Source organism: Hibiscus syriacus, unplaced genomic scaffold (genome assembly GCF_006381635.1).
Source record: "Hibiscus syriacus cultivar Baekdansim isolate YM2019G1 unplaced genomic scaffold, ASM638163v2 tig00112928_pilon, whole genome shotgun sequence".
Lineage (NCBI taxonomy): Eukaryota > Viridiplantae > Streptophyta > Magnoliopsida > Malvales > Malvaceae > Hibiscus > Hibiscus syriacus.
In genome coordinates, this window is record NW_024063422.1 from 10,879 (window position 1) to 74,165 (window position 63,287).

Consider the following 63,287-nt stretch of genomic DNA (forward strand, 5'->3'; position numbering starts at 1 on the left):
TAAGAATTAAATAGTAAATGATAACCAAATTACAATAATTGATATTAAATGGTAATAAACAAAATTAACTAAAATATTTAAAAAAATCCAACAAATTTAACAAAATAAAGTAAGTATTAAATGAGAAATAATAAAAAATTACAATTAAACAAAATAAAGTAAATACAAATATAATAAAAATATATATTGATGACTGCGTCGCGAATGTGTTCCGCATGGTGGTGGTTGTCGGTCTCGAAGAGGATTTCTTCGTATCACTGGTTCTGACTCCTCGCTGTCATCATAATTGTCATCGTCGTCGTCACCATCGTCATCGTCGTCGTCGTTCTGAGCAGGTACATCAGGTTGATAAGGAGCTGATGACGATGAATCACCTCCATAGAATAAGGACCCTAGAGGTGTATGACTGACTATCCCACCAACATGCGAAAACTGGGAAAACCCAGACATCGCTGAGTGTGAAAACTGTACAGGAGGTGTTTGTGCTGCGGCCATGGGTGATGAGGATGAACCCGCCAAATATCCAGCATATGAACCCCAAGTCGGATCTGCAAACATAGACCCATAATAGCCTCCAGGAGGGGTCATATATGACGGTGACGGTGGCGGGGTCATAAAACTAGGTGAAGGCGGCGGCATCTGATAATGGAAAGGCGATGGTGGCATCATATATGGTTGCGGCATCATATATGGTTGCGGTGGCTGCTGGGAAGGTCCTGCTGGTGCAGCTGAGGATGAACCGGAAACACCTGCTCTCCGTATACGAGTCGGGGGACGATGGTGTTGTGTCGGTGAATGTCTCTATCGACGTCGTGGAAAGGTCTGCCCTCGTGCATCCTCGGGAAGTAGAAACGGTTTCCCGTTACTGTTGAACCACTCATAATAATCCTCAGCATACATCAAGAAGTCAGTAAAAATGGGCTCTCTACGTGGAAGGCGCCATGTCGATCCTCCCACAACACGACCCACTCATGATGCCTCACCAGCCAATCTGTATATGTCTTGCAGCGTCTATCTAAGCTATGCAACTCATCCATATTGCGAGGTTCTTCCGGAATTGGTTGAAAACAACCAAACTGCCGAAGCACGCGATCAGTAGAGTGCCACTCGACGGTCGCATAACAGATCAGAGGGATCATCGCCATCCAAACATCTGATGGACCCCTCAACTCAGATGGGATCACCGCCCTCACATCATCAGTAGAATATGGCACCCATTCAAACTAAAACAAATAATATATAATTTTTATCAAAATAATAATCTAATTATATAACTATAATCTAAAATCAATTTTTAAACATTAAAATTCATTCCTGTGTGCCAGCCTTCTGATCGATTAGCACCCTAATTTTTTCTAAATCATCAAGTAGCTTCTGATGATTTTTCCTATCAGTAGACCACCTATTCAACGAAAAAAATTTGTTATACACTGTATAAAATTATTAATATACAAAATCAGTTTTATAATTACCTCAGAAGTAGTGGAAATACGAATGGGTTCTTCACAACGGGACATAAAAAGGGCAATCGATATCATGCCCAAGACTGCAGCAGCAGGAGACATCCGCCGATAGTATTACGCCTGTAGTCAGTGGCTCCACACATCTCCCTGTACAGTAAAGCCAAAACTGTCGAGCCCCAACTGAATGATCCGGCGAGACGAAAGTCGCTAAGATGTCGCAACCACATGCAGTGAACTAGGTTGCGCGATTTGTCCGGCATCAGCAACCCTCCTATCAGCTGCAGTATGCATGCTCGTGCATACATCTTAAACTCATCCTCAGAGGCGTCTACGCTCAACTCTCGAAAATTGGCATCTAACCAATTTAACGGTATCCTATCTCCGATAAAATTTTCCGGGACACGTCCTAGACTATCTCGACACAAAGTAGTCCAAGAACCGAAAGTTATCCCCGATATCACATCTCCATCCACCGGAAGCACCAGGTGCATAGAAACATCCTCAAGCATGATCGTGCACTCTCCGCACGGAAGATGAAATGTGTGGGTCTCCGGCCTCCACCGCTCTACTAAGGCAGAAATCAGGTCTGGCTCTATCTTACAGTGACCCTGATATCTACCTATGTAACCAAATCCAACCTCTACTAAATACGTCAAGACACGGCTGAGTATCACTAACTTAAGATTCCTAATAAAAGGATCTAATACACGGTCCTTCTCCTAAAAATAAATAATTACAAAAATTAATTATTAATCTAATAATCATGCATTAAATGAATCAACTAATTATTACTAATAATTTAAATTAAATTAAAACGTTAAAATGTTACCGTATCAGCAAAGTGTCGAGATATTTAATTCTTAATCTAATAATCATGCATTAAATAAATCAACTAAATATTACTAATAATTTAAATTAAATTAAATTAAAACGTTAAAATGTTACCGTATCAGCAAAATGTAGAGATATATGATTTCCATCCGAGCGAAGTAAACTGCCTTCTATTATATATCTACAAAAGAATTATATTAGTAAAATATTAAATAAAGTAAAAACATAATAGTAAAAATATTATAAAATATACCTTAAAAAGAGAGTATTTGAGAGAAATTTAGAGAATTTGGTGTGATAAAAGTGATTGAGGATGGGGGTATTTATAGGGAGGATGGGGACGTGAAGGGTTGGTAATTAGGGGTATAGCGCGCCCCCTGCACCGCGCTATACCCCACGTGTCGGATATCCAGGTATAGCGCAGATCAGGGGGCGCGCTATACCCACATGGCGCCAAATCAGCATATAGCGTGGTGCAGGGGGCGCGCTTTCCTGCTAAGGGTGTTAAATCGAGAAATATAGTATGACTGGTGTTAGATCGATAATAATACCAATCACCGGTGATATACCGGGAAAATTACCTAATTATCAATGCTTTTAACATAAAAAATAATTAAACTATATTTTCTTCTTAAAAGTGTCTATTTTTTTTCCAAGTCTATCTAGATGTATAACCTTTTAAATGTTATCGTTTTAAGTGCATCAATTATATTGACCGTTAAAAAGATCTATTAAATGATATAATTGGGTGATTTTAAAAACTTTATTTTATAAAAAAATAAAAATATGATTTAAAAAAAATATTTTTGTTAAAATAATTCTCCGTTCACTATTCATCGCACAACACCCTTCATCCCCTTCAACAAATTTCCAATCATTGACTGAAACAGCAAATGAAAGCAAGGTGACTGACGATTAAGGCCAATAATCTTATATTCCAGATTAAGGGAGTCTCGATTATTATCAAGGTTTAGGGATCGGATATTTTCGACATTAGAGATTAGCGATTTAAGTTTAGGAATTTGGGAATTTTGAGATTTGATATGATAACAATATTGACAATCTATTATTAGGTGACCAGAAAAAAAATGGATAGTTATTCGACGATTGATATGTGATTGAAGATGGTCGGCTGCCACCGGAGTAAAAGGAGATTATAATGAAAGAATTTAAGAAATTGGGGTGGTTAGATTTTAAACTTTTTAGGGTTTTTTTTAAATAATAATTTTATGTATTTTTTTAAAATAAAAATTTTAAAATTTTAAGATAATGAGATTTTTTTAACAATCGTTACGGTTTATATACCTAAAGTGATAACGGTTGTAACCTTAAACACCTGAGTTGACTAAAAAATAGGTTAGGCACCACTTTAGGAGAATCAATATAGTTTAGACACTTACTTTTATATTAAGCCATTATATTTTTTTATTTGTAGATTCCAATTAAGGACAAACTTAAAAATTTTGTATGTTAGGGTACTGATTTCTAAAATTTTAAGGATCAAAATATATTATTAACAAGAAAATATAAAAATAAATTTAGAATATATAATAATTTATTTAAAAAAAAGAAACCCTTTCCGATCTCCCATTGATCAATTCCTATTTACAATGCTAGAATCTTTTACCACTCAAAGACGGAGGAAGAACAATATCATCTTAAATTGTATGAACCAACTTATCTCAATGGTTGAGATAAATCATTATTGTTCCTAAAAGTCATAGGTTCAAGCACCAATAACTGTAGTAGGATATTTAAGTCTTCACTGTCAAATGGTTTAGAGCATTTAGAACCTATATTACTTTGTAATTATCTTACTTAAATAAAAAAACAATATTATCTTAAATTTACAGAATGATTGAAATTTATTAACAGAATGCACCAATAACATAGACTTTCGTGAGTTTTACTTTTACTCTCCTTGTATTAGGGAGGACGAAATTATTAAATATAAACACTAATGTACCGAAAAGATAGATATATATATATATACACACAATGAACAATAAAAAAAAGATGAAGAAGAACGTCCAAAGGGTATGATAAAATGGGTGAAAGCTCAAGCAATACGACGTCGTTCTCTTACGCGAAAGAAGAAGTCGATTGGGAAATGAGGCCCGGGGGATGCTGGTGCAGAAAAGGAAACAGAGCGACGGCGTTTCGTCCCCCGATGTTGGACTGCGTGTCGTTTACTGGGCTATGCGTTACGAGATCTCTGTGAATTCTCAAGCCACATTTGGTAAATCTACTAACGGTTTTTCATTTTCTTTGACTTTCCCTTTGATGTTTGGCCAGTGAGAAAATTGGTACCGAGTTTTTCCTTTACGCGTGGTAAAAACAGCAGGAGGGGTGAAGAAGCGTCTAATAGCAGAAACCGAGTTACAACCGAGTGAACAGAGAGTGTTATTCAAAGGGAAAGACGGACAAAATGGTGAGTATTTGGACATGTGCGGCGTCAAAAACCGATCGAAGCTCGTATTAATGGAAGATCCGACAAGCATAGAGCGAAGGTTCACCCAGATGAAGAGAAACGCCAAAATCCAAACCGCTCAACGGGCCATCAACTGCGTTTTCATGGAACTCGACAAGCTGACAGACCAAATAAACAAGCAAACCCAGCTCATTTTTCATAACAATATCATCAAATCACCACGTAAAATGAAAAAATCTTATTGCTTCTTCTTATCACACCTCAAGGTTTCTGCGATCGAGAAATCTGTCTCCAATGGAGCCAAAGTACTGGAGGTTCAAATCACAACGCTGATCGAGATGCTGATGAGACAAGCGATCAAGCTAGACGATGGTGTAAAGGAGGGAGATGTTGTTGCCTAGAAACACTTGAAGGGGAAGAGAGTTCAGAGATGTTACAAAATACAATTATCGGATAGAACAAAATCGTAATTGATAATTAGATAAAACAAAAATTAAGATAAAGAAGACAGATTTTATGTGGAAAACTCGTAAATATTATAGGATAAAACCACATGTAAAGGTAGAAAATTTTCACTATAAGAAAATATGAATTACAATTTCTCTCGATTTAACAAAGAGAAAACAATGATATTTATCTCTTGATAAAAAAGAGAAAACAACTCTCAAGAAAACTCTTTAATTTCTCTAGTATTGGAAGAAAGTTGGAGTGATTTGGGATGGTTATGAATGGCAAAGGGCTAGACTATTTATAGTTGAAGCTTAGGGATTAATCATGTAAATAGCCTAAAGTTTAGGGACTAATTGGATAATTTCCATTTGCAAATTTTCAAACAAACTGCAACAGTAATTTTTTATATTCACTACTGTAAAATTCGATGCATTAATGCACCGAAAATTGCCTCATTTTTTTTTGACTTTCAACAATTTCCCACTTGAATATTTGATTGAATCATATCTTCAAATCATTCTTTTTACCTTGTACAATTCATGTTGCTTATATCTCTAACAGACTATAAGATGATCGACACCAAGTAAATTTATCAGTATTGACCGCCTTTGTCATGGAATCTGCTATATTGTCTTTGGTATGGATTTTCTGCATATCTATCGTCCCTTCTTCTACCTTTCCACGAACGAAATGGTAATGAACTCATATGTGTTTTGTCCTTGAATGAAATGTTGGATTCATTGCAAGATGCAAGGCACTCCGATTGTCATAAAATAGAGGGACATACTCTTGGTTGTGCCCGAGCTCCTCCAATAACATTTTCAACCAAACTGTTTCTTTATTGGCTTGTGTAGCTGCTACATATTTTGCCTATGTTGTTGACGTAACCACAACAAACTGCAGTTTTGAAACCCATCTTACAGCTATACCAGCAACTTTGAACACATATCTCGTAGTAGATTTGCTTTTATCCAAATTCCCTGCATAGTTAGAATCGACATACCCATTGATAAGAAAGTTTGATCCTTCGTAACATAATGCAACATTTGAGGTCCCTTTGATGTATCTCAGGATCCTCTTCACTATATTTCAATGCTCTTTGCCTGGATTTTCCATGTATCGACTAACCACTCCCACTACTTGTGCAATGTCTGGTCTTGTGCATATCATAGTGAACATTAAACTTTTCACTACTAATGCATACGATACTCGAGACATCTCCATCCTCTCTTCTTTATTGTTAGAACTCATACTAGAGGATAATTTGAAGTTAAAACGAATAGGGGTAGAGCTTACAATCTCGCATGTTGAATCGTGACAAGATATTATTTAAGTAATTCTTTTGTGAAAGTAAATCTTCCTATTACTTCTTTCTCGGTGAATTTGTATCCCTAGAATCTTATTTGCTTGTCCCAAGTCCTTTATTTCATATTCCATAGCCAGTTGTGCCTTCAAATCTTCAATGTGATCTTTGTTAGGGTCTACAACCAACATGTCATCCACATGCAACATCAATATAAGAAATCGTTATCGCATAACCTCTTGAAATAAACATAAGGATATGTATTAAGTTTGTTATAACCAAGGCACATAATGAAGGAATCAAATCTCTTATACCAACACCTCGATGCTTGCTTTAGACCGTATAGAGATTTGTTCAACATGCAAACCAAGTTCTTAATTTCTTTTTCTTTAAAACCTTTAGGCTGGAGCATGTAAATCTTTTCTTCAAGATCTCTATGAAAAACGTTATTTTAACATCTAACTGCTCTAGATGTAAGTTCAGTGTAGCACACATTCCCAAGACTACCCGAACTGTTGTTAGTCGAACGACAAGGTGTTGAGTTAATCGATCGATGGAATTGGCCAAGAGGGGGTGAATTGGCAATAAAAATTTTGGCGGAAGCTTTTGCAGAAAATTGAAAAGATTTGCGTAGCGATTTAGAGTGGTTCGACTTTCTCAACCAAAGTCTACGTCCACTACCTTAGCTATCCACACTAAGAATTTTCCAACAAATTCACTAATTTGTTCTTTCTTTTGAGGCCAAAGAGATAACCTTACAACTCCCTCAAGAATATACTCAAATTCTTGAGAACACTCTTTTTCAAAGAGAAGATTACAAATTTGCAAAATTACAAGGAAATCCTCACAAGGTAGATTGTTTGCACAATTCTAGAACAAAGAAAAGAACACTAAAAAATGAATACAATTGAGTAAAAGTAGTGTTCTTGAAAGCAAAATGAATATTGAATGAAAAATAGGCTTGAAATGCTCAAACTTGAGGTTTGATGCTTTCTCTTTGATTCTCTCTTGTTTCTTGTTTCTTGTTATTGATCAATGGCTTCTAAGCTTGTTTAAATGCTTCTTCAAATGATTCTGAACGTTGGGGATGATTAGTGAAGTCAATAGAGCCGTTTAAGTGTGAAAACAATTAATTAAATCAGTTGGGAGCATCAGTGCATCGATGCATACCCAAGGTGCATCGATGCATCAAGTGTAAAATTCAAATATTTTGACCGTTGGACCCTTAGTGCATCGGTACACTAAAAGTGCATCGATGCATAAAATGCATTCGATGTTTCAAAATAGCCTGAGTGCATCGATGCATGGCTGGTGCATCGATGCATCATTACATTCGATGTTTTCATAAAACTCTGAGTGCATCGATGCATAGTATGTGCATCGGTGCATGAAATGCATTCGATGTTCAATTTATTCCATGGTGCATCGATGCATGGATTGGTGCATCAGTGCATCACTCTGAAAAATTAATTTTAGGCTTGATTTTGGTTCAAAATACTTTGTGAAAATTGTTTCAAAAATATATTAAGTATAAAACACAATTTTACACATTTAGTAAGGTTTGAAATTGATCTTGAAGACTTGGAGTAATAATTTGAAATTCGAGTAATTAAATCGAATATACTTAGAAAATCATTTCTAAAATCTTGAAATTCATTTATACTTAATTTGTTATATCGAAACATCAAAATGTTTTCAACAATCTCCCCTTTTTGATATAACAAAGCATGTGTGTAATTTTAAGATTTTCTTTGAAAATAAATTTTGAAAAATTAAGTTTGAAATTACTCCCCCTTACTTTAACACTTCTCCCCTTTAAAATTCTCCCCTTTAAAACATTTTAAAACTTAAAACTTCTCTCCCTTTTTGTTAAATCAAAAAGACTTAAAAATCGATTTAAACAAGGTTTTGAAAAACATAGCCAATTGATTAAATATATATATATATAGCTTAAGCTTCTCAGATCGAAGATCAAAAGAGAGATTAGCCATTAGCTTTCATAAACAATATTCATAATCAAATGTGAAATGGCATAATTGGTCATATATTTCTAATGATGCAAAAATAAGAAAATTCAACCAAACCATATATATATATATATTAAGTTCAAACTTCCAAACATCCAAATTATAACTTCTAACAAATTCAAACATTTAAGGATCCAAAATAAAAAATCCAGAAACATCAAAATCAATCCAAGTTTTAAAATCAAGAAAGCATAACAAGGATAAATCTACTCCATCGGAGGATCGGGAGGAGGAGGAAATCGTGCTTACATCTCAAGAGAGAGAGCATCCATATGTGCAAGCATCTCCCTTTGAAACTCCATCTGTCGAGCTTCCAAAGTGTCTAAGCGATGATTTACCGCTTCGTGAGTAGTAGTCAAGTGGGATTTGATGGAAGCATACCAAAGATCAAATGTCTCCAAAAACGAACGAAAATATGGAGGCACTTGATCCTCTTGTGGAGCTTGTTCCGGTGCAGGCTCATCGTCTGGGACGTGATCGTCGATATATTGCATGAGCTTCTGAAATTCTAGATCATCGTTAACAACCGATGCCGGAGAAGGAGGAGGAGCACGAGGGGAGCTAGGAGCAGCTCGTGAACAACTCGCTCCCGTAGTTTTCTTACCGGGTCGAAAGACCCAAAGACCGATTTCCTCATCTTGTTTCCAATCCGCTTTCTTCAACGAGGTGAGATTGATTGGGTTTTAGAGAGGAATAAGATTGTCAAGAGAGGCATTTAGACCAAGTTTGATAAAAGGTTACTAAGAAGACATACATAAACTAATGTTTCGACATGTTTTGAAGGAACAATGTTTATGATATCCACTAGTTGACTAAAAATAATGTGGGGCAGATTTATTTTGTTTTTATTCTTGAGACAGTGCATCCACCATATATCCCTAGCACGAAGAGTGGAGTATCTACCTCCGGATGGTCTAAACCACCAAGAGATCATAAAATGAAGAAAACGATCATGATGAGAACGTAGAGTACTAACACTAGCGTTTGGAAAGAATTTGGTTTTGAATGCATATCGCATTTAAATAGAAAATGCAGACTAACTGATGATAGACGATAGGTTTGAGGTGAAACATTTTATCAAACTTCCAAGTTTTAAGAATTGGAAGGTATTCGAAATCAATATCAATCATGGCTTGAAGAGAAGGAATACGCTCTTCCCGTATTCTATAAGATTGGAAAGAATTTATATACCTAGAGTACAAGTCGTCTCTACGACGTTCAGGCATATTAAAACAGGATCCTATAAGAGATGTAGGTAGAGGATGAACGGGATTAGGAGGTTCGTTTGAACGAGAATGACTCGATGAAGTTCTAGGGCGTTTGGGATTAGACATGGTTTAGGAATCGAAAAAAGGAATATAACCTGCAAATTGAAACACATGTATGCAATTTAATCAATCCCAAAACTCAATTGAGTCCTCAATAATTCAAGGTTCTTTAAATCAAATCCTAATGGGCATAGTTTTGAAAAACTATTTAAAAAACAATGTTTGAAAATTTATAATATGTATAGTTTTTCATGAAAACAACATAATTAAATCAAAAACATCATATTTAAAAATTAAATTCAGATTTTCGATAATTTTTTTTATTTCGAAAATTCAAAAATTCTTTGAAAATTTGTGAGTTTTTGATGAAATTGGTTGTAAAATCTAGTTTGAAATCATCAAACAATCAATGTCCGATATAATGTTCATCCTAGAACTAGTCCTAAGATCAAAATATGATAAACTAGAAGGTTTTAGAAAAATACCTTGAAAATTTCGGATTTAAGAGAATGAGATGTTGTGCAGCACGATTTAATGATAGTAGCATGATATAGAGATGAAAAGCTCGAAGATTCCGACAAATTTTCATTGATTTTGAGCAAATGGAGGATTTAGAGAGGAAGAGAGGCGTACGACTAGAGAGGGTTTAGTTTTTAGGGTTTGAAACAAATAAGAAAATAAGCCTTTTAAACCCAAAAACCCGATTGATGCATCGATGCATGAAGCACAAAAATGACAAAAATCCATTTTAAACACTCAAAAATGCTAAATTAATTAGCTCTAGTGGTATTGGCAACTAATATATTGAAAATTAATCATGTTAATCAATCAAATTAATCCTTAAACAACATTTGAACATAAAATTAATTTTCACCAAAGAACATAAACTCCCCCTAACTAATAGCAATGAATGCAATCAAAATTACTATTATAAGCATTTTTCATTTATTCTTAAAAATGTTAAAATTATTTTAAACCCTAAGTGAAGATAGGTCAGTTAAACCTAATTCTCTCCTAAGTGTCCAAAATCTCTCTTTGTCTAAAGGTTTTGAAAGAATATCTGCTAATTGATGCAAAGTATCAACAAATTCTAGAACTACATCTTCCTTAGCGACATGGTCTCTAATGAAGTGATGTCTTATTTCAATATGCTTAGTTCTAGAGTGTTGGATGGGATTTTTAGTGAGACAAATAATACTAGTATTGTCACACTTGATAGGAATGGTACTTACTTCAATTCCATAATAAAAAAGTTGTTGTTTCATCCATAAAACTTGTGCACAACAACTAGTGACTGAAATATATTCCGCTTCAGTGGTAGATAATGTAACACAATTTTGTTTCTTTGAAAACAAAGAAATCAACATATTTCCAAGGAATTAGCAAGTACCAGAGGTGCTTTTCCTATCTAATTTGCATCCTCCATAATCCGCATCAGAGAATGCATGCAAGCTAAAACTAGAGTCTCTAGAATACTAAAGTCCTAAATTAGGAGTGTCCTTAAGGTATCAAAAGATTCTCTTAACAGCTAGTAAATGTGATTCCTTAGGGCATGATTGAAATCTAGCACATCAGCAAACACTAAACATAATGTTCGGTCTACTTGCAGTTAGATAAAGCAAAGAACTAATCATTGACCTATATAATTTAACATCCACACATTTGCCTCATTCATCTATGTCTAGCTTTGTTGATGAGCTAATTGGAGTGTCATGCAGTTTCCCATTTTCTAGTCCAAACTTCTTGAGCATGTCTTTGATGTACTTAGCTTGATTGATGAAGATGTCATCTTTTTTTTGCTTGATTTGGAGTCACAAGAAAAATGAGAGCTCCCCCATCATGCTCATCTCGAATTCACTTTGTATTGGCTTAGAAAATTCTTGGCAAAGAACATCATTAGTAGAACTAAATATTATATCATCAACATAAATTTGAACTACTAATAAATCTTTACCTTTATACTTTAAAAACAATGTAGTGTCAACCTTCCCTTTGGAAAAACCTTTTTCAATTAAAAAATTTGACAATCTTTCATACCAAGCTTTAGGGGCTTGTTTTAAACCATAAAGTGCTTTTGTCAATTTAAGAACATGATTTGGAAATTTTAAATCTTCAAAACCAGGAGGTTGTTCCACATACACTTTCTCTTTTATAAAACCATTTAAAAATGCACTTTTAATATCCATTTGACATAATTTAAATTCATGAAAACATGTAAATGCTAATAACATTCTAATTGCTTCCATCCTAGCAACGGGAGCGTATGTTTCATCATAGTCTATACCCTCTTCTTGATTATACCCTTGAGCAACAAGTCTAGCCTTGTTTCTCACTATATTACCACTTTCATCAAGCTTATTCCTAAATACCCATCTAGTACCTATAGTAGATTTATTACTAGGTCTTTCAACTAATGTCCATACTTTACTTCTCTCAAATTGATTTAACTCTTCTTGTATAGCCATAATCCAATGTTCATCATTTAATGCTTCTTTAATATTCTTAGGCTCTATGCATGATATAAATGCAACATAATTACAAATATTTCAAAGAGAAGATCGAGTTGTTACCCCTTTGGATGGATCACCTATAATCTCACCATCCTTGACATAGTTGTATTCCCTTGGGAAAGATACTTTCATTTCTTTAATGGTTGGATTCTCGAGAGGATCTTGAGTTTCCTCATCTTTTGTTTCTTCCTTTGATGATAGTTCTCCAACGTCATGTCCAACGTCATTTATATTTATAATGCCTACATCATCATTCACACAAGAATCCTTCATCGGAAGGGGATTATCATCGAAAACAACATGTATAGACTCTTCTAAAACTAAAGTTCTTTTATTAAATACTCGATAAGCTTTAAAATTTAAGGAATAACCCATAAAAATTCCTTCATCACTTTTAACATCAAATTTGCCAATGTTTTCTTTACCGTTGTTTAAAATAAAACATTTACATCTAAAAGAATGAAAATAGCTAATGTTAGGCTTTTTATTTTTGAAAATTTCATATGGAGTTTTCTTTAAAATCGGCCTAATCATTACTCGATTTACAACATAACAAGCGGTATTTGTGGTTTCCGCCCAAAAATATTTTGGCAAATTATTTTCACAAAGCATGGTTCTAGCCATTTCTTCTAAAGTTCGATTTTCCTCTCAACAACTCCATTTTGTTGAGGGGTTCTAGGTGTTGAAAAATTATGGCTAATACCATTAGAATTATAAAACTCAGTAAATCCAGGATTTTCAAATTCAGTTCCATGATCACTCCTAACACTAGTTATAGAGTAACCTTTTTCATTTTGGATTACTTTTGAAAACGTGATGAATTTTTCTAATGCTTCATCTTTAGTACTAAAGAATAGAACCCAAGTATATCTAGAATAGTCATCTACCAAGACAAATGCATATTGTTTTCCACCCAAGCTAGTAGTTCTAGATGGCCCAAAAAGATCTAAGTGGATCAATTGTAATACTCTACTAGTTGATACATCGTTAATGGATTTAAAAGAAACCCGTTTCTGTTTTCCTTTAGCACAAGCATCACAGATTTTATCATTATCAAATTTTAGTTTAGGCAACCCTCGAACTAAATCGCCTTGAATTAGCCATTGTAAAACACTCATACTAGCATGTCCTAGTCTCCTATGCCATAACCATCTATCATGCTCATCCTTAGCAACTAGGCATAAATTAGTCATATCAATAGAATCTAAATGCACCATGTAAATGTTTCTTATTCTATGACCAACAAGCATAATCCGATTAGATGCAGTGTCAATGACTTTACAACCATTAGTTTCAAACATGACATTGAATCCCTTATCACATAATTGACTAATACTCAAAAGATTATGCTTTAACCCATTCACATATAAAACATTTTTAATTTGTATGGAAGAGGTATTACCTATTGTACCTATACCTTCAATGTGACCTTTTGAATTATCACAAAAAGTCACTTCTCCTCCATTTTTGGCGTTAAGCTCTGTGAATCGGCTTTTGTCTCCGGTCATGTGTCTTCAGCATCCACTATCAAGGTACCATGAGTTTGAATTTGTTTCTCGTGCCTTGTAGCAATGCTCCTTTTCCTACAAGCATAGATTAATTTTTGATTTTTGGTACCCAAATTCTTTTGGGTCCATATTCATTAGTTTCCAAAATCCTAGTCCCCTTATGTATCCATTTGTGTAGGATATCCTTATCTTTAGTAGTAATGAGTTCTTTTGGAACCCATATACTTCTAACGATTTTTCCATTAGAGGTTCTTCGGAAACCTCTATGATTGTAGTTTTTAAAACTTTTTCTAACAAAGTTGGTTTTTGAATTTTCTCCTTTTTCAAAACGTTTTGTACCAACTCTATCAAAAGAAGTTTTAAGATCATCAATTTTCTTTTAATGATCATCATTGACCTTTGAAAGTAAATTTTGCAAATCTAAATTTTTCTTTTCAAACTCTGTTAGTTTGATTTGCAAATCACTAATTTTACTTTGAAAATCATTGTTGGTTTTGGATATGAGCTTATTTTCATTTTTGAAACATCATTTTTATATTTTAAAAACAATTTCTCATAATTCGAAGCCAATACATTATATTCCTCTAATAACTCGTCATAAGATAAATCATCTAATTCAAATGAGTTAGAGTTTACCTTAGAATCTTCCCCAAATGTCATAAAACACAAGTTTGCTACTTCTTCTTCTTCTTCATCAGAACATTCTTCATCGCTCCATGTAGCCACATGAGCCTTGTGCTTATTCTTTGATTGACCATTTCTCTTCAATTATGGGCAATCATATTTGACATGCCCCGGCTTTTTGCATTCATAGCAAATGATAGGGTCCTTCTATTTTGGTTCATTTTTTAGGCCTTCATCTTGTTTGAATTTTCTTCGTCAGTAAGGTCTCATCATTTTTTGAATCGTTTGGCAAACAATGTCATTTCCTCGTCATCGTGATTTTTATCTGAATCACTCTCATCTTTTGTGGATTTGAGAGCAACTCCAATGTTTTTCTTCTTCTCATTCTCCTTTGGTGTCTCGTCAATCTTATCGAGGTCCACCTTATCTTCAAGCATAATTTCATGAGTGAGAAGGGAACCGATTAGCTCTTCAAGAGTTAAGGACTTTAGGTTCTTAGCCTCGATGATTGTCGTCTTTTTGGATTGCCACGATTTTGGAAGTGAGTAATCTAACTTCCTCACAAGCTTTTCATTTGGAATGATCTCTCCATATGACTTGAGACCATTGACAATCGTTGAGAATCTATCCATCATAGCTTTGATATCTTCATTTGGTTTCATACTAAAATTTTCATAGCTACGTGTTAGAAGACTAATTTTAGATTTTTTTACCTCGCCGGTGCCTTCATGAGTGACTTGTAGTTTATCCCATATTTCTTTGGCGGTTGTACAAGATAAAACTCTTCCATATTCATATGGTCCAAGAGCACAAAATATGATATGGATGGCTTTCGAGTTGAGCTGGAATATTCTTGTCTCTCATTCACTCCACAATCGTGGATGAGTGAGAGGCTTGATATATCCGTTTTCTACAATATTCCATGCTCCCATGTCACTTGCTTGAATGAAATACATCATCATATTCTTCCAATAGGCATAGTTAGCTCCATTGAAGAAAGGAGGCTTGTTGACGAGCATCGAATCGAGACCAGAGTCGACATTTGAACTAGAGGCCATTGATAACTTGATAATCGATGTAACTCTTCCCAAATCGACTCAAGAGGCGATTAAACCTTCAAATGAGTGAGGCTCTGATACCAATTATTAAGTTAATCGATCGATGAAATTGGCCAAGAGGGGGTGAATTGGCAATAAAAATTTTGGTGGAAGCTTTTGCTGAAAATTGAAAAGATTTGCACAACGATTTAGAGTGGTTTAACTTTCTCAACTAAAGTCTACGTCCACTACCTTAGCTATCCATACTAAGGATTTTCCAATAAATTCACTAATTTGTTGTTTCTTTTGAGGCCAAAGAGATAACCTTACAACTCCCTCAAGAATATACCCCAATTCTTGAGAACACTCTTTCTTAAAGAGAATATTACAAATTTGCAAACTTACAAAGAAATCCTCACAAGGTAGATTGTTTGCACAATTCTAGAACAAAGAAAAGAACACTAAAAAATGAATACAATTGAGTACAAGTAGTGTTCTTGAAAGCAAAATGAATATTGAATGAAAAGTAGGCTTGAAATACTCAAACTTGAGGTTTGATGCTTTCTCTTTGATTCTCTCTTGATTCTTGTTTCTTGTGTTTTATTGTTATTAATCAATGGCTTCTAAGCATGTTTAAATACTCCTTCAAATGATTCTGAACGTTGAGGATGATTGGTGGAGTTAATAGAGCCGTTTAAGTGTGAAAATAATTAATTAAATCAATTGGGAGCGTCAGTGCATCGATGCATACCCAAGGTGCATCGGTGCATCAAGTGTAAAATTCAAATATTTTGACCGTTAGACCCTTAGTGCATCGGTGCACTAAGAGTGCATCGATGCATAAAATGTATTCGATGTTTCAAAATAGCTTGAGTGCATTGATGCATGTCTGGTGCATCAATGCATCAAATGCATTCGGTGTTTTCATAAAACTCTGAGTGCATCGATGCATAGTATGTACATCGATGCATGAAATGCATTCGATGTTCAATTTATTCCATGGTGCATCGATGCATGGATTGGTGCATCGGTGCATCACTCTGAAAAATTGATTTTAGGCTTGATTTTGGTTCAAAATACTTTGTGAAAATTGTTTCAAAAATATATTAAGTATAAAAACACAATTTTACACATTTAGTAAGGTTTGAAATTGATCTTGAAGACTTGGAGTAATAATTTGATATTCGAGTAATTAAATCGAATATACTTAGAAAATCATTTGTAAAATCTTAAAATTCATTTATACTTAATTTGTTATATCGAAACATCAAAATGTTTTCAACACAGGAGAAAATATTTTATTGAAATCGATACCTTCTTTTTGAGCATATCTTTTGACCACCAGTCTTGTACGATACCTCTCTACTTGATCGTTACCATTTCGGCTGATTTTGAAGACTCGTTTGTTACCAATTGGCTTCTTTCCTTATGGTAGGTCCACAAGGTCCCATGTATTATTTTTATAAAAAGGCTTCAATTTCTTATTGCATCGTTGTCATCTACTGTGAAGCATCTAAGCAGTTTTTTGACTTCTGGAATGTTGATGGCTCATTGTCATCTGTTAAAAGACATTATGCAATATTTCCTTGTATAACACAATATAAGTGTCAATTGGAATGTCTTTTTACACGATTTGATTGACAAGTTGTTGGAGCTTCAGAACTCTATGGTTTTTGTTCATCATGTACTGGTTCTGCTTCAGAAGAATCTCCTTGTTCAAACTTATATTGAAAAAAAAATCCTTCCATCTGTTTGATTGAATGGCAATTGAGGCCATCGATGTTACTTGTTTTGTTTCTTATATTTTGTTCTTTGCTACTATATGAAGCAACATTGTTTTCAATTGGTGTTGCATTTTACTCATTTGCTTATATTCATCGTTTGATTGAATTTGCTGAAATGAGAAGCAAATGGAAGTACTTTACATGTTTAATATTTATGCTGTAGAGGTTCGTCCAGCTCCTCGCATGGATAACTTGGTTAACATCTATAAAAGCATGGGAGTTGCTTCAGGTTTCAATGTTTTTGTCACCCAGAATCCGTCTCCCGGTTGTAGTGAAAGAGCGAACAATCGGGAAGCAAACCAAAGAGGAGGATCATGCGTGACTAAATCAACAGAAATTTCCGATTCCATTCCTCTGAAGCCTTCTTTTCCAACCAGAAAAAGGGTTCAGGTGCCACAACATCTCCTGTTGGAGACACCCATGCGGTCTCTGAAAAATGGAAATGGGTTGGTTGAGACTACTGAGGATGAACGTAAAACGAGTTTGGATAGTCCAAAGGAGATCTGCAATTTAGGAGAAAACAGGGGGCAAATATTTTCACCTTTTTCCTGGTTGAGGGAAGAGGATGTAGAGAGGCCGAGCCAGCTCACTGATGGGGATCAATGTGTGTACTCGACGCCACCTGAACTCCCTTCCTTCAGTGATATGAAGGATTCTGACGATGATGTAAGTGATCACTTCGTTGGCATTGCCAGCTAAGTGTGTAAATAATAACATATGAATCTTCCTTTTGATGACAACTGAACTCTGCAACATGCATGAACTTGTATTGGCCTGAAACCTTTTACTTATGTCTTCATAAAATCATGTAGGAGGAGGAGGTGCATGGAAACCCCGACCATGTGAATCTTTTCGATAGTGATATGTTTGAATGGACGCAGAGACCTTGTTCTTCAGAACTTCCAAGTCCTGTTAAAATGCAGGTAAAAGTAATCTCATTTAAAAAACTGCGCCTAAAGCTCTTTCTTGTTTCTTCTTTTCAGGGATTTCTTTTCAGAAGTTGTGATCATTCTGATTTACTATTATTTCAAACAAATGAAGGTCAAGGACACTGAAGAACCAGCATTACAAGGTGCAAATATAGTTGGTCCCTTTAATAATGGTACATGCATGATAACAAGACATAACACTTCAGATGAGGTGCTGCCTAATTTAACATCTTCCAGAACCAAGAGTCCTAGTCATAAGATTGGGTGTTGTAAATCGAAGGAGTTGGGTGCTAAGCAGAGAAAGACTGCCCAAAAGAAGATGGTTGATAGGACTAGCAATCATATTTCTGGAGTTCAAGTCAATCTGGGAAGAGGATCTGAAGATTTTGACAAAAAACAAGCATCTGACTGTAGTAGAAGTTGTTCGTATTTAGCTAAAACTAGGAAAACGTGTAATGTGGCTGGTTTGGATCACCATGAAAAGGCTGAAACTCCTAAACAGGGTGATATACAATTGCCTGCTCAGTGCCAAAAGAAATCTTCTTCAAAGTCAAAGAAACAAAAACCAAGTAAGGTTGATATCCCTAAAGAAGTATCAACCATCCAGAGTCCGGCAGATGAAAATATGATTCAACAGAAGTCCTTACTTCCCATTCCCTTAGCTCATGACAGTGGTGCCAAACAGGTCAGTAAAGGATTGATTAAACGTGCTAGGGAAGTAAAGTCGGCTACAAATTTGAAAAGTGAAAAAATCGCAAATTGTAAGAAAAAGATTAAAGTTTCTTTTAGTGGTGACACAAAAGGCGGGTTGGCTGTAGACCAACGGCAGCAGCAAGGAAATAGTGATGTCTCTCCTGAGAGACCAAGTGAAAAGGCTCATGGGAGTACCACTGTTGAAATTGCAGACGGTTCAACAGTAAAGAAATCGCCTTTAGCAAATGGAGCAGCCTTGGATAAAAGTGAGACCATTGAAAAAAAAACACTGTGCTTTCTGTCTCTCTATGGAAGACTCTGAGGTTAGATTTTTCTTTGATGTAATCAAAGTAACTCATCTTTTCTGTCAAATTGCTGAATCTTATTTGCTAAATAAAATTGCAGGCTACACGAGAGATGGTTCATTACTACGAAGGAAGGCCTGTTCCTCAGGGTTACAATGGTGGCTCTAAGGTTATACATTTACACAAGAACTGCACTGAATGGTAAAAGCTTTTTTAATCAATTGAACTCACTTGATTTAGACTCTTTGAACTTGTAGCTTCTGCATTGTTAGTATAATATAACGTGAAATTATTTTGCAGGGCCCCTAATGTTTATTTTGAAAATGACAAGGCAATCAACCTTGAAGCTGAACTCTCTAGAAGTCAAAAAATAAAATGCTCCTGTTGTGGACTCCAAGGTGCAGCATTGGGCTGTTATGAAAAGAATTGCCGCAAGAGTTTCCATGTTCCCAGTGCAAAATTAGTCTCACAGTGCCGGTGGGATACTGTAAGTATGATACAGATTGAGCAGCTTTCTGTGTTTGCTATGATTTTTCATTTTGAAAAGTTAAGACAATGTATTTATTTTGGATCCCAATAGGATAACTTCGTTATGTTATGCCCTCTTCATCCCTCTTCTAAGTTGCCTAATGAGAAGTCAGAATCTCAAGGAAGTAGAAAAAGAAGTTTTTTAAGAGGGTATGCAAAACATTCACTCAGCTCATTCTAGTTTCCTGACACTTCACCATTTCATGCTCATGAAATTTTCATCAAGTTCTTGATTCATTTCCAGACATTTGCCAATTCACCATAATGAAATTCCTACAAACAAAGACGTCCGTGTGCAGAAGAAATGGAGCCCTTGTGAATCTCAAAACAAATTGGTTCTATGCTGCTCGGCTCTTACAGTTGAAGAAAAGGTATGGGTTTCTGACTAACAACAGCCTATTGTGCTTATGCTTTTTTTTCCCCTCCATTCAGAGAAAGGCCTTAACATTTACTCTAAATCTGTTAAACTACAGGAAATCATATCTGAATTTAAAAGGTTAGCTGGTGTTACAGTGTTGAAAAGATGGGATTCAAATGTCACCCATGTCATTGCCTCCACGGATGAAAATGGAGCATGCAAAAGAACCCTTAAATTTTTAATGGGTATCTTGGAGGGGAAGTGGATCCTGAATATTAATTGTCAGTGTACCTTTTAACGGCAAAAACTGCATTATAGTTTTAACTCTTTTATAAGACTGTGCCTACTGCATATTCTGTAATTATTTGCTATAGTTTGCAGAAATGCATATGCCTATAATAATCACAGCTTGCGTTTTGAACTTCTATTTGTGAAGGGGACAAAGCTTGCATAAAAACCATGAAACCTGTTGACGAGTTACCATATGAAATTAGCATCGACGTTCATGAAATCAGGGATGGTCCACGACTCGGAAGGCTGAGACTCCATAACAAGGTTGGTTCCTCTTGATCTCGGCTTTTCAAATGCTCATGATCTGTTATAAATAATTATTTTCATTCTTCATTGGCCATGTTTCTTCCGACCTTTTGTTTACCGGTAACTTTTCAGTGTCATCTACCAAAAACCTAAATTTTATGTAATATTGACTATTTCTAAAAGATAAGATGTAGGTTGGGATGACAATTTAACTTGGAATTGATTGATTCTAACCCGACTTGATTCTATAGGATTGATATTTTTTAAGATTCGGCTTTGACTTGGGTTAGGTCATAATTTTATAAAGGGTTGGATTGGGTTCATGTTTGCGTGAAAAATCTTGACCTAACTTGACTCGGGGTAATGATATAATTTTCTTATATAAATTTAGGGATAATTATTCTAATATCACATCTTGTAGTTTTTTCTCTTTAATTAGGTCTCTATTTTACTGAATAAAAATGATTTTTATATATTTTATTGGGTTATAAGTGAGTTTCTACCTCAAAATTTTGGATTTGATTGAGTTTGGGTGAAGGGAATGTACTCTTGAGTCGGGTTCAAATGGAGGGTGTATGCTTCGCTGGTTAGATCGAGTTGACAAAAATCTCGACCAAACATGACATGTGGCCATCTCTACACTAGATGCAGGGCATGCATTCTTCGAAGAATGCTAAAAATGATGCTTTCATGTGTATGCAACATATTCATACTGAACTTAACTGTTTATTTGATGTTGACAACATTAATATTTGCAGCAACCAAAGATTTTTAACGCGCAAGTTTTATATAATGGGGGATTTCGAGCCTTCGTACAAGGGATACCTACAAGATGTTGTGATAGCTGCTGGAGGTATCATTTTGCTTAGAAAACCCATTTCTGGTGATCCGGGAGCCCTGTTATCGGGTTGCCCTATATCTTCAACCTTCATAACTTACAGTGTCGAAATGCCTGATAAGTGCGATCCCAAGAAGCATATGGTTTTAAGCCGCAGGCGATCGGATGCGGAAGCTCTGGCGAATTCAACAGGAGCCAAAGCAGTAAGCAATTCTTGGGTTTTGAACTCCATATCTGCATGCAAAATGCAAGGTCTTGGTTAATGATGACACTGATTGTAGAATCTCTTCCGTACTCGAATATCTAAACACATATTTAGCTGTACCCTATAATTAGCAATTCTATAGACTATATTTGTAGAATGTCTTCTTATATTTTGATAAGAATCAAAATAAAAATCAAAACGTAATTTTATGTATGATTTTAAAAAGAAAAATAATTATGTGATCAAAATGAAATTATGATAATAATTAAATATGTAGTTTATCCTATAATGATTAGACCATCGATCGAGTAGAACTAATTGTGTTGAACTTAATGAAGCTAGAATACTTTGATTAGGAATGGGTATGAGACTTGAATGTGACGGGTTTTAACGTGACTTGACTTAATTGGGTTGAACTTTTTTGAAAAAAAAATGAGTTTAGGTCCGGTTGAGTTGGAGTTTTTTAGAGGATATGTTTGAGTTGGGTTGAGTTTGGGTTTAGTGTAAAAAAAAAAATTGACTTGAAAAATAATGTAAATTTATGTTATATATTTAGAGATAATTGTAATAATAATACTCTATACATTTTTTTATTGAATAAACATAATATTTTGTATAAATATATTTATTTCCGATCATGTTAGATTTGAGTTGAACGAAATCACCCTAAACTTGGGTTGAATTTTGGGTGGAGGGTATATATTTTGGATCGGATTTTAAATATAGATTGTATATTTTTAGATCGGATCTGATCGATAAAAAATTACCGAATCTGACCCTTACCCACCCATCCCTAATTGTGATGACAACAATAACGAGAATCGGGGAAAGAGATAAAAAAGTGGTCAGTTCGGTTATTACGTGACAAAAGAGATTCCACATATAGTTCGGTGAGGGAGACTTTGGAGATTCGGGTTAATAGTGATCGTTTTGTTGTGTTCATAGCATATTTCTGGGAATTTAGAAAACAATTTAAAGAAGTATTATAACTAAATGCTTCATTTAGTCCAAATGTTTTGTTGACATACCCAAATAAGCATCAAATCTTTCAAATTGATCAATTAAAGTCAACATATTATCTAAATTATGTTTATAAATAGTGATTAAGTTTGTATCAATTAGTAACGGATGTAAATCCACTACGAGTTTTATTCATATACAAAATTTTAAAATTATGATTTTTGAGAATAATATTTTTTTAAAATAAGAAATTTGTATATATATATATATATATATATATTTTTATAATACATAAAAAACAAAATCTTAACTATTAGAGACCTTTATAAAAATAAGAAATTCAATAAAATCTTACAATTTGTTTTATTTGTTTACATAAATGTTATGTTATATATATTTTCATATTGAAGAACAATAGTTTTTTTTTATTTAAACATTTAAATTTATGTAGTTTATTGTTAATCATGATTAGTTTAAACTAGAACATATATTAATAAAATAAAAATATCGTTGATAATTCCATTCAAACCAACCAAACATAGCATAAGTATTTGAAAAATGCACCCGAAATTAAAGGACTAAATAGAAAAACTAGAAAGAGTCTGACCACTAAAAAATAGTAAAAGATAGGGAGAAAAAGGAGTAAAAAAGGAAAAAGAATACTCCACGTAGTAAAACTGTAAAAACCAGTAAAAAAAAAGATCTCACCGAGCCTCTCAGCGTTATAACAACTCAACGGGGCAAGCATCATCAGTCTCAAAAAGTTCACTCATCAAACCCTAGCCTCTTTCTCGAAGCCCAAATCAAATGGCTTCACGGCGACTCCTCGGCTCTCTCCTCCGCTCCACTTCTCGCCGATCTCTGTCTAGATCGTCGAACGCTAATCCTCGTCTATCTTCTCCGATTCCTACGCGCCACCCTATTCGCTGCCCTTACTTTCTCTCACGCGATGCTAAGTACGCCACATCTGCAGCCGCAGCCGCTCCTGCTGCTCCATCGCAGCCTCCTTCCGCTAAGAAAGGCGGAGGAAAAGGTAAGATCACGGATGAGTTTACTGGAGCAGGAGCAATCGGTCAGGTTTGTCAAGTGATCGGTGCCGTCGTTGATGTGAGATTCGATGAAGGTTTGCCTCCTATTTTGACGGCTCTTGAGGTGATGGACCACTCGATCCGGCTTGTGCTGGAAGTAGCTCAGCATTTGGGTGAAAACATGGTTAGGACCATTGCTATGGATGGAACGGAGGGACTTGTTAGAGGGCAGCCTGTCCTCAATACCGGATCTCCGATCACTGTAATTTTCCTATCTTCTTTTCAATGTTCCATTTTTTATTTGAAATGAGGTAATGTCTGAAATTAGAACTTAAGATGTATATATGATAAGATTATATATCTGATTTATGTTATGGAATCAGTGATTATTTTTCCTATTAGGCATCTAATTCAAAAACAACACTTTATTCTTTAGTTTACCACTACTGATCTTTTTACAATTTTCACTTGCCTACCGTACATTATTTTTGTGCTTGAATTTCACTTAATCATCTTTGCTTGTTCTTTTCAGGTGCCTGTTGGTAGAGCTACACTTGGTCGAATCATAAATGTTATAGGAGAGCCTATTGATGAGAAAGGCGAACTCAGTAAGAGATTTGCCAACATTTTAATAGTTTGACCTTTGTATTGTGTACTGGTGCAATAATCTTAAGGATTGCTTAATTTTTAACAGAAACCGATCACTACCTGCCCATTCACAGAGAGGCACCAGCTTTTGTCGATCAAGCTACTGAACAACAGATCCTTGTCACTGGCATTAAGGTACTAATTATTGCTTGTAATTATGTATTTCTTTGATGGCGTGCTATTCTTGTTTTCTCTCTTTGTAATTGAAATATGTTATCCTGTTTCAGGATAAACTTCTATTTACACATTTTGTTGTCTGAATTCTGATTCTGGATGAGATTATTTATGTCAGTCAAGACCTTTTTATCTTTTTTTTATCTGTAGGTTGTTGACCTCCTTGCCCCATATCAAAGAGGAGGAAAAATTGGACTTTTTGGTGGTGCTGGTGTAGGAAAGACTGTGCTTATTATGGAACTTATCAATAATGTTGCTAAAGCTCATGGTTGGTTTTAGCTTATATTTGCTGTTGTTTCACAGATTGCACATTGGTTTTTATTCTTATATTACTAGTTTCTGTACTTAGGTGGTTTCTCGGTGTTTGCTGGTGTTGGAGAGCGCACAAGAGAGGGCAATGACTTGTATAGGGAAATGATTGAGAGTGGTGTCATCAAGCTAGGTGACAAGCAGGTAAATTCCAGGCATCTTAATCTTATTCATCTTGTCCAGATTTCTGTATTTTGTTGTATCTTATCTTTGCAGGTTTCTCTTTTGTATAATTACAGGCTGAAAGCAAGTGTGCTCTTGTCTATGGTCAAATGAATGAGCCACCTGGTGCTCGTGCTCGTGTTGGACTTACTGGTTTGACTGTGGCTGAACACTTCCGTGATGCTGAAGGGCAGGATGTGCTTCTCTTCATTGACAACATTTTCCGATTTACTCAAGTGAGTTGGCTTATTGTGGAAGCTTTTGAAACACTTCATTTTATCTGTTACATGTTGCTGATGGTTTGAATTTTGTACATTTTTCCCAGGCAAACTCAGAAGTGTCTGCTTTGCTTGGTCGTATTCCATCTGCTGTTGGTTACCAACCGACTTTGGCTACTGATCTTGGAGGTCTTCAAGAGCGTATTACCACCACCAAGAAAGGTTCTATCACTTCTGTGCAAGCCATTTATGTGCCAGCTGATGACTTGACTGATCCGGCTCCTGCAACAACCTTTGCTCACTTGGATGCTACCACTGTGTTGTCTCGTCAGGTATTGTACACATGTATTTTGAAGGTTCTGTTTCTGATGTTACTTTATGATTACCTGTTTCTCTTTGCTCAGAACACTTATCTTTATTTTGTCAGATCTCTGAGCTTGGTATTTACCCTGCTGTGGATCCTTTGGATTCTACATCTCGTATGCTCTCTCCACATATCTTGGGTGAGGAACACTACAATACCGCCCGTGGTGTGCAGAAGGTTCTCCAAAACTACAAGAACTTGCAAGATATCATTGCCATTTTGGGAATGGATGAACTCAGTGAAGACGATAAGTTAACTGTTGCTCGTGCTCGAAAGATCCAAAGGTTCTTGAGCCAGCCTTTCCATGTAGCAGAAGTGTTCACTGGTGCTCCTGGCAAGTATGTGGAGTTGAAAGAGAGCATCACCAGCTTCCAGGTACAAATCTTAATTTCTTTACCCATCTTCTATTATGGTATGTATGTTTTCTTTGTTTATTTTCAGACCCAACTATTTTATGAGAATCCATTGACAAGGCTCATAACAATTTTGAGTACAACATATGTCGGGCAAGAAAGCCTATCCAATTATGCTAGTGGCTGCTATTTATGTAGTTTAGTTGAATTTTAGTTGCATATCTTGTGGTTTTAGTGGCATTAATTCTTAATGACCATGATTCTTATAGGGTGTGCTGGATGGAAAGTACGATGATCTTCCGGAGCAGTCGTTTTACATGGTTGGAGGAATAGAGGAAGTCATTGCCAAGGCGGACAAGATTGCCAAGGAATCCGCAGCCTAAGTAAATCCACATATGATGATGATACCTTTGTTCGATCTCTTGGTTAGCTGCAAAAATAATGTAGGTGGTGTTGGCCTTGCCATTGCCAGCAATGACAGGACTGCTCATTTTTTGCCATCAAATGTACCAGAGTGTTCTTTTGATTTATGCTCCAACGATTTTTCCTCGAGTATGGAGGAAAGAGAACCCCAGAACCCCTCTTTTTTTTCTATATATATATTTAATAAGGGGAAAACAGCGGATGTGTACATTTTTTCACCTATCGGTTCTTTGAGAAACGCTGTATGACCATGTTATCATTTGACTTCCATTTGTGCGATAAAGATGGTGTTTTGAAATGCAATCATAAACTGTGATGTTTCTTAAGCTTTAAACCCTGGATGTGATCAAACCACGTCCTTGGACTTGAACCCTGGATAAATCTCAAAAAACTTTCTGGTAAACTATTTATTAACTTTTCTAATAGTTTGGGACGATCTTTCTTAATTGTTGACAATGTGTATACATTTTGTAGAATCAACTGTTCGAATTTAGAATTTCAAGAGAAAATAACACTTTCTTTGATTATTGAAATGGCTCGACTATTTCTAGTAAACGAAGGTAGCATTCATCTTCATAAGGAAAAGTGATGGAAAAAAATGAATGTTGAAAAAGAAAGTAACGGTTTTGAGAATGTTTATCTTATACCGTAGAAATATTCCTGTTTCGTAAATAATAACAAGCATCTCCACGTTCTTTTCTCAGCATCAAATTTTCTATTATTTTGTCTCCTCCTAATCCATCGATAATTATAATATAAGCAATAAAAAAATTTGAAGGAAGAATTTTTTTTAATGACTTGCGTGTTAGAAATATTATATCAAATCAGTGAATCGGGGTATGGTATAAATAGTTGAAATACGTACAAGATAATCTCTATAATGTATCTTTAAAACCTCAACAAATTCTTTTGTTATAAAAATGGATTCAAAAATAGAAAATAGTTTGCAATAGGAATATATTAAAAAAAACTCAATGAAGGTAGAGAAAACAAGAGGAAAAGAAAAGAAAAAGGTTCTGAATTTTGATTTAAATGTGTTTAAAATAAGAAAGAAGCTAAGAATAGTGGTAGTTAAAAATAGGGTAAACTACGTCAATGGTAACTAATGTTTGAGTAAGTTTTCGTTTTCTCCCACGAAAGTTTTAAAAATAACAAATCAATCACTGACGTTATCGATTTGTAACAAAATGATCACTAACGTTATCGATTTGTAACAAAATGGTCATTAATGTTATTGATTTGTAACAAAATCATCACTCTACTGTCATCCCCGTTAAATTGGTGGCGTGACAACTTTAATAAAAAGGTTAATGTTTCATTTTGCCCCTAAATTACAAGTAAACCATCAAATAGGTCTTTAAACAATGAATTTATGTCTAATTTACCCCCAAAAGCTTTTCAATTTTTATTTTTTTTCTAAACACCCCACTACCTCCATTATATTCAAATCACATTCCTTACAAAACAAAAAACACTTAAACAAGAAACATTTTCCTTGGTATTTGTTTCAACTTTATTTTTAAAAAAAGTGTGGTTGAAACAAATACTAAGGAAAGTGCTCCTAATTGTTTGAGTGTGGTTTTCATTTTGTAAGGAATGTGATTCAAATATAGTGAAGGTAACGGGGTGTTTGGAAAAAATGGAAATTAGAAAACTTTTTGGGGTAAAATTAGATATAAAATTTGCAACGCCTCAAATCGTGACCCATAATTTGAGCCCAAATGACGTATTAAAATAACTTGGATCAAGTTTGGTAGCATTTGGGCTTGAGCCCAAGAGAATTTTTAAAGATTGTTGGGTCTGTTATGAAGTGGAAAGTAGAGGGACTAAAGCTGTAATTTTCCCATTTTTGTTTTGAAAGCTAAAAACCCCTTACTTTTATGGTGTTTACGTGAACTACTCCCATCATCATTCACCAAACTTTGTTCTTCTTCTTCCTTCCATCTTTTTCTCTTCCTCTTTCTTTTTAAAACCAAAATATCAAACATTTCAAATCAAGTTTGGCTTAACTAAGGTGAGATTATAAATCCTCATTCTCCTAGCTTCAATTTAAACTCCATTTCTCAAGTTTTACACCTAGTTTCCAAAAAGTTTTTGGGAGGTTTAAGAGAGTCTATGGGTTCTAAGTTGTTTTCGATATATTCAAGTTTTAGAAAGTGTTATTATTTCAATTCAACCACCTAGTAAGTTTAGTAATTTCCTTTTTTTTAATTTTGATTAGTTAAAAAAGTGGGTGAAAGCTCAAAAGAAAAAGGAAAAAAAAAATTGCCTTTTGAGTGATTTGAAGGCTTTTCTAGCAACCAAAGAAACAAGGTAACACACTCACAACTTCCTCATATCATTTGTGAGTCATTTAAAATGCTTTATAGCTAGAAAGTTGAGTTGAAGCATGATGAGATATTTTCATGGTAGATTTTATGATTCAGAGTTATGAAATGTTTTAAACCCTATCTATGACCCTTTATGCCTACATAATACATTAATAATAATTGAGAACCTCAAAATAACAATATGGGTAAGTTTGAGTATATAAATTGAGCCTAAGTAAGGCCATTTCGAGCAGGGGTTATCGGCACTGTAAGAACAATATTGATAGTGTTATTTCCTCAATACAAATTTTCCTAAGTTATTGAAGGAGTATAGATACTTAGAGGGTAAGTATCGACACTGAGATATTTTTGAAAACATCGAAGCAAAATTTGGTATTGATACTCATGGGAGTATAGATACCCAGGGTAGAGTATCGATACTCCCTATAGGAGTACCGATACCTAGGTAATTTTCAAAACATCGAATCAAAAATCTGGTATCGATACCCTGGTTGGTATCAATACCTTAGCTTAGAAGTATCAATACTAGTCAAGAGGTATTGATACTATCCTCTTCCTCATCAATTGAAAATAGAGTAGAGTATCAATACCTAAAGAGAGGTATCGATACTAAGGGAAGAGTATCGATACCGAAAGGCCAGTGTCGGTACCGTCATACATTTTGGATCATAAATTTTTAAGGGATTGTAAGGGGAAATGAGGTTCCCAAGAACTCTTTCATTACTCTCAAATAAGACTACAATTGAAAACAATAATAATGCTAAATTACACTTAGAAACGAGATCAATTAGGGTGGTATAAGACTAGCCTTGATTAATGCTCTGGAAACGATCAGGACACCCGAGTTCCCTTAGTAAAGATAGCAATGTCAATGTATAGAATAAGTTTGGATATCCTTAGGTAGTGCACGAGGCACTTTAAACTGACTAACTAGGGTGTGAGGTCCGACACCCGCGAGGGGTGGGTTAGTCGAGAGTGTTGTGTCCAATGTAGAGATTCCGGGCCACATCCTTGGTAGACTAGAGGGGTGTGTGAGCTCCGAGATGTAGAGCCTTCAATCGCACCATGATATCAACCCTAGAGAAGAGAGTGAGTCATAACTTATTTTTAAACTATGTTTTGTATATTCGAGTCATAACTTATTTTTAAATGATGGCCTGTATATTTTGATTTACTATTTTGGGAGCTCCCGATTGTAAATCGATTTATATAAATGTTGTCGTTTTATTTCATGATGAGTGTTCCTACATGATTGTTTAAATTGAGCACATAAAGAAAATTTTTGGTAAACCACTCCGGTGGTTCCGTGTGGCACTCTGACTGGTCGACTGTGTGTCGTGCTGGTTTAGGGTGTTACAAAAGCATTGTTCAGTGATCTATTTGATATTTTAACAGTAGTTTAGGGGTAAAATAAAATATTAACCTTTTTGTTAACGTTGCCACATCATCAATTTAATGAAGATGACAGTGGAGTGACCATTTTGTTACATTGATAACGTTAGTGACCATTTTGTTATAATTCGATATCGTTAATGATAAATTTGTTACTTTTGAAACTTTAGAGGGAAAAACGAAAATTTACTTGAACATTAGTATCATTGGTTGTAATTTACCCTTAAAAATAATACAAAAGTGGCGGAGAAAACCAATGTAGGCAACTTTTGAAAAATTAAAATAGTTTTAAAAGTTTATTTTAAGTTTGAAATAAGTTAAAAATAACTTCTAACAATTAAAATATTAACAAATTATCAATTAAATCATTTATTATTCTTAAACTCTTTAAGAAATTCAATAAAATAAAAAATACTACATAAAAATTGGACTTAATTCTTATGTTTACAAGCCCAACACCTTAATTTGACTTTTACAATTTTAATAAATTATATTGAATTATAAATAAAATTTCCTTCCCATAATTTCTCTACAAAAACATGAGATTTGAATTTTTTTTTTTTAAAATACATCAATTTTTTACAACATTAAATCCATGTCTCCTCCCAATTGATGCCACAGTTCCCTCGAACAATTCATCAATCAACCCCTCGATGTCTTCTGGTTGATATTTCATGTACTTCTCTTGTTGTTTACCTTTATTAAAATGTGAACTGAACCTTCCCAAGAAGGCCCTGTATGCCGGGATCACAACCGCCGATATCGAGACTCGAAGCTCCGATTTAAGCTGCTCGTCACTCACTATCCAAGCGGTCTGTGTCTTGTGGATTTCGTCGAACATGGCGTTGAAGCTCTTGAACCTTTCTTTCAATGTTGACTTGGACACCTTGCCGTTCACTTGCAGGCCCTCATGGCTCATGCATTGCAACACCTTGCCCCATGTCTCTCTTTGGTAGTTCTTATGGTACTGCCTCAAATCCGATGATTGTTTCCACAACCACTCGTCGCCCATCACTTCGTTGATGTTGTTCGAGCTCTTGATTTTCTGCAGCATGTACCTCCCGTTGTTCATCAGGAAGATGTAACGCAACGACGGGTCGCGGTACAACTTCGATTTCGTGTCGATGTTGGCGTCTAACAAGTCCATCACCAACATCAACTCTTTTGCGAAATGGGGTGTGTTGGTGCTCTCGCCATTGTTCTCGGTTGCATTCTTAGGCTCTTGCTTGGTTGATCCGTCGGTCTCGTCTTTGTGTTGCCGATATATTTTCTCTAGTGTGTCCTTGTACTCGCAAGCGTATTTTAGATAATTCATGGTGTATCGAGTAAGGGGGTGGACCGCACCATTTGCCACCGGGATTCTCCCGTTATCATTCTTGATCGAATCCTTGAGCTCGCATAAAATGCTTACGGCTGCTTCGCCGATCTTGCATTGCGTCTTGGGTATCAAGTCCTTTGCGGATAAGTCATTACCGATAACCGAAATCAAATCACACAATGTCTCGTATATGTCTAGGAACTTGAATAGTTTCTCCGTGGAATACTGTTTGATCAAAAGCAGAGCATTTGGGAAATTAAGAAGCTTGATGGTCAAGGATGTAGCCAGATCGCAGAACAACCTCTGAGCGATCGGAGCATGCTCGAATATTGAGTAGCAAAGCTTGCGTTCGACGGAGAAGAGATTCGTCGTGCAATATTTGACAATGTGAACCCAATTATCGATCTCGCCTTCCTGTGTTGCCCATTCCATCCTTTGAAAGTCCTCCATGTTGATGTTTTCGTACTCTTGCTTGCTGAACTCAGCGTGCAATGCGTTCAGCCTAAGAGCCGTGTACGCAACGCAGCATTCGGACTCGTGCCCTGCAAAGATCATCACGGTGGCCACTTCTTTCATAACGACCTTCGATCCGGGCGGAAAATACGGGAACTCGGTCTCGATTTCAGGTTGATTGGAGTTGAAGACGGATTGCTTCGGAGTCTTCGGAGTTTTGGAATCCATGATAGTCACATTGCAGTTGCGTTTCCAAATGTCCAGAATAGCCTGGAACTCGGTTTCCAACATCGACATCGCATGTTGGAAGACCGATCCCGCTCGATTAGAACAACCGTTGGCCACAGAATCCTTTGTGAATTCATCGAGACAATGCACCATCTTCGAAAGTCGGGTTACTGCCTCAAAAAACGATGAATCCTCGTCCTGGTTATGGCCAAACTTAGCCGAGGCCTCCCTCCTTTCGTACGTCGCGATCCTGGAATCGATCATCTTCAGAAATGGCTCGACGATATCAGGGATTTCGGGGGATATCGACTTATCTCGAGCCGAAACCAAGCTCTCGATGAATCGATCAACCTGTTCCAGCATCTGGTCATAACTCAACCCATGTTCCAGCATGATCTCATCGGACCCCGTGACATGGTTGTCATCAAGTTCCTTTGGCTTAACGTTCTCCAACTTGAAACTCGATGTCTCTAATTCGAATTTGGTCCGCCGTCTTCCGAATCTCGGAAAGCTGCCGGACTTTTCACCGTTGAGGATCTTCTCCATGTCGGGCCAATCGACGTGGAAATGTTTTTTGCTCAATATCTTATCGTTTATGTGAAGATTAGATAGTTTTTGGAGGGAATCCATGCCTGTGTTGTGCTGCCTCATGAACATTCTTTTAGGGAGGTCATGGTTATAAACCTATAATCCAACTCTAATCACACATTATTAACTATAATAATCCATTATATACAAATATAGTTTAAAACATTTCAAAATTAGTAATTTTGACCCCTTTTTTCTTCAAAAGTTTTTCATAGCTTTAGAGAGTCACGTTGCAAAATTGAAATTTTCGGCTCGGTTTAGTTCAATTCGATTTCATTTATTTATTTTTTTGGTTGCCCTCTCTGGTCCAAGGATTTGTCTTGACTGATCCGGATCGACCCGCGTGACACACTTTGCTTTGGTGGATGAGTCTCTCGATAAGGATTTTATGCATACACAAGGACTCGAATTCGAGATTTTACTTAAACGATATCAAATTGTTTACAACTTTAATCAATTTTTGTTAGTTTACAGTTTTTAATTATTCACCATTTTTAAATTCAACATCTGAAAAAGGGAAATTCCAAGCTTAAATCGTATGCAAACATACAAGTTTAAATTCAAAAAAAATTATATATATATATATATATATATTTAATTTTAAAAGTTTGTTATTTAAATTTGTCTTATTAAAATTCAAAACTAATTTGATTTAATTTATTGTTATTTATTTTTTATAATTCTATTTAATTAGAAACAAACTGATTTCATATAAAAAATTAAAACTAAAAGGAATTATACAATTATATATCTAAACCAAACATAAAATAAAGTAAGAAGTTTAAATTAAAACATAATTAAATTCAGTTTAATTTTTCGATTTCGTTGCTCAACCGTAGAACAGAGAAAGGTTTGACCAAATCCATGGAAAAGTTGGTACAGTACAGATCAAATAAACAAATAGTAGGGTAAACCATATTATTGGTCACTAAAATTTTATGTTATTTTCACCTTAACCACTAAACTTTTAAAATTTGTATTATAATCAGTCAACTTTTAATTTTTATTTTTATTATAGTCACTTCTATTAACTGATGTGACACATTAAGTAACTTTAAAAGCACACTAAACTTCTTTTAAATTAGTAGTCATTATTTCTTTCAATGTCCCATTTATCGTTATTTGATAATTTTTCTGATTAAAAATAGCACTGAATTATTTTACTCATTAGAAATTCATTAAGATCAAGATAAATAATTTCTCTCTTTTTTTTTCTTTACTACTTTTTTTTATTATTATTTATTATCAAATATTATTAATGGTTATGACGATAATCAAAATAACATTGCCAGAAACAACGACAAAAAAAAAATAATGACTTTCAATTTAAAAGAAAAAATTAATGTATCACGTCAACTTTCCCATAAAGATAGAATTTTAAAAGTTTAGTGATTACATGTGTAAATTTACCCTAAATAGTATTATAGAGAGTGCCCTGAATATTCTTCCTACAAGCACAATTGTCTTCTTTCAGTTTCTCTCCTTTGGATCCTCTTGATCGGTATCTATGGCAACCATTTCCAAGCTCCCTAACCCCAACCCAACAGCTTCTCTTCCTTTATCTTTCAAACCCAGATCTTCTTTTACCCAGAAATGCTTCCTTGGGTTCCAAACCAAGCCTGGTTTTAACTCAGAGCTGGTTTCCGCTACTTGCTTCTCTTTCACAAGCAACCACCCTTCCAAGGGTCCCTTGGTGTAAGTATATTGGCTGATTTATTGAACCCTGTTTGCTTGTGTTGTTGTTGATTGATCTTTAAGTACTAAACCCCCTTTTTTGGGGAAGTTTTTGTTGATGCATGCTGATGTTTCGATTTCGTTTCTTTGTTTAATGTTGAGAGAGCTTTGGTAATCATTGTGTTTAATGCTGATTTTTTTTAATTTCGAAAATGTTTCAAGTAAGTTCCTTTGATTGTCCAAATGTTGTTTTCTTATTGCAGGGTCAGATGTTCTGTTGGTGATGGAAATGGTACAACAGTGAAGAGGACTACTTTACATGATCTTTATGAAAAAGAAGGGCAGAGTCCATGGTATGACAACCTTTGCAGGCCGGTGACCGATCTGCTTCCGCTTATCGAAAATGGGGTTAGAGGTGTTACTAGTAACCCTACGGTAAATACCTGCCTGCTATCGATTCCGTCCTCGGTCGGTTTAGTTTTCTGTATTCCCCTATTTTGTTATGCTGTAAGATTCGAAATATATGGTTGCAGAATTTCCAGAAAGCTATATCGTCTTCGAATGCTTACAATGATCAATTCAGGTATTGTGATGAGTTGCTTAAGAAGATCGATTGATAATGCTAAACGGACAATTTTATTTAGGCTTTTCAATATATCCTGAGCTTGCTGGCTATCATTTTATCTTGGGGTTTGAGAATTGATTTTTTCTTCTTTTCCGTTCTCGCATCTTTTACCTTTAAGATTACTCGAATTCGTAGGGAACTTGTGCAGTCTGGAAAAGATATCAAACGTGCATATTGGGGGTTGGTTGTGAAGGACATTCAAGATGCCTGCAAACTTTTTGAGCCAATCTATGATCAAACAGATGGAGGAGATGGTTATGTTTCCGTCGAGGTTTCTCCTAGACTTGCTGATGATGCTGAAGTGACTATCGAGGCTGCCAAACTTCTTCATAAAGCGGTCGATCGTCCCAATGTGTACATCAAGATCCCTGCGACAGCACCATGCATTCCTTCGATCAAGGAAGTTATTGCAAAGGGCATAAGCGTGAACATCACTGTATGTTATTTCTAATATTCCGACTTAACTTAGAGTGGAAGATGATGTTTCGGGCTACATGCATATGTTTTGTTCTTATGAGGATTTATTGTTGTGCCAATCCAAACAATTAATGCTTTGGATGGTCCATTGGCTGATAGGTCGAGAATAGTTCTAAACTAACAAATGCTTGTAAATCTCAACCTCATTTTTCTCTTCATCTGCAGCTCATATTCTCGCTTGCTAGATATGAAGCTGTCATCGATGCTTACTTGGATGGCCTTGAGGCATCCGGGCTGAGTGATCTCTCTAGGGTTACAAGTGTAGCTTCCTTCTTTGTCAGTCGGGTAGACACCCTCATTGACAAAATGCTTGAAAAGATTGGAACACCAGAAGCCCTTGATCTCCGAGGAAAGGTAAATTAAACCGTGATATACATGTCGTACACTGTAACACTTTAATCCAGTTTGACCCGAAGATCCATAGATTACAATGTTACACGGGACTACCGAAATAGTGACCCAATTTTTCTTTAAAACTTCTTATAATTTACTAATAAATAATCCATGTAGATAAAATGAAATTGTGATAAATAAACGAGTTTACAAATTGATGGAGAGCTCCCAAAATGCATCCATAAATATAAATAGAGTATAAAATGAAGTTACAACTGAATAAAAAATGGGTCCATAACACTACATTCCCTCTACTGATGACTTAAGACGTACTATGAAGGTCTTAGGAAATCTGGTCTACTGCATTGGAATGTCTGATGATGATAACTCTCCACAAACTGCCCCTAAGAACCTGCGCACGGATACATTTCGAACGCTAAACTTACGAGCTCAGTTTCTCGCTAATAATTGTACCATACTACATGCATTCATTAAATGAAATGGACAGTGGCACATGTCTGAACATATTGAATATTGAACTATTGGTTTATGGCAAGCATCATGGTGGGGCTGAGGGGCTGCATCTCGGAGCTCACACACCCCTCTAGCCTGCTAGAATCCTTGGGTGCCTAAGTGAGATCTGGAGTTGTATCAAAATCATACATCGGCCCCTTGGATAGAATGGAGTGAGATCCGGAGCTGCATCGGAAACGTACACTCAACCACTTACTCCGTCAAGTCTTGGGGCATCTACGCCCAACCGGTTACTGAATTGCCTTGGCACTGGCTTGGATATCCACTGACTGTCGTATTCTGCTAAGAGAGACTCGAGTGTCCTGGTTATTTCCCGAACGTCAAACAAGACTATTTTTATCTATACCTAGCCGTTATTGTTTCTACTGTTATGATATTTATTACTGTTATTGGTTGAAGTCTTATTTGATGTTATTATACGAGGTACCTCGAGTCTGATCCCTTAATCCTCGGATTAATTATCCAAAACTGCTTGTGGCTACCGATACTGAACTTTCAATATCGGTACTTGACTCTTGGTATCGATACCCCTTGTCTGAAAATGGATGTTTGATTTATGTGGTATTGATACTCTAGTGTTGGGGTATCAATATTGGAATGAGTATCGATACCGAAATAAGGTTCGATGTTTTGAAAATGGCCCCAATATCGATACCCTATTGGGAGTATCAATACCCCTGCCCTGGCATCGATACTCTATGTGAGTATCGATACTAAATTTGCCTATTGTTATATTGATCTCGATACCAAGTCATTCGATATCGAAACCGAGACATTAGTATCGATACTCCATGGATGAGTATTGATATTGCCCCTTAAAAATTGTTTGTTTTATGTCTGATTGAAGAACAATATCGATACTACTACTACTAGGTGTCATGTTTTGGTATGAAAAATCAGATCTTTCTACCTAAAAGTCTCATTGAGGTCTCCAATTGATGTTTAAGTGTTTTATGTGATATTGGGGGTCCTAAAGAGTCTGTAAACATGTTGTGAATACTCAAATTATGCAATCTATCATGATAATGTTTCAAGCTTATGCAACACACTAATCTCATCTAAATGAGCTACAAGTGGAATAGAGAAGTTATAAGTGAGTTATCTGAAGATTCTAAACTGCTAAGGACGTCCAAATGTCACCCTAAGGTGAGCTTCTCCTTTCCTCTTGCTTGAGAGCTTTCACCAACCTCTCTCACTAGACAAGGATCAAATGTAGTGGTTACTAGCTGAGTTTAATTGTTTAAAGAGGTAATAAGAACACTTCCTAAATTTATAGATTACTGAAAACGTCTCAAATTTTGGAACCTCTTAAACCCTCACAAAAATGCGTTACATGAAAATTATGTCAAAACCTTGCAAAGATTTAATCCAAACTAAAATTATCATTTTTATTTCATGTTGGGCTTAAACCAAGCACAATTCTTCTTATACTTGTGTCAAGGCTTCCTAAAAACTAAAGATTTAATCTAAGGTATATCTCGGGTTAGCCCAAAACTCCTAACCCGGGATCCGGGGTGTTACAGTACACTATGGATATTAACTTTAGTATTACGTCGGGGTTTACTCACATCGTGTGATGGTTACTATAATTAGGCCGCGGTAGCTCAAGCAGCTCTGGCATACCAGCTCTACCAGAAGAAATTTTCCGGTCCAAGCTGGGAGGCTTTAGTGAAGAAGGGAGCCAAGAAACAGAGGTTGCTGTGGGCCTCTACTAGTGTAAAGAACCCTGCCTACCCCGACACCCTATACGTCGATCCTCTTATTGGTCCTGACACGGTGAGCTATCTTTCTTGTTCGATAAAGACATGATTTTTTTATATCTATTGGTGAATAATCCTGCCATGTGTTTTGGTGAATTAATCTTGTTGCAGGTTTCAACCATGCCGGACCAAGCTCTCCAAGCCTTTATAGATCACGGCACAGTTTCGAGGACAATTGACGTGAATGTCTCTGAAGCCGAAGGCATCCATAGTGCACTTGAGAAGTTGGGGATCGACTGGGCCTACGTTGGCTCACAGCTGGAAGAAGAGGGAGTGGAGTCATTCAAGAAGAGCTTCGACAGCCTTCTCGACACCCTGCAAGAGAAAGCAAACTCTCTTAAATCGGTTAGCATGTAAAAAAAAAACCCCCGTTCTAATATGGTGGTTGAGCTATTACAAGTGAAGCAGAATAGCAGATCTTGGTTCCTGCTGTCAAGTCTAATAGGTGAGCCGTTTCTGAGCGAGACGGTAAAATAAATTGTGCAAGTTTTTGTTTGATGAAAAATTGATATTATGCTTATTGTGCTTTCCCTGTATCAATATCTTTCTGCTTGTAATAATGAAATCGCATAGGTAAAATCTAAAAGAATGGGTCAAATTAGCTAACCTGGAAGTGTTTATCTTTAACATAATTATTATGGTTAATCATCCAATTTAAATTTGCTAATTTAGAAGTGTTCAAATTATCTTCTACATAATTAGTACTGTACCTGTTTCAATTATATGAATGAAGATTTTCTTAACGCTCAAAGAAATAAAAAAGCATTGTTTTGAAATCTGGACCGGACCGGCTGGTTCAATCGGGAACCATGTTCTAGTCCGGTTCAATCTAAACCGGTTGAACCGTTACTAGTGAACCGGCTAGAACCGTTGAACCGTTCAAATCGGACCGGCTGAAAACCGGAAAAAGCCAGAAATTTTGTTTTTTTTAAAACAAAATTAAACCAAACAACGTCGTTTGTTAAACAAGCCAAGTCGAACTCGAGTATTGCTGAGCTCGACTCGAACTTGAAAACTTTAAAAGTAAGCTCAACTCGACTCAAACTCACAAGCTAAAATTTATCAAGTTCAACTCAAACTCGAAATATAATATTAAAACTTGAACTCAAAAAGGCTTGAACTAAAAAAAATTTAGAAGCTCGATTGAAGCCTAAAATTCGAGCTTGATTGAAGTGAAAGAATAGTTCACTCAATGCTCACCAAAAGGCTCCATGATTTTAAATGTCAAATTACATCTATTATTTATAGAAGTTAGTTGTGATGCTCTTCTATGTTTCTTAGTAATGTGAGATTGTTTTGTTTTCATATTTTTACTCTTTAGACTTTTGGGATGTTCTTCTATTTTTCTTAACCATGTGGGATTGTTTTTAAAAAAAATTAAACCAAACAATATCATTTTGTAATGATTTTTTTAACCCCGAATTTATTTTTTAATTATAGTTATATAATTATATTTATTATTTAATATATTTTACCTTAAATATTATGTTGTAATTAATTTGAATAATTTTGTTTCACTTGATTTTATGGTTTTTAACTTATATATGTAATGACTTGCTTTGAATATGACTTGTGATATAAAAAATTATTTTTTATTAAATATTTTTTATATTTTTATTTAATTTTTTAAATAATTATGACGTCATCCGGTTCTTTCGACCGGTCGAACCGGTTGAACCAGTGAACCGATAATATGACCGATTCGCTAACCGATTTGGTTCTGAAAACCATGTAAAAAAGAGTCCTGATAAATTGGTGATACAGCGTTTTTCAAGGAACATGAAAAAAATGTACGAATCAGCTGTGCTTTCCCTTATTAAATAGTAACTAAAAACAGAGGGTTTTGTGTTCCGTTTCCTCTTTCATACTCTTGAGCAACATCATTAGAACATAAACCAAAATAACTCTGCAATATTTAATGCCAAAAAAATTAAAAGTCCGGTTGCCGGCAACGGCATGGCCAGTACCGCCTAAATTATTTTTGCAACTAACTGCGAGATAAAACGAGAGATAAAACAAAGGTATCATCATCATATGAGGATTTACTTAGGCTGCGGATTCCTTGGCAATCTTGTCCGCCTTGGCAATGACTTCCTCTATTCCTCCAACCATATAAAATGACTGCTCTGGGAGATCATCATACTTTCCATCCAACACGCCCTGTAAGAGTCGTGATTATTTAGAATTAATGCTACGAATACCACATAATATACGATTAATACATCATTAATACTGATGAGCTCGCATGACACATACATGATAAATGAATGACCTTGTCAATGAATTCTCGTAAAAAGGAGGGTCTAAATATCTATATCAAGAAAATATACGTGTCATTACCCAGATTCATATTAATTGTGTAAACCACAAGTTGAGACCTACGTCAACCCACATCCAAGGAATTAGCATTTTCAATATATATGGGTTTAGCTATACATATCACACTGCCTTTATTTGCTCTATAATGTAAGCCAATATTATCCATGTGTCACATAAATTGGCCAATTATTTAAATAATGAAGGATATCATGCAGTGGATCCACCCATTACAAGTAACTACCCACTTTGTCATGCATACCATAATTCCATAAGATAAAATACAAGAAGCCGAGCAGAGACAAAATCGTGTACCTGGAAGCTGGTGATGCTCTCTTTCAACTCCACATACTTGCCGGGAGCACCAGTGAACACTTCTGCTACATGGAAAGGCTGGCTCAAGAACCTTTGGATCTTACGAGCACGAGCAACAGTTAACTTATCGTCTTCACTGAGCTCATCCATTCCCAAAATGGCAATGATATCTTGCAGGTTCTTGTAGTTTTGGAGAACCTTCTGCACACCACGGGCGGTATTATAGTGTTCCTCTCCCAAGATATGTGGAGAGAGCATACGGGATGTAGAATCCAAAGGATCCACAGCAGGGTAAATACCAAGCTCAGAGATCTGTTAAAATAAAGAAAAAGTGTTATGAGCAAAGAGCAGCGGATAATCATAAGGTAACATTAGATAGAGAAGTGTTCTGAACAAAAGAGCAGCAGGTAATCATGAAGTAAAACTCGATAGAGCACCTTCAAAAAACATACGAGTACAATACCTGACGAGACAACACAGTGGTAGCATCCAAGTGAGCAAAGGTTGTTGCAGGAGCTGGATCAGTCAAGTCATCAGCAGGCACATAAATGGCTTGCACAGAAGTGATAGAACCTTTCTTGGTGGTGGTAATACGCTCTTGAAGGCCTCCAAGATCAGTAGCCAAAGTCGGTTGGTAACCAACAGCAGATGGAATACGACCAAGCAAAGCAGACACTTCTGAGTTTGCCTGGGAAAAAATGTACAAAATTCAAACCATCAGCAACATTTAACAGATAAAATGAAGTGTTTCAAAAGCTTACACAATAAGCCAACTCACTTGAGTAAATCGGAAAATGTTGTCAATAAATAGAAGCACATCCTGCCCTTCAGCGTCACGGAAGTGTTCAGCCACAGTCAAACCAGTAAGGCCAACACGAGCACGAGCACCAGGTGGCTCATTCATTTGACCATAGACAAGAGCACACTTGCTTTCAGCCTGGAATTATACAAAAGAGAAAAACCGCAAAGATTAGAGGCAACAAGATACAGAAATCTCGACGAGTAAGATGCCTAGTATTTACCTGCTTGTCACCTAGCTTGATGACACCACTCTCAATCATTTCCCTATACAAATCATTGCCCTCTCTTGTGCGTTCTCCAACACCAGCAAACACCGAGAAACCACCTATGTACAGAAACTAGTAATATAAGAATAATAAACAATGTACAAACTGTGAACCAACAGGAATATATCCTAAAACCAACCATGAGCTTTAGCAACATTGTTGATAAGTTCCATAATAAGCACAGTCTTTCCTACACCAGCACCACCGAAAAGTCCAATCTTTCCTCCTCTTTGATACGGGGCAAGGAGGTCAACAACCTACAAAATAATACAAGATCAAATGGTTTTGACTGATATAATCTAGTCCAGATTCAGACAGCAGAATGTGTAAATAGAAGTTTGTCCTGAAACAGGATAACATATTTCTATTAGAAAGAGAGAGAACGGGAATAGCATGGCATCAGAGAAATACATAATTCCAAGCATTAGTTGGTACCTTAATACCAGTGACAAGGATCTGTTGCTCAGTAGCTTGATCAACAAAAGCTGGCGCCTCTCTGTGAATGGGCAAGTAGTGATCGGTTTCTATTAAAAAGTAATCAGTCTGTTAGATTTTTATACCGGTATACAATACACTGTTCAAACTAAAAAAAATGTTGGCAAATCTCTTACTGAGTTCGCCTTTCTCGTCAATTGGCTCTCCAATAACATTTATGATTCGACCAAGAGTAGCTCTACCAACAGGCACCTGAAAGAAACAAGCCAGTGAAATTCAAGTACAAAAGTATTATATAGTAGACACGGGTAAAAAGCTCAGTAGTAAAAAAAAACTAGGGTAAAGTAACCGATTTGAATTGGATGTCTAATAATTTCAGGAAAAATAATCACTGAAAAAACTATCACTAATTCCAGATATCAGATCCATAATCAGACATTTATCTTAATTTCGCTGTATCTCCAAGTTCCAATGTCCGTCATTATCTCATTTCCAATAAAGAAATATAACACTCAAAATAGAAGAGGACAATTACGGTGATAGGAGATCCGGTATTCAGGACAGGCTGCCCTCTAACAAGTCCCTCCGTTCCATCCATAGCAATGGTCCGAACCATGTTTTCACCCAAATGCTGAGCTACTTCCAGCACAAGTCGGATAGAGTGATCCATCACCTCAAGCGCCGTCAAAATAGGAGGCAAACCTTCATCGAATCTCACATCAACGACGGCACCGATCACTTGACAAACCTGACCGATTGCTCCTGCTCCAGTAAACTCATCCGTGATCTTACCTTTTCCTCCGCCTTTCTTAGCGGAAGGAGGCTGCGATGGAGCAGGAGAAGCAGCTGCAGCTGCAGATGTGGCGTACTCGGCATTGCGTGAGAGGAAGTAAGGACAGGGAATAGGGCGGCGCCTAGGAATCGGAGAAGAGAGGCGAGGGTTAGAGTTTGAGGGTATAGACAGAGATCGGCGAGAAGAGGAGCGGAGGAGCGAACTGAGTAGTCGACGCGAAGCCATTGATCTGGGCTTCCAGAGAGAAGCTAGGGTTTGATGAGATGAACTTCCGAGAGCAACATCGGCTCGTTTACTTGTTATAATGACGAGATACTCGATGAGCCCTTTTTTGGTTTATTACAAAATAAGTATTTAAATTATACTATATTTTTTACTTTAGCCATCAAATCTTTTTGAGTTTTCAAATTCTGCAATTTTTTTATTTATTTAGTTTGTTATTAGAAATGAAATCAAATTTACGTCAATCGAACTCGATAATAAAAAAAAGAATAATTTTTTGAAATCTAAGTATTCGCAAAATTACGTCATTGTTTATCATTCTTATATTACTAGTTTCTGTACATAGGTGGTTTCTCGGTGTTTACTGGTGTTGGAGAGCGCACAAGAGAGGGCAATGACTTGTATAGGGAAATGATTGAGAGTGGTGCCATCAAGCTAGGTGACAAGCAGGTAAATTCCAGGCATCTTAATCTTATTCATCTTGTCCAGATTTCTGTATTTTGTTGTATCCTATCTTTGTGGATTTTCTCTTTTGTATAATTCCAGGCTGAAAGCAAGTGTGCTCTTGTTTATGGTCAAACGAATGAGCCACCTGGTGCTCTTGCCCGTGTTGGCCTTACTGGTTTGACCGTGGTTGAACACTTCCGTGATGCTGAAGGGCAGGATGTGCTTCTCTTTATTGACAACATTTTCCGATTTACTCAAGTGAGTTGGCTTATTGTGGATGCTTTTGAAACACTTCACGTGCTGCATGTTGCTGATGGTTTGAATTGTGAGCATATTTTCCCAAGCAAACTCATAAGTGTCTGCTTTGCTTGGTCGAATTTCGTCTGCTGTTGCTTACCAATCGACTTTGGCTACTGATCTTGGAGGCCGCCAAGAGCGTATTACCACCACCAAGAAAGGTTCTATCACATCTGTGCAAGCCATTTATGTGCCTGCTGATGACTTGACGGATCCAGCTCCTGCAACAACCTTTGCTCACTTGGATGCAACACGTGTTGTCTCGTCAGGTATCGTACGCGTATGTTTTTTGAAGGTGCTCTATCGAGTTTTACTTCATGATTACCTGCTGCTCTTTGCTCAGAACACTTCTTTTCTTTTTTCTTTCAGATCTCTGAGCTTGGCATTTACCCTGCTGTGGATCCTTTGGATTCTACATCTCGTATGCTCTCTCCATATATCTTGGGTGAGGAACACTATAATAGCGCTCGTGGTGTGCAGAAAGTTCTCCAAAACTACAAGAACTTGCAAGATATCATTGCCATTTTGGGAATGGATGAGCTCAGTGAAGACGATAAGTTAACTGTTGCTCGTGCTCGTAAGATCCAAAGGTTCTTGAGCCAGCCTTTCCATGTAGCAGAAGTGTTCACTGGTGCTCCTGTCAAGTATGTGGAGTTGAAAGAGAGCATCACCAGCTTCCAGGTACAATTTTTTTTCTTTCCCCAGCTTCTGTTATGGTGTTATGGCTTACATGAAAAAATGGTTAGTTACCTGTAATGTGTGGATCTGCTGTATGATATCCTTCATTATTAAAACAAGTGGCTTAGTTATCCGACAAATGGATAATATTGGCTTACATTCGAGCAAATAATTGCAATGTGATCTGTATGGATAAATCCTCATATATTGAAAATGTCTCGACAACGGCATGTATTAGACCGTATTCATACCATACCACTACGTGGCCGCAGTTATCATAGAAATCATATCATATTTTAGTTACATTTCACTCTAAAATGGACCGTATTAAGTGGCCCTTACACCCTTTACGAGAAGTCAAGACATCAGCTAAACCATGAAACAGGCCAATTTCCATCGACAACCGAAAGAAGCCATTTCTTTTCACGTCCAGCCGAAATTATCACAATAAGAAATCCATTTGAAAGCAATAACCCGAAGAAACTAAACTGAATCATGATTTAATTTTGTTGATAATTTTGTAGTTGCAGTGCTCTTGATTATTTATGGTTCCTTGTTATTCAAATAAAGTAACCCGACCATGAACTCAAATCAACCCCGGCCTGTGTCATTTCATATGCAGCTTGATCCGGAGGCAATGGTGGCAGCTCGGAGCCATGACCGACTGCTGAGAACCACCGTCTCCAACGTCCAACACCGGTAATGGGTCTGTAAGATTGGATAGTGCCACCCCTAGTCCCTTGGATCCACTCGGAAGAGAAGTGGCAATGGCATGCAGTGAAAGGGTCCTGTTGAGTAGCGAAGAAAAGGTGGTTCTGGCTTGCCTCGTTTTGATGGTGGTGGAAAAAAATCATGCCGTGATTCGTCGGGGAAGATGATGGAGGTGACGGATGAACCGAGTGGCATGTTGGAATAAACAAAGTTGGTACTAGCGTTGGAGCCTCGCATGGAGCGAGCTGCACGGTCATAGGCTGCTTCCCCGGTGGTCTCGAAGGTGCCGAGCCAATGCCTTTGTTTGGTGGAAGGATCTCTTATCTCGGCTGCGTAACATACATACATCTATGATTGAAATATGCTCCCTTAATGAACTCTCAGTTAGAATATGTTTTCATTGTTTATTCTATCTATTTGCCTTTTCTAATGATCAACTTCTTTCCCTTGATTTCTACTATAATATATATTTTCTCTAGAGATTCTGACAAGCAAAGCTTTCGAGTGTGCTAAGTTGAATCAGGAACAAATAATGGAATGTATTAATTAATTAAGCCATACAATGTATTAAGAGAGTATAATCATGTACATTCATTGATAACGTTTAAAGTTTTAGGGTAAAATATATAAATAGTCCCCGAACTTTTAAGGCGCTTGCATTGTGGTCATCCAACTTTTGAAACTTGCAATACAATCATTGAACTTTAAATTCGTTTTCAGTAAGGTCTCTACAGTTATTTCCGTTAGTTTTTGCTTGACGTGATAGTTAACTCCGTTACATCCTCTCCTCCCCCGCTTCTTCTTCTCCTCTCACAATTCTTGAGAGAAAAATCCTCACGAAGCTTGAAACTTTGACACCATTGATGACCTTCAAAGCTTCAAACTTTAACTCATTTTATTATAGAAATTCAACCAGTATATCTAAGGAAATTTCCCATTTAAATATAGAAATTCAAAGAAATACACCTTAACAGTAGCGAGAGCGAAAATGGCAATTCCAATGTTTCTATGAGTTGTAAATGTGATCCCCGGGGATTCACTTCCAAGCTTAAGACCAGTTCCCCAGCCAACAACTCCTATGACATACGCTTAAAACCATGTTGGATCCGCCGATTCGAATGTTCTTATGTAACGTGCAATTCAATCCCATGAATTTGGAATTAGTTAATTTTTTGTCAAATTTCAACAAATTCATCAAAAACCCAAATCAATCTAAGATTTCAAACAATTTAAAAAAAGGAAAACTCATTTTTTCTTCTTACGCTTATCGTTTCCTTCGGAACCAGTGGTGCTTTGTCCACTTTTCAAATCTAAAGTTCCTTTAGCTTGTAATTTAGTGGCGGCAAAATCATGTTTCTCCAACATTCCACCAGCTCCGACACTGGGACCGACTTGCCAAACCTGATTAATCTTCCCATAGCCATGGACTATAAAGAAGAAGAAGAAGAAGAAGAGGAAGAAGAAGAAGAAGAAGAAGTAATAATGTCTAAAGGGGTTAAAGCTTGAAGCTTTGAATGTCTCATCAATGGTGTCAAATTGTAAACTTTGTGAGGGTGTTCCTCTCAAGAATTGTGAGAGAAGAAGTATGGGGCTTAACTTAGTTAACGGAGTTAACTCCAACGTCAATAAAAACTAAGGAAAGGGATCTTATTAAAAACGAACTAAAAGTTTGATGATTGTATTACAACAAAAATACAAACTATCTAAAAGTTTGGTGACTATTTATATACTTTACCCAAAGTTTTATTGTCAAAACACTAAATATGAGATAAAATATTTGATATATGAATTGTATACAATATAAACTTTACAATTTTACTTATTTTAACGTCAAATCTTCACGTATAAACTCTAGACACTAAATTCTAAATTATCATCAGTTTTTTTTCTTCTTTTCATCGGGTTCCCATCGTCAACCCAAAGCTTCTCACTGATTTTTTCTATTTTCCCAAATCCTTTAACTGGTCAATATGCATATTTAAGAATCAAAACTTAAGAATCCGTAAACTCTAAAAGAATGAGGTATATGAACTTGCTCAAGTGTAAGGAGAAACCATCTCTTGATTTTGAGATTTTACCAAGGTAGCAATATCTTGGTCGAATACACTAAAAATAATGAATTGAGCTGTCAACTACTACATTCAATACAATGTAATGGACCAATGACCGCTCAATTAAGTTGTAAGAGTATTGGATAGTTTTTTTTTAAAGATATCTGATGTTCTATCCTTTGCGACAGACATGAGTATAGATATGAAGATCGGTTGTTTTCTGGCGTGCAGACCAGTTTTGATTCTTTGGTGTGTTGTGTATTGACTGGATGAGAGTCCCATTGACTTGCATAGTGGTGTGCATGAGAGCCTTTAAAATTATCATTTCGAGAGTTTTTCAGGTTGATCGTAATTGTATGGAATCGCCTACTGTGGTGGGATTTAGAATTGTCCCGGAGTCTTTGGGTTTTCATGTTTTGTGTCGAGCAGGAGGAGCCTTCGTGCGTCTTCATCCTTAGGTATGTTGCAGTATGTTGGCCAAGGCGTTTGTAGTTTGTGATCTTCCCTCTTTGGGGGCTTTGTTCAGGTGGTATTTTTCGTATTAATAAAATAATTGTTGTGCTAAAAAAATTGTTACATGTCATCCCTCCGTCTTTAAAATGTTTGTTGGATATTGAAAATATTAGTATGTTTTAAGTTTTGTTTGTATTATAAGTGTTATATTTTAAGTTTGTTGATTATAGAAATTGTTATTCATATTATTTATATTTATATAAAATAACAAGTAACATTAAATTTTAATTTGATGTAATTATAAAAATAAAATATTATAATATATATATATATGTGTGCAAAACTTTATAAAAATAATTTTATAATAATAATATTAACTCAATAAAAAATTACAATATGTTTTCTTATTAAAAAATAAATTTTAGAAACTATTTTTCATTAAAAATTACCAAATAATAGAAAATGAATTACACAATATCATCCAAAGACCGAAAAATACTTTCCAAAATTTATTTTTCTGAAATTGCAATTTATTTTTCAGAATTCATTTCCTAAAAAACCAATTACTGTAAAACGAACATACCCTTAATTATATGCTCAATTTACAACTATGGTTGTAAATTTTAATTGTAATTTGAAATATTTTTTATTTTTAATAGAATTAATGGCTTCTGTAAAATTAATTGTAATTTTTTTAAAAATAGTATTATTTTAATTAAGTCCTTATTTTATACTAGGTTGGATTTATACTCTAAAAATTTGTGTTGGATCGGAGTCGGGTGGAGGATATATATATTTTCTAGTCGAGTCGGGTTAGATGGATAATATATAATTTTTGGGACGGGTTGAATTCGGGTGGATGCTACATATTTTCGAGTCGAGTCAGGTTGACCAGAAACCCGACATGTACCTCCGTCCCACTAAAATTGTTCCTATCGACTTTTCAAAAGTCAATTTTTAAATTGACTATAATTATTTTAAGCATTTTAAAAAATAAATTTATAAAATATATATTTTAAAACTATTTGATTAAAGGTTTTTAAAATATTTTTTTTATATTTTCATCAATAATAAATTATAAATAATAAAAAGTCAAAATTCAAAATTCAAAAAAGATTAACAAAAAAAATCAATAATGGACATTTTAAGTAGTAGGGAGATAGTAATATATTTATATTACACAATTTTATAATTATTATTCTTTATTAGAAAATAATGAACCTTAAGAAATTGAGGGTTATTATCTCTGCTTACGTAACCCATTTTTGTAATTTTGTATACAAGAAAAAAGGAGCAGTACATGCTCAAAAGAAAAATAAAATGCAAGTTTTTTCAGAAATAAAATTTGCATTAAAAATGATAATGGGTTTATTTTTTACATTAAATATTGAAACGAGAACATGAGGAGAAAGAGAAACTCTTGACTACTAGATCAATTAGAATTCGGATTTAACCTTTTTTTTAATGTCATGAACTTATGATAAAAAATATTAATAATATAACTAAAGTCCTTATATCTATTTAACTAATTAAAATGCAAATATAAAAAAAGTTTAAGCCAAAAACGCCCTTTATCTACCAACTACATAACCCAGTTTTCCATTGGCAGTCGTATCCGCTACCATGCCCAGTTGTGTGGGCTATCAAACACACATGGTTCAGTTGAGGCAACACCTCATTTGGAGGGCAAACACAATTTTAAACCGTGGAATACGTATCTGAAAGCAGTCCCTCTCAAGAACTCTTTTTTACTAATAGTATATAGCGGTTTTTTTGGAACAGTCGGCCAGCTCAATTCCTACGAGATGATTCCCAGAGTCGATGTTCGATTGCCAATTTCCGCAACTCCATCAGTCCTTCCTCAACTGAACAAGTAAAAACACAAGCAATAATAAATGCAAGGGAATAACTGAATTTAGATTCGAAGTTTGGTTAAACCAACAGAGAAAGAAAAGGCTTAAGGGCAGGGAAAAAGCGCAGCAATGCTCGAATAAAATTTAGGATTACCATCTACAGCATCGTGTGAACTTGGCGAATGAGCAGAACGGCTGATCCAAAATTTAAGTCGCTCTTTTGCTGTATCCTCCTCGATGCCATGGGATTTCGCTCTTCTCCAAAAATATGTAAGCCATGCCTAGACAGTATGTTGCATAAATGGTCAACCGCATAATGTCATATTCCTTTTTCCAAGTGTATCCGTCCCTTGTTGGCAAGTAAATTAATAAACGATAACATGGAAATTTCAAAATTTGAAGCCGATGCAATTTCCACACACAAATTAGTACCTAATTGGGCCAGGATAAAATTAATGCCACCAGCAATCAAACAAAATAGTTTAACGGGAAGACCAAGAAATTCATGAGCTCGGTGGATTAATTACAGATGAAATGCAACAAACATCATTGAGATAAAACTGCAGATAACAAAGAGAGACGACAGATGGCCATACCTCCTTGAATAGAACATCCTCAGACTCCTCTGGACTCAATTCTGCAATAAAGCATACCAGTCATTCTTTTAATCGCAAGTAATTCATATCTAATGTAAAAATCAAAGACGCAGAATACCAGTTGCATCAAAGATTATATATAAGAAACAATGAGAAAAGAGAGACGTTTACTTTCATCCTTTCCATTAATGGTGTTAAGTCCCTCTCTCTCTCTCTTAGGGAACCCTAAATTGCAAGCTCTCTATCAATCTCTCTTAGGGCACTGTATTTACTCCTTGGTGTGGGAACATGGTAATAAAAACAAACAGGGCAGCAACTAAATAAATAAATACTTACCAAATGCCTCCATAAACTTTATATCACGAGGTGATTTGATATCTGAAAAACATGCATTGAATTATAAAAAAAAAAAAAAGCAAATAAATCAGCTTGTAAAACAATAAGATGAAAACGGAAAAAAAAAATTAACAGTTTAGAAGTCAACAAACAGTTGAGCAAATATGTTACGAAGTAATATAGAGCATACCCGACAAAGAAAGTCTAACAGAACTTGCCCTTCTCTGTTGGGCAAATGCATTCACGATAGCTTCTTCAACCTTCAAAAACATGTTAACTAAATTATTAAGCTAGTGGAGTGCACATAGAATCTTAATTCCAAAAGTGCATCACTTCATTTTCTTTTGGGTGGGAGAGGGAGGGAGAAGGGGAGCACCTTTAAGGATGCAAGCTCCTTCAAACCCATTTCAACTGAAAGCATACTCTCAATATTTCCTTCACCAGTCAGGTCACTCAAGTCCTCAACAAGTTTGCTCCTCTTTTCATTCTCGACATCACCTGCTTGACATTGTATATAGTCTTGGAACGTGATGAATGTGTATGATACGATATGAGAAAGAAGCTGCTATCTATAGTTAACAAGAATAACACCTTGCTAGCAATAATATTAACTGGCTATTAACTTCAATGCATAAACTATTTATGATTACTAGCCTTTTTCAGAAAACTCCTCCTTAGCTTTTTGTCCAGCAGAAACAACCACCTCAAAAGGAAGAGGAGCTAATGATGACCAGTACTCATGCTTAGAGACAGCAATATCTGCACAGATACCTAGAAAGCACAAGCGACAATGTGAAACAGTATGGCCTCAATGATGGATAAACCATACATTATCTTCAGTCAAATGCAATGGCATTATAATTGTCAGTTTGAATATATGATTGCATTCTCAACCTTTCAACAAGTTGACATGAGGCAGGATAAAGTATTCTTTTTTTAAGGAAAAAGAAAAGTTGACAGTAATTATCCATAAAGACTGTCGCTTGATTCAAGAAGATTCAATCAAAAGAAAGTGAATGATGTATATTTCACTCTCAATAAATTTCAAACATAAGTTATCCAGTAACTACCATATCTCGCAGCTAAGCCCCAGTAACGAGCAAGCCAACACCTCTTAAGGACAACTTCTTCCTGTAATTGAAATGCATAAAGCATTTAATCTTCTAATAAAAAGTGAAAGCCTCCTCATATTTTGCAAGAATTTAAGCACATACCATCTCATTTTGAGTCAATACCATTCTTTGAGTCATTGAATGAAGGGCTTTAACTTCAGATTCAGCTCCGTTAAGTTGGCTTACAATGGTTGTCGCCTCATCTTTAGCATTCTAATTCAAGCAAAATTAATACATAAAATAAAGCATAAGGGAATGCAGCATAGAAACAGAAAAGGTTATTATATTCATTTAGAGGATGAGAAGATCATAATATAGGAAAAACACTTGCTGATATTTACCTCAACTTCAGATCTAAGAGACAAAATCTCCTTGTCTACAACATCCTTGGTTTGTTTCGCATCCTTAAGTGCAGCCTGTGAAGATAAAAGAAAAGGACATGAAGAATTCTTCTTTTGCATTATCTTGAAGCTAATATTAAAAAGAAAAAAAGGCATTTCTTATTCTCATATGGAAAGGGTCAAGTTCATCACAATAGATGAAACTCAAACTTCAACTCATTTGTGGTGACGAGGCTGAGTTTTCCTTGCTCAAGTCGACATAAATATAAATAAATAAGGCTAAGGGCTACTTTTTCCTCTGTAGTAGATCCAATTTATCATTTTCGCCCCTATGGTATTTCGCATCAATTTAGCCCTCAAAGTTATTTAACTGCATCAATATTTAAAATATTTACTATTGTTTGGGGTTTTAAGTTGGGAAAGTTCATCACTATTGTAGTAGATCGTTGAGAGTGATTGTTCATCTGCAGTGGAGTGGATCCAGTCCCCTGTTTTGGCTCCTGTCTTCTTCTCTCCTCTAGTTTATCAGATTTTGACTCTTATCACTGGGAAGGTACATTCAGTGAGGTGGATTCCAAGGACGTGCAATGGGGAGGCGGACAGTCTAGCAAAGAAGGGGATAGGTTGATTGTAAGGTTTAAATGTGGTTTTTTATGGTCCAGTGAGTAGTATGTTCTATCAGGAGGAGTGGTTAAGTTTTATGTAATGTATTCTAGTGTAATTGTTAAATCTTATGTAAATGTTTATCCATGGATAAAAGTTCTAAGGCACTCTTTTCCTCCTTCCGCTGATTAAGGAGCTTAATTTCAAGCTCCATTAATCAAGAGGGGGGTTTTTAACGAGGCCTTCCATTCTTATCAAAAAAAAAGTTGGGATTTAGAGTTTAAGGCTTAGGTTTTAAGGATTAGTGTTTAGGATTTGGGGTTTTAAGGGTGTAGGGTTTAGGATGATGCAATTAAACAACTTCGAGGGCTAAATTGATGCGAAAATGATAAATTGGGTCTATTACAGGGACAAAAGTAGCCCTTAAGCCAATAAATAAAAACTGAAAGATAGCTAGCAAGCCCAGAATTAGCCTTTTATCCACAAATAGCCAAATTTTCAATCACCTCCCTTTGACGCAATGCAGCCTCTTTCCTGTAGATGGTAACACAAGGTGTTAGAAAAGTATAAACAAAACTAAAGTGGATAGAAAAAGATATACCTTAAAGTTGTTTGAACCAAAATCTACCTGCTTAACAGTTTCGCTTCCAAAGATACCCCTTCTCCAAGAGCAGAAACCTAAAAACTCAGGAGAAAAAAGGAACAAGTAAATCACCTTTATATGATTAAGGTCGATATGGGTTACTACTGTTGTTTATTCTCTAAAGCCAATAGGAATGACAGAGATGTTCTAAAATTTTGTGTATATTCATCACTTACATAACAAGAGTTAGAAACTCTAAATAAGTCAATGTCGACTTTACATTTTGATTATTACTATGGAGAAATGATTCTTTAAGGAATTTAAACTTCACTTACATGTAAAGCTACGCATTACTTCAACCACTCACTAAATTTAGAACTGAGAAGATGTACCAAGTAAAGTTGTATAATTTAAAAAATCTTTAAGATTACACATATTTTAGCATCCCTAAATTGTATTTGAATTGATCCATTAGTTAGAGCTTAACTTTGAGGGTGTTAAGCACTCAAGGGATTACAAAGTCACATTTCTGAAATAGGGGAGAAATATCAACCAAGGTACCATCCACCACTCTATGAGGATTTATGTGGCATAATTATAGAACATAAAATTATCAATAACACTTCAAATTATTGATTTTCAGATAAGATCTTATGCAAAAGAAAATTATAGAACTTGATATATAACTTCTACAAAAATATGATCATTTAAGTAGTTTTGAGAAATATAAAGTTACTTATTTGAAAATTTAATAAAAAAATTAATTAATAATTACCTGTTTTTCAAGCTCTCTAACTCTAGCCTCCACTTCCTTGCACCTTTCTTCCTCAAGTCTGAGCTGCAACGTTTTTTCCAGAATCATTCAACTACAATCAAATGATATTATAGTACATGCTACATGTTAAATAGACAAAGTAAAAGAATTGCACACCTTATCTAGGACATTCTCATTTTCTTCTTGCAGCATATCAAGCTGCATGACAATTAATTATCAGTTTCACAGATGGAAAATTAAGAATGCATTTTTTCTCTGAATGACAGACACAAACATTTATATTATTAAAGGGTGATTAGCATACTTCATCACGAAGTGCAGAAGCCTCACGATTATCTCCAGTATCTTTTGAGTTAAACCCAATGTCAGATGTAAATCTGCATCCATAGATGTTTACATAGTTAATTTGCTACATAAATAACCCCAAACATACATCTCTTAAAAGCTAGTATTTTCCATACAAACTCACAGATATTAAAAAATGTCCTTTTTGACTGAATTGTGAAAGAAACAATAGAATTATTTTATACAGGTTAAAGGAAAAAGTGATTGCTTTCAAATCAAGAATTCATTAGTAAAACCTAACCAAGATGGTAAAAATTGAAGCAGTCAGAATTAGATATTTGATATATGCATGCTAAAAGACCATAAAAAGAAATAAGAAATACATCCTAGAAATTAACAATGAACAAGTTAATTTGATCATCTATAAAGTCTTATGACAGAACAAGGAAACTAAATTTCTTGACTTTGCTTTTTTTAGAGTCGGAGAGAGAGAGACATTATGTCCATTGCTACATTTTATACCTTTTCTCTGGTTGCCGGTATTTCGGAGGCTCAGAAGGTAGAGATACAGCAGTCCTCAGTGATGTTTTACTGGGGGGAGGTACAGGTGGTGCCATACGATGAGAGATTGTCGACCTTCCGGCTGATGTTGATCGAACAGTTGGTGGTGCTTCCTTTACCAAGTTCCGTGCCAACTAGTGTCAAAGTATCATCAGATATTTCCGGTGACCTTTCCACACAGACTAATAAAGTAATACACCTAGTCTGGAGTTTAATATTAGTAATTGAAGCATAAAATATTCTTAGATTAACCATAATCCACGCTATTATTTTGATTTTATTAACTCTAATTTTATTAACTTTCTCCTAATACAAATCTTAATCGAAAATTTTAAAATCATAATTTATAAATAATACTAAAAATATAGCAACAGAATTTACGACACAGTGCAACTAAAATCAATTTTGTGCCGAATTGTACTCAAAGATCAAATCCGATCTTATTCTTCGCATTTACTAGCTTTCTCCTAATACCAATTCTTAACCGACAATTTCATTTCGATCAAACACGAAATCTGAATTTAGAAGTAGCACTAAACATGTAGAACCAGAATTTAAGCCATAAAGGAACTACAATAAACTTTGCGCCGCATAGAACTCAAAGATCAAATCCTATCTCAAAGGAAAAGCAATCGACAAAAACACAGAACAATAAAAGTTTAGCAGATGGAGTAAACTTACTGCAGGTGAAGGAGATCTCCCGATCCTCGTAGAGTTAAGAATGGCTTTATTACCGGCACCGCCAGCAGTAGAAGAGGAATTAACCTTTCTAGACAGAGCGAGAGGAGGCGGAGCACTATACTTAAAACCTAGATCGTCGCCGTCATCTTCTTCATCGTCGTCATCAGTGGTTTGCGAGGCCATGACCTGAGCCAGCCGCTGAGCCGCAGCTTTCGCGGCGAAGTTTTGCGTGCGCTTGATGATGGATATGCCAGTGGCGGAGGAAGAACGGGCGTGGTGCGGTGGATGATGCGCCGGCGACAATGTAGGTGACTCGACACTGCCGCCGGTGCTCCCCGTGCCCGAGTGACTAGTCCACCGGCGCGTGTAGACGGGACTCTCCGTTCTCTTCCGGTCCATCAAACCGAAGTTGCTAAAAGTGGAGCTTATTCAGCTTAATTTATTCGTAATAACAATAAATAATGATATAATTCAGAAGAAAGTGAGCGATAAGAGGAAGGCAAGCCTAAATCTTGGTGAAAGGGGTAATAGTAGACAGAAGATAAATATGTTTTGAGATTTAGACGGAGATTTTTTTTTTTTTTTTTGCATTTTTTTTTATAATTTAAAGTTTATCGGTTCCGTCAACTGTATCTATGTAATCAGGTAAACTACTGAAATAGTCATTTTCATTTTATAAATGTTCATTTTGTTCATTAATTTTTTAAAAAAATATTTTTTTTTCTTCTCGATTTCAAGGTGTTGCCTTAATTAATTCGGACCGATCCACATCACACACCTAATTTTAATGTGTGATTCTATCAACGTAAATTTTCCACGTACACATGGTCCTAAAATATCTAAGAAACACAAAATTTTCTTTAATTATTAAGGTCTAAGGTTAGAGATGGGTCGAGTGAGGTTGAATTGAGTTTTTAATTTATCTGAATTTGATTTAAAATGTAAATTAATATACCTGCATTTGTCCCACGTAATCTAGGAGGATCATACCTACCTGAATTTTGATCTAAATTTTAAGGTTAAAACTCGTATCCGACTCGACTTGATTTAATCCGATACAAATATATAATTTATTTTTATTAGATAAAATGATTATATAATTGAGAAATAATATAAAAAAAGAGAGTATAATTGCAAGTATCTTTAAATATATAAAAAATAATTATATTATTAAATTAGGTCGAATTGAGTCAAATTTCTTTAAATTAAATTTAAACTTAATCTAACCCGTTATCAAATTGAATTAAATCATAATCCGTATCAAATTAAATGTTGATTTATAATTAGAACAAGTTTTTCAGAGAAAACTTGCCATGTTTTTAAGAACGTGGCTTTTTGAAAAATAGCAATAATTGAGTACATTATGGTAAAATTAGAGAAATAATACGGACGAGTTTCATATAATTTTGATTCATTTTTGAAGACACCAAATTTTGTCTTTTTGATATTATATAATATACTTATATTATATAATATATTTTATTTTATTACATATATCGTATTTACATATATATATTTGTTTTGCAGTCTGTCGGGCCCAAATTCAATACCACATATGGCCCGACAAATACAAGAGGATCTAACAGAAGGCCCGGCTGGTGATCATCAGCTTCCATGTTGAACCCTAGCGCCGCATCCCTTGTTTCCAGCCATGCAAAGACCCCATGCCTCACGAGTCTTCACTGGTCACTCCTCTCCCCCGTAATTCCTGGCAACAAACCACCTTCGTGGATATGTGAGACTCCAACCCCGGAACGTACAACGCAAGGATCTCGGCATCAACACCAACAACCAACAAATAGAGTTAGAATAGGACTCTGTAACCACATCTAAAAATAGGATTTTCATTCCTATAAATATATGTAATCAGAACCCATTTGGGGGACGGTTCTTTTTTTACGAATAGTGAAGAGAAATACAAGCTTTTTTTTTGCACGCATACACACTGCTTTACACGATTTTTTTTTCCTTTTCTTTACACAAAAATACAATACATATACAGAGATTTGAAGGTGGAAAGAAAAGAAAGAGAAAAGGAGAGGAAGCTATACCTTGTTCCCATTTCGGAAGCCCGACGGTCACCAGAGTTCCAAACTTTCGAAAGGTAAAAGATTAGATCTAGGTGTTAGGGGTCGATTTTTAGCCGAAATAAGTTGGGAATCGGGTTAAGGGTGAGAAAAGGAAATTTTTGGGACCGTTTTGGTCCCTGCGACCGCCGTGCGCCACCGCACCGGACGCCGTGGTTATCGCCGTTGACGGGCGGCGTTCCCTTCCCCGGTGAGGGAAGGTTGAGAGAGTTTTAACTCTCTCTTTCTTTCTGGTTTTGGAGAAGAGAAGGAAATGAGTAAAAAAAATGTTGGCTTATTTAGTAAGCCCGTATGATCTGCGCATTTTTAAGATTAAAAGGGTAAACTGTGTTTTAGTCCCCCTCATTTTCATTATATTTGTTTTGCCCTTATTTCTGATTTTTTTTTCTTTCACATTAATTTACTTCGAAATCTGGCCTCCAATTTTCGTTTCGTTCAATTTAATCCCCGGCAGTTTAATTCCTTTATTTATTTCTTTTAATTTTCTTATATTTATATTTATGTTTTACGGTATATACATTTTTTTAATATATATATATATATTATCTATTTATTATTTATGTTCCCTCTTTTCTGATTTTTTTTTTTCATGTATTTATTACTACCATTTTTTTTTATATTTCGTTCTATTATCTATATATACTTTTCTCCGTTATTTTATATATATACATTATACTTAGTACTTCATCATCTTCATGTATATTATATTTATTTACGTATATTACCTCTTTTATATCATTATTTCGTATATATATATATATATATTATTTACTATTATTTTCTTGTACTTTATTTATTTCGTTTTTCCTGTCTATTTTTCTTTCATTTTCATTTTATGTATTTTATTTATTTATTTGTTTTTTACATTTGCTTCATTGTCATTTTGTTTATTTTATACACTGTTTATCTTTATTTTATTGCTTCCTTACCCTTTTTATTTTTCTTGATTTCATTTGTTTTTATTACATTTTTTTATCTAACACGTTTCTCGGCTATTTAAGGGCATATTTTCAATCAATCAAAGGTAAGCAATTTGAATCGGGTAACTTAAATTTTAATTTTAATTTTTAATTTTCGCAATTAAGACAACCAGAAAATTAATTGGTACCGACAGGATGGTTCAAGGGTGCTAATCCTTCCTTGACCGTAACCGACTCCCGAACCCGACACGTTTCTGATAAGACGCAGATCAGGTAAGAAATAGGGTATCCGATCAACCCATTTATTTTTTTAATGATCGGTGGCGACTCCAATCCGCATTCTTCAAGTCGAAGCCCAATTTCACTTTCAACCGAAAGACGGTTACGACAGCTTGGCGACTCTGCTGGGGACAGGTAAGTGAGTCAGGCCAGAATTAATTTCTGGTTGTCTTTTTATGCGAAAATTGTAAATTTAAATTTTAATTTATTTATTCAGTTCCGATTATTTACCTTTGATTCTTTTTCAAATAAATAGTTGTACTAATATTTTTTCAATGATTTCAGATTTTTGAAAAGTTTCTATCTCAGGCTCTATACCCGAGCTCCGAACCCTTTTAAGTGGGGGCGAAAGCGACGCCTTCGTGTGAATTTATTCACCGTATGGGCCTAGCAAGTAACCTTCGGGATTCATATACCTTATGCCTTCGTGTGAATTTATTCTCCGTATGGGTATAAGGGAATGTGTCCTCTCGAGTTTAACTTAGTCCACACAAGCCTGTGATGGGTTTCGGACTAAGGGTCTGGTCGGTCCAAGGGGGCGCCAGCAAGGAGAACTCGAGTACCGTTTTTAGAACCCAAACCGGGAGGCTTTGAATAAATAGAGCCTACCCCAAAACCACATTCCAAAACCTAGGACATTTCTTTCCTAACCTTTTTATTTTTTATGTTTTTTCATTTACCATTTATTTTTATTTATTTTTATCTATTTCTATTTTACTAACGTTTTTGCCTTTGTGTTTGTTTTCTAGCATTTGCATCATTACAAGAGGCTATTGATCCCTAAAAAACGTTTGTTATACACAAAATAATTCGAGTTAATGGACAAAGGCGTTGTAATACAAGAGATTGAAAACGCTGAGGCACGACTATGGTCCGAGAAGGCTCAGAAAGAGAAGGGAGACAGTCTTCAGGGAAACTATGTGTCAGAACTGGTTAGTTATGCCGCTGTCAGCCTGAAACAGAATAATGTCCAGGAGCTGCGAAACATTTGGGACAGTTGGAAGAATGACAGAAAGCAGAAGTTCAGCCAACGATATGGTGATATCGCCCTCTTGCTCCATGTCAAGACTGATGAGCCCTTACTCCGAGCATTAATTCAATTCTGGAACCCGGGATATAGTTGCTTCACTTTTAACCAAGAGGACATGGTGCCTACCATCGAAGAATACACTACACTGCTGCATTGTGAAAGCATCAAGCTTGAGCGAGCCTACATTAAACACATCAAAAGACAGCCCTTCAAGAATGTACTGGCCAAAGTTGCAGGAGTAGATGAGAAATGGGTAATCGATCGGACTCAGCGTAGAGGCAGTGGAGAAGGAATTGAATGGATCCACATAAAGCAACTAATGAAAAACCACCCTGATGAGTGGAAGACCATAGACCTTTTTGCACTGGGTCTGTACGGTTTGATTATCTTTCCGAAAGCTTTGGGGTGCATTGACGCTGCCGTGGTGGAACTATTTGAGCAACTTTCTAAACGAGTTAACCCAGCACCAGCCATCTTGGCCGAGACCTTTCGATCGCTCAACCATTGCCGAAGAACTGGCGGAGGAAGATTTACCGGGTGTATTCAGCTCCTTCAGGTCTGGATTCACAGCCATTTCTGGAAGACTAACGGGGTTGCCTACCGCCGTTTCAGCACCACCTATTCACCTCTAGGTGAATTCATCACCTTGAAATGGCATGAAGGCGCTTCGAAAGAAAAATGGATGAAGGTCTTTACGCATCTTCAGGATCAGGATATTGTCTGGAGAGCCCCCTGGCTATTTCTCAGTGACGTTCTTTTCCGATGTGGTGACTCTGACACTGTGACCTTACTTGGACTTTGGGGAGCAGTCGGGTATGCTCCGCTATTAGCACTTAGACAGTACGGAGCACGTCAGTTTGTCCCAGCAACATGCGGGTTGGCTAAGTCAGAGTTTGAGTATCACGGCGACAGCTATAAGAAGATGATCAAAGAAGCAGCCGATTCGTGGAGGAAAGTATTCCGGATGGATGTGGTAGCTGCCAGAAGCATGCTCACTCCGGATTATGTGGAGTGGCGAAGATTAAGAAAGAATGACAACATCCCTGTGCCAGACTGTGATGACACCCGGACCATGGAAGAACACCTCATGCATGTCCCTTCTGAACTCGAGATAGCCAAGACCGAGTTTGAAGCCGTGAATAATGAGCTGAAGCAAAGAATAAAGGAACTTGAAGCTGAACGTTATCAGTGGAAGCTCGATGCTGACTCTCAGAAAGATCGGGCAGAAAAACTGGAAAAAGAACAAAAAAGAGTCCGTTTTGAGCTCGAAGACTTGAGAAAAGGGTATCAGGATAAGGTCAAGGATAATTCCAAGTTGAAGGTAACCTCTGAATACTGGAAAGACGAAGCTCATAGCCTGAAAAGGAAGTTTGAGGGGCCTGATGAGAAAGCTTGGAAGTAACAGATGAAGACTGCCCAAAGACGCTTGGCAGATAGTCAATATCAGAACCAGCGCTTGAGAGTTCGGGTAGCTGACTTAGAAAAACAACATGAGAAAGATGGCAAGACAATAGCTGAGTTAGAAGCTATTGTAGATGGGTTCAAGAGGGAAGCAAACGAGCTTCAGATAGTGCCTTTCGACGGAGGATTACAATGGCGTTTCCGTTGGGAACAAGCATAACGAAGGGTAAGGGCCCGAGACGCAACCATACGAGATTTCCTGGAACAAGTGCAAAAAGCAGCCCGTCATCTTCACGGTCTAGCAAGGGAAGCTGGTGTGGTTCGACAAGGCATTCAACCAGTGACAGATGAAGGCAGAAGACTTGTCAACCTACTGGAAGCTGTTCGGGGTCTAGAGGATTTAGTCCGAATGTACCTTTAATCTGTTTTTATGTCTCTAAAAAGATAAAACATTTTTGTCTGAATAAGGATTATTTATAATAATGAACACTTTTCTGGATCAATGCCTCCAATTGCATACATCATGCATTACATTTCTTGCATTTTATATTTCATGTCTGTTTATTTTATATTTTTTCCATGTTTTTACATTCGTATTAACTAACAGAACATGTCTCAGACACCGAGCTTACCACCACAAGCATCAGATACACATCACCCGCACAATACTCGAGCAAAAAAGAGACAAATGGAAGCCAGAATGGAGAAGATCGAAGAGCACATGGCAAGACTTCAAAAGGAACTAGAAGATAAGATGGCTCAGAACAGTGAAAGTACTCTTGAGTCCATCAAGAAAAATCAGGAGTCATTGGTCGACCAAATCGTAGCCAAGTTGTCGGGTTTACAGCAAGCTAGTGCATCAGGGGGTATTTCTTCCGAGGGAGTGGCCATACCACCAACCCCGCAAGTGGTTATCTCACCCGGAATATTACCCGGGGACGCATCTGCTACTAAAGGGAAAGTAGCACTACCCGGGGACTCATTCGTTACCAAAGCGAAAGTTGCACCTGCTGCGAAGATGCAAACTTCTACAATCGTCCCTGATGATCATCCGGATGATTATCATGTCCCAGACTTTGATGAGGAAGATAAAGCCAAAAAGATGGAAGAAAAGATAAAAATATTAGAAGATCAAATAAAGATGGTCCAGGGAGACCATGATTATTATGGAGTGGACGCAATGGAGCTGAGCCTAGTTCCAGACCTGGTGCTTCCACCAAAGTTTAAAGTTCCGGAGTTTGAGAAGTTCGACGGGAACAGTTGCCCTTCAGCCCATATCACTATGTTCTGTCGCAAAATGACAGGATATGGCGGGAATGACCAGCTCCTGATCCATTGTTTTCAGGAGAGCTTGTCCGGTTCAGCTATTCGGTGGTACAACCAGCTTAGCCGAACTCATATCAAGACGTGGAATGACTTAGCCAAGTCTTTCTTGGAGCAGTATAAGCATATCAACGATATGAGACCAGACCGGGTCATGCTACAAAGCCTAGAGAAGAAACACAATGAGAGTTTCCGACAGTACGCACAGAGATGGAGGGATTTATCTATGCAAGTTCATCCACCCTTGGATGAAAAGGAAACAAGAAAGCTATTTGTACAGACCTTGAAGGCACCTTACTTCGGGCATTTGGTAGCAATCACGTCAGGGAGTTTTTCAGATTTAGTCATGGCCGGTGAAATGATCGAGTTGGCCATTAAACAAGGGAAGATTGAGGGATGAGACTCCAGTAAAAAGCCTCCCATGAAAAACAAGGAGCGAGAGATCAACAATGTGAACACCTACAATGTCAGCAAAGGGGTTACGATCTCAAGCTCAAATTCCACAGCAGCTGTACCATCCGGTACTTCTAGACAGAACCAGAGAGAACCAAGAAGAGAAAGGGAAAGGGAACAGTTTGACCCCATTCCCATGACGTATAAAGAATTATATCAACAGCTCTTCGACACTCATGCAGTATCGCCTTATCCTATGAATCCAATAAATCCCCCTTACCCGAAATGGTATGACGAGAGTGCTCACTGTGAATACCATGGCGGTGTGCAGGGGCATTCGATTGAAAGTTGTCTCGCATTCAA

The 63,287-nt window shown here is 36.1% G+C and overlaps 8 protein-coding genes and 2 pseudogenes across 8 annotated transcripts; 6 read left to right on the top strand and 4 right to left on the bottom strand.

Annotated features, from left to right (window-relative positions):
• The first annotated feature begins 4,341 nt into the window (after positions 1-4,341).
• LOC120184720 lies at positions 4,342-5,195 on the top strand (annotated as a pseudogene).
• A 12,167-nt stretch (positions 5,196-17,362) lies between these two features.
• On the top strand, positions 17,363-21,702 carry LOC120184742 (annotated as a pseudogene).
• A 1,638-nt stretch (positions 21,703-23,340) lies between these two features.
• Positions 23,341-26,555, top strand: LOC120184738 (ATP synthase subunit beta, mitochondrial-like). Its single transcript, XM_039189123.1, has 9 exons — positions 23,341-23,879; positions 24,150-24,225; positions 24,312-24,400; positions 24,590-24,707; positions 24,789-24,892; positions 24,988-25,146; positions 25,236-25,460; positions 25,556-25,867; positions 26,115-26,555. The coding sequence occupies exons 1-9, from the start codon at positions 23,397-23,399 to the stop codon at positions 26,226-26,228; spliced, it is 1,680 nt and encodes a 559-aa protein (XP_039045054.1). The 5' UTR covers positions 23,341-23,396; the 3' UTR covers positions 26,229-26,555.
• LOC120184739 (ATP synthase subunit beta, mitochondrial-like) lies at positions 24,262-43,186 on the bottom strand. Its single transcript, XM_039189124.1, has 11 exons — positions 42,649-43,186; positions 42,290-42,365; positions 42,114-42,202; positions 41,818-41,935; positions 41,634-41,737; positions 41,390-41,548; positions 41,075-41,299; positions 40,612-40,923; positions 40,027-40,140; positions 34,612-34,614; positions 24,262-24,272 (listed from the first exon to the last, which is right to left on the bottom strand). The coding sequence occupies exons 1-9, from the start codon at positions 43,129-43,131 to the stop codon at positions 40,027-40,029; spliced, it is 1,680 nt and encodes a 559-aa protein (XP_039045055.1). The 5' UTR covers positions 43,132-43,186; the 3' UTR covers positions 24,262-24,272; positions 34,612-34,614.
• On the bottom strand, positions 30,562-32,535 carry LOC120184743 (exocyst complex component EXO70B1-like). Its single transcript, XM_039189128.1, has one exon. It carries the CDS (start codon positions 32,533-32,535, stop codon positions 30,562-30,564), a length of 1,974 nt encoding a protein of 657 aa, XP_039045059.1.
• LOC120184741 (transaldolase-like) lies at positions 34,044-38,384 on the top strand. The gene is made up of 7 exons (XM_039189127.1): positions 34,044-34,272; positions 34,515-34,686; positions 34,785-34,834; positions 35,012-35,312; positions 35,519-35,707; positions 37,814-37,996; positions 38,092-38,384. Exons 1-7 carry the CDS (start codon positions 34,085-34,087, stop codon positions 38,335-38,337), a joined length of 1,329 nt encoding a protein of 442 aa, XP_039045058.1. The 5' UTR covers positions 34,044-34,084; the 3' UTR covers positions 38,338-38,384.
• Positions 43,187-43,210: 24 nt separating the features above from the next.
• Positions 43,211-44,581, top strand: LOC120184745 (ATP synthase subunit beta, mitochondrial-like). The gene is made up of 5 exons (XM_039189129.1): positions 43,211-43,240; positions 43,462-43,578; positions 43,675-43,833; positions 43,919-44,141; positions 44,242-44,581. Exons 1-4 carry the CDS (start codon positions 43,211-43,213, stop codon positions 43,928-43,930), a joined length of 318 nt encoding a protein of 105 aa, XP_039045060.1. The 3' UTR covers positions 43,931-44,141; positions 44,242-44,581.
• Positions 44,118-45,253, top strand: LOC120184746 (ATP synthase subunit beta, mitochondrial-like). Its single transcript, XM_039189130.1, has 3 exons — positions 44,118-44,141; positions 44,242-44,553; positions 45,173-45,253. Exons 1-3 carry the CDS (start codon positions 44,118-44,120, stop codon positions 45,251-45,253), a joined length of 417 nt encoding a protein of 138 aa, XP_039045061.1.
• A 29-nt stretch (positions 45,254-45,282) lies between these two features.
• Positions 45,283-45,609, bottom strand: LOC120184747 (ethylene-responsive transcription factor LEP-like). The gene has a single exon (XM_039189131.1). It carries the CDS (start codon positions 45,607-45,609, stop codon positions 45,283-45,285), a length of 327 nt encoding a protein of 108 aa, XP_039045062.1.
• Positions 45,610-49,329: 3,720 nt separating this feature from the next.
• LOC120184740 (coiled-coil domain-containing protein SCD2-like) lies at positions 49,330-56,038 on the bottom strand. Its single transcript, XM_039189125.1, has 18 exons — positions 55,492-56,038; positions 54,772-54,944; positions 54,269-54,341; positions 54,121-54,162; positions 53,965-54,027; positions 53,235-53,284; positions 53,113-53,140; positions 52,004-52,078; positions 51,765-51,875; positions 51,621-51,681; positions 51,205-51,321; positions 50,927-51,048; positions 50,741-50,810; positions 50,551-50,592; positions 50,215-50,255; positions 49,773-49,899; positions 49,539-49,630; positions 49,330-49,485 (listed from the first exon to the last, which is right to left on the bottom strand). Exons 1-17 carry the CDS (start codon positions 55,888-55,890, stop codon positions 49,557-49,559), a joined length of 1,668 nt encoding a protein of 555 aa, XP_039045056.1. The 5' UTR covers positions 55,891-56,038; the 3' UTR covers positions 49,330-49,485; positions 49,539-49,556.
• Positions 56,039-63,287: the final 7,249 nt, after the last annotated feature.

What these genes read in the sequence shown, in the direction of transcription:
- LOC120184738 (XM_039189123.1), top strand. Translation starts at nt 23,397, where the DNA reads ATGGCTTCACGGCGACTCCTCGGCTCTCTCCTCCGCTCCACTTCTCGC. An exon ending in TGATGAGAAAGGCGAACTCA is followed by an intron (nt 24,226 to 24,311) that starts GTAAGAGATTTG and finishes AATTTTTAACAG; the next exon opens with AAACCGATCACTACCTGCCC. An exon ending in TCCTTGTCACTGGCATTAAG is followed by an intron (nt 24,401 to 24,589) that starts GTACTAATTATT and finishes TTTTATCTGTAG; the next exon opens with GTTGTTGACCTCCTTGCCCC.
- LOC120184743 (XM_039189128.1), bottom strand. Translation starts at nt 32,535, where the DNA reads ATGGAGAAGATCCTCAACGGTGAAAAGTCCGGCAGCTTTCCGAGATTC.
- LOC120184741 (XM_039189127.1), top strand. Translation starts at nt 34,085, where the DNA reads ATGGCAACCATTTCCAAGCTCCCTAACCCCAACCCAACAGCTTCTCTT. An exon ending in CCTTCCAAGGGTCCCTTGGT is followed by an intron (nt 34,273 to 34,514) that starts GTAAGTATATTG and finishes TTCTTATTGCAG; the next exon opens with GGTCAGATGTTCTGTTGGTG. An exon ending in CTCTTATTGGTCCTGACACG is followed by an intron (nt 37,997 to 38,091) that starts GTGAGCTATCTT and finishes ATCTTGTTGCAG; the next exon opens with GTTTCAACCATGCCGGACCA.
- LOC120184739 (XM_039189124.1), bottom strand. Translation starts at nt 43,131, where the DNA reads ATGGCTTCGCGTCGACTACTCAGTTCGCTCCTCCGCTCCTCTTCTCGC. An exon ending in TGACGAGAAAGGCGAACTCA is followed by an intron (nt 42,203 to 42,289) that starts GTAAGAGATTTG and finishes ACTTTTTAATAG; the next exon opens with AAACCGATCACTACTTGCCC. An exon ending in CCACTGTGTTGTCTCGTCAG is followed by an intron (nt 40,924 to 41,074) that starts GTATTGTACTCG and finishes TTATTTTAACAG; the next exon opens with ATCTCTGAGCTTGGTATTTA.
- LOC120184745 (XM_039189129.1), top strand. Translation starts at nt 43,211, where the DNA reads ATGACGAGATACTCGATGAGCCCTTTTTTG. An exon ending in ACTCGATGAGCCCTTTTTTG is followed by an intron (nt 43,241 to 43,461) that starts GTTTATTACAAA and finishes TTATATTACTAG; the next exon opens with TTTCTGTACATAGGTGGTTT. An exon ending in TCAAGCTAGGTGACAAGCAG is followed by an intron (nt 43,579 to 43,674) that starts GTAAATTCCAGG and finishes GTATAATTCCAG; the next exon opens with GCTGAAAGCAAGTGTGCTCT.
- LOC120184746 (XM_039189130.1), top strand. Translation starts at nt 44,118, where the DNA reads ATGCAACACGTGTTGTCTCGTCAG. An exon ending in AACACGTGTTGTCTCGTCAG is followed by an intron (nt 44,142 to 44,241) that starts GTATCGTACGCG and finishes TTTTTCTTTCAG; the next exon opens with ATCTCTGAGCTTGGCATTTA. An exon ending in AGAGCATCACCAGCTTCCAG is followed by an intron (nt 44,554 to 45,172) that starts GTACAATTTTTT and finishes TTTCATATGCAG; the next exon opens with CTTGATCCGGAGGCAATGGT.
- LOC120184747 (XM_039189131.1), bottom strand. Translation starts at nt 45,609, where the DNA reads ATGTATGTATGTTACGCAGCCGAGATAAGAGATCCTTCCACCAAACAA.
- LOC120184740 (XM_039189125.1), bottom strand. Translation starts at nt 55,890, where the DNA reads ATGGACCGGAAGAGAACGGAGAGTCCCGTCTACACGCGCCGGTGGACT. An exon ending in TACCGGCAACCAGAGAAAAG is followed by an intron (nt 54,342 to 54,771) that starts GTATAAAATGTA and finishes CTATGGATGCAG; the next exon opens with ATTTACATCTGACATTGGGT. An exon ending in GGGCTTAGCTGCGAGATATG is followed by an intron (nt 51,322 to 51,620) that starts GTAGTTACTGGA and finishes TGTGCTTTCTAG; the next exon opens with GTATCTGTGCAGATATTGCT.